The 72,089-nt window shown below is 44.4% G+C and overlaps 1 protein-coding gene and 1 long non-coding RNA gene across 2 annotated transcripts; both read right to left on the reverse strand.

Moving 5' to 3' along the window:
* Nucleotides 1-5,496: 5,496 nt before the first annotated feature.
* Nucleotides 5,497-35,014, reverse strand: LOC139053225 (uncharacterized). Its single transcript, XR_011510322.1, has 3 exons — nt 34,152-35,014; nt 9,440-10,218; nt 5,497-7,333 (listed from the first exon to the last, which is right to left on the reverse strand). It is a non-coding gene; the product is annotated as an uncharacterized lncRNA (long non-coding RNA).
* A 7,348-nt stretch (nt 35,015-42,362) lies between these two features.
* On the reverse strand, nt 42,363-46,694 carry LOC135897518 (telomeric repeat-binding factor 2-interacting protein 1-like). Its single transcript, XM_065426157.2, has 2 exons — nt 45,284-46,694; nt 42,363-44,304 (listed from the first exon to the last, which is right to left on the reverse strand). Exon 1 carries the CDS (start codon nt 46,569-46,571, stop codon nt 45,294-45,296), a length of 1,278 nt encoding a protein of 425 aa, XP_065282229.2. The 5' UTR covers nt 46,572-46,694; the 3' UTR covers nt 42,363-44,304; nt 45,284-45,293.
* Between the last annotated feature and the right edge of the window lie 25,395 nt (nt 46,695-72,089).

Genomic DNA, 72,089 nt, shown 5'->3' on the forward strand with positions numbered 1-72,089 from the left:
GATTGTTCCGTCGAAAACGCTTCGCGCTTCCGTCGTCTGCTGCGTACAAGCCGTCGTCTGCTTCAATAGCTAGGATGCGTGTCCCTGGAAAATGGAATGAGTCATCGCATGTTCGTGCCAACGCGCTTGTTTTCTTTCTTGAGACAACATACGCGAACTACCAGTGGTGATGCGCGCACGTTCTAGGCCACGTTATCGCTATTTCGTGAAACGCAAGTGACTCAGCCCGACTCGGCTGGCTTAGAAACGGCCGAATATCACCGATAGCGTTGCGCGCGCCAGAGATATCCACTAGAGCGACGCAAGCGCCGGCGCTGCCATCTCTTGTTCATTTCGCTGGTTACTCGCACCGCGGGAGGAAACTTCAAGGCGCCGCCTTGCGTACATTTCTTTTTGTAAGTTAGAAAAAGGCCGTTGTCATAACTTTTGATTGTGCGAAAAGGCATTAATCTCGATTACAATACAAATGCAGCAGTGAAAAGTGGACAACATTGCTGAAAGTTTGCTATATTCAACGAATATTATTTCGTATTTACGCGTTCTTTTAAAAAACGATGGCCCAAAACACAAATGCCAACACCACCCGAGAGCGATGCAAATACTATGAGCACGCGTTATGAACAAAAGATTTTCGTGGCGCCAAACGACGGGGAAAATGTGGCGATACGCATTCCTCTCGGCTGCCATTGCATATGGCTGCCCATTAGCATAATTCGCGCGGCTACAGTAGCGCGGCTCGTCGCAGCAAAAATTATGGCGGAAAATCTCAGCAATGGCGGCCCTGCGCAACGTCACGCATCGTCAAAATGACGTTTACGAAACAGCCCTTCCTGTGACGCTCCTCATGAGATATTCCTTCAGCCAATCAGCAAGCTGGCATGGCGCATATCTTGAATCGCCACCACATATTTGCGCAATTGCAGATACATTGCACTGGCTTCTGCACGCTACCGCTCACATTCTTTTTGAAGCGCTAACATCACAATATATCTGCCAAGGACCAAAAAAATGTATTAGTCCATAACATTTGCAGCTCCACGTCACGTTTCGTCATCTTGATGAAAACGCAAAATTGCATTTTGCAATACTTCCGCTTCCCGGCACAAATTTCAAAACACGTGACCTTTCGACAGCCAATCAGAGAGTAAACATGGCGGATAATGGCGGCCGTGCAGCCGCCATGCGTGTCCAGAATAGAGCCCTAGGTTCAGTTTTCAAACTCCCGTGACTGCGTGGACCCACCACCCATCTCGTGGCGCTGCTGTCGCACTTTGCTCGGTCAGCGCGGCGCGGACAGGGCGACGAAGCACTGTCCGTTGTTTATGCGTTTTGGCGCGTTGTATATATGCGTGTTTTGCTGCAGTCTCGGTGCATTTTTGCGACACTCTTATGCGTTTTAAATGCCTTGTGGGTTTTGAAGAGTTTACGGGCCGTATCATCCAATTTTATTTACTGACGCGAATGCATATTTATGCACCGTTCCTGCAGCGATAACTTACTTTGAATGTGCAAGTCTGCTCGCAAGGGAGCAAATCTCACGTAGGTTGCAACATTGCACTTGTGAATGCGGTGCTCTGATGAAAGAAATAGTGCTAGCTTCATTTTTTTTATCCCGAAATGAAGCGCTGAGAGTGTGTATATACCGTGTTTCCCAGCTAACTTCAGCCAGACTTTTAAAATATGCGAATGCTGCGTAGCTGGGCACAACCAAGGTAATGTTTGCCGTAGCTTTGAGATATTCAAATTATAAATCCGCCCAGTTAGGTAATGCGTAGTTAATTCATTATTAATTAAAAGTTATCCAATAATTGTTAGTGTACTTGTTAATTCACTAATGAATAAATTAGTTCATCTATTTATGTAATTCGTTGCCACCACCAAAGGTCCAGGTTTCAACGACCGTGGGTTCGAGTGCCTTAACTCTATTTTAATTAACTGTGCCTTAATTAACTTCGCCTAATTCACTGAGCCTTGACTGGCCTCGTGAACTGCCTCGATTGGTTCGCTTGGGCTCCCGTGACTTCCTTGGACCATCGTGTGGTCGCGCTAACATCGCCTCATGCGTTCGCATTATTATTTAATTAGTACTAAGCAGCAACAGCTGATTACAACTACTAATCAGCTACTTACAGCTACTCATCAGCAACAGCTGATTAATATAGAGCGCAGTGGACGGCCGGGGCTGCTGCGGCTCTGACTCCACAGCGCACTCTGGGGCAGCGCAGCAGCATTTTCACAGCTACGTAAAGTTTTTTAATCAATCTCCTAAACGTGAGACTATACAAACATTTAAAGACACATCGGTGAAAACACTTGCTGAGTACGTAAGTTGCGAAGTCTGGACTCAAGCCCCTTCGCCAACGCAGAGCTGCGCCCGCGTAGAGCTACTTGCGGTGCTCCCGCCCTCTGGCGGCAAACCAAGACAAGGGGCCACCCGCGATGTATGGCGCCTACGGAGAGTTTGACGACTGAACCTAGTCTAGTAACGTTGCCACTGGCCTCCTTGAAGCCCTTGGGTTCAGCGGGAGCAGTGGTAAAGCAAACAGGTCCGCAATAGACATCAGTAGATGCGATTGGAGGATTGGTGGAAGAAAAGTAGGGAAACGACAAAGGACGGAGACGTACAAAGGCACAGTTCGCAATAGGGTATCAGAAAATTTGGACGTGGTAGTTCATAGTGTTTTTTTTTTCATTGGTTAACCTAGGTAGGATACTAGGCAGCATAGTAGCAAGAGCTTGGTGGCGCGAGCCACCGCCCCGTTCCAAAGGGGACGCTCATAACATCCATCCATCCATCCGGTCTGGCTACACTATGCAGCACCGTGCTGCGTGTTTCTATTTAGGCCCAAGCCCAGCGCTCGACCGCTGCGCCACTACGCGGTGCTCGCACGAACCACCGTTTTAGGTACTTTTTCACCAAAGCGGCGCGGCACGCGCCCTAGATCTCACTAGGTACGTCCCTAGGCACTAGGGAGATGCGGTACGCCTGGGGCGCACACGCCCAGCACTCTGCGGCCTTCGGCGACGCCCCGCCGTTCTACGCGTTTGGGTCTTCGGCAAGAACTCCGTTGTTTTTGTGCGCATACACTGCGGGTCTACGCAGAGTGTAGAGGTAAGCATTTCCTTGTTTTTGTTTCTGAACTTGGTGTGATACTTTGGCATCGCTGTGTGGCGGCTGCGTCTTGGCTGTTGTGTTGGGCTGGGAGAAGGCAAACGTTATATACTGAACGCTATACTGGTGCAGTAACCCGCGTTTCTCACCGGAGATTAAGCGTACGCTTCCGTCTTTTGATGCTGGTGTCTCAGCTTCACTGAAGAAGTCGCAAATACACTGTGAAAATTGTGGCATTTGAAACAGATCAGCCCACGAAACATGCTTTTTAATTGCTAACGCGCTTCTGACTGGTGTTGTAAGTCGCGAGCCAGGTTTTTCGTCGCGAAATACGTGTCCAGCCGCCAAGTTCTGCAACACCAAGTCAGAACTTAGCCGTTTTTGTAACCCACGTTGCGTGGTATACGCACCGCGTTCAACGAATTTCAATTTTTATCATAATGTGGTCTTAGTTTTATACCCTTCCTGTTTCATGTAGAAACGTTTTCTACGCTAGATTTCCCTATTTCACTCATGTGATTAATGGCTCTATTACTTTTTTTTGTGATCATTTTGTACCATGCTGTGCCAAAATTGATGATTTACTTGGCTTCTATTTTCCTGTTTGAAGTACTACATTCAACCACTGTGGTCACGGTTTGGGTCTTTTGAAAAAATTACAAGCGATTTAGTTGAAGTATGGGTTTACTCTCTTCAACTGCTAAAAAATACAATGTGTAAACATATTTTTATTTACCTTGAATTTAACTCTTTCATATAATTAATACCTGGTTGACTCTAGGTGCAGTTTTTGACGCCTTAGAGATTCTCAAGCACTGATCTATCACTTTTGCTTGACTTAATAATTGCTTTAGTGTCCCTTTAACAAGTCCTGTAACTGAAATAACTCGCCTTTTGCATGTGTCTCATCCCGTGTGCTGCAGGGCACTGCCCTCAGCCTTGTTCTTCAACTCCTTAATAATGAATTGCCACATCACATTGCTATCAAAATATGTCCTAACATAGTTGGCTGCATGCCGTACCTTGAGGCTCCATTGGTCAGATTACTTTTAACATTGAGTTCACATACTCTCCATGTATCTGACACTGGGCAAATGAGCTCTAGCTTCTGTTGTACTGTCGCATGATGATGCACTAGTGAAGTCGGATTGTGCACGTGTCTTGAGTACTCCCGTTCTTTCAAGGAAAGTGGGTTCGTCATATCATCTTATGTGCAAGTTTGAAGATGATTGTGTTTGTTCTGCAGTTTACCCCATTGCTGCCATTACTTATGAAAGTGTGATGATATTGAGATAAATAACGACAGCTGACGCCTGTGGGATTTCATATTATGATTACAGAATACATTTTCTGTCATCACTGCTAATGAATTATTCTTGGCTTTCCTGTTGGGCACAAGCTTGCCAAAATAAAGCTTTATTTTCATTTGTTGCTTTCTTTTTCTGCCATCTGGAGCGCTCCAGCCAGTGCGTGACAGTACCTTAAAAAATTCCTTGCTACAAGGCATGCCTGAATATGTTGGTCTCCTGCACGCTATTGACTTGTCTTGGTGTAAACAAATCAAAGTTCGAAAAATAGATAACTTGCATATGTCCTGCACTTATTTCATGTAGCTATCAAAAAACTAACTTGCTGGCCTCGCGCCCACTTGTCTAATCTGTGAGTGCTTGTAAGCTGTAAACATTAATGCAATCATATTAGCTGGACTGCATGTACACAGAACTAAGACGTGCACATATGCCGATACTCACTTCCTTACAAATCTAAATAAAGAAAACTAACCCCACCTTAGATTTAGGTAAGACTATCCTACTGAATGTCTTACCTAAATGGTAATATTACTCCAGTTTAGCTCCATACTTACAGTTTGCAGAAGGAACAATTGCCAGATCTAAGAACATTAATATTCTCACCTTTTAGCCATGTGTATTCATTGTCACCTTTTATTTTATGTTTTCAAGTAAGTATATTAACAATAAAAGTAGTGAGGATCATAAGCGCAGGCACTGTAACTTCAGCCAAGCGCATCAGTAACTCTAGATGAATCCACACTGACATGGAAAAAAATGCTCAGATTCGTGTTTTAGAAAGGGCAACAGATCTTTGAGATAGTGATTGGTAAGTTTGGCAAAAATAGAAGTTTGATGGATGGCCGCTTAGTTGGCTTACATATTTCATGTGAAATGTTTTGAGTATAATTCATGGTATGTTTACTAAGAGGTGGTTCATGATCATTAGTCTCATTTGCTTGTTCAAGCTGGAATGTGATGTCCATTGTCAGTACTCAGTTATAAGAACTTCACTAAATGATTAGAGCAAATGTTGCGTGTCAATATCGAAGGACGCAGATTGTTGTGAAAGAGAAACAAGAAAGAATAGTAGGCTGCCAATGAAAACAATTTAATCTTTAAACGTGTCAACAGCAGTTGCAAAACAACTTGGCACATTTGCGCGGCAAAAACGTAACAGACAGTACAACAAACAACAAAAGGTGAAAAGTGAAGTCACAGAGGAGAGGTGGCAAAGAAAATAAAGAGCTGTACAATGCCAAAAGGATATGGTACAGAACGAAGATAGCATTTTGTTCAGCTCATCTTACGTCTCTTCCATGGTTACCTTTTTCATGCAGTGCACCGTCTACCTCTATTATGCATTTCTGTGGCATCAAGGCATGTCTTGATGTTGCATCATGGCGTGTATTGGTGCTGGTCGCATATCTAATCAACACAGGACTAACGCTACAAAAAAAATTAAAATGGCGTGCTTCATGATGAAATCATGGTTTTGGCATTTAAAACCCAGAATTAAATATTAAAAAAATTCACACTCTATTCACACTAGGTTGAGAACGACACAAACAGAGCTAGAAATGTTCCTGTGACCAAAGTAACAAAATTTATGAAGAGCGCCAGTGTAACACTGCCAGTCACAATTTACTGAGGTGTGAGCAACCGAGGGCCACCATGTGGCATCAATGTTTGAAGCACAACTTATGAGCAAGGCTGGCAACTTGCAAGCTGAACGGATGCTATTCATACAATGCTTTGGGCTGTACCTTACTGCTACCAATCAAGAAGCCCTGCCTGATAAACAAAAGCTAGCCCTACAGCTCACTATAACCACAGCACTGGTGGTTTTTACACACAAAATGAAGGAGTGGAGGACAGCTGAAGTGCAAGCAGGATCGCCAATGCAGAGCACGAGACAGTGCTCGACCTGAACCAGTGCTCATCGCTACGGACCTTTCTGCATTCATGGCCCATGTTCAGTAAACATCTTTTTACTTGCAAACCTAGATATTGTAAGCACTATTAACATACTTCGTCGTTTTAATTTGTACATAGCCATCATCATCTCCCCTGTTCTACTTCTTCACGCATGAGCTGGGGCATTTCCTTTTTGGAATAAAAAGCGCTTGACAGCTTGGTTAGTCTCAGTCTTACAATATTAGTGCTAGATTTCAATACAAATAGCAATATCATCCTTGAAAAGTCGCTTGAAGCAATGGCACTATGAAGGCAACAGAACTAGAGGTGGACTCTTGGTAATGTGCGGATGCTGCATGAAGTATTTAAACCACCTCAAGAAGGGACAGACAATTCATATAGGGTTCAGGAGCAGCTGGCTATGCAATTTCATAAAAATAACAAACTGCAAAAGGAAAGGGGCACGTTAGCATTAGTAACCACTGCAATCAGACTTTGTGACCTACAATTACTGCTTAAAAATCATCCTAGTGCAGGCCGAAAATGGGCATTTTCGATGACAGATGATGTGTGTTCAACGTATTCACTGTCCTTAAGCATGCTGAGACATATTTAGTGGGTCAACTGTGAGGTCTCCATAAAGTTTGAGTTCTTAATGGCATTTGGCCCCAGGTACATCATCCCGCACACTTTGGCTGAGCACATGTCCACGTTTTGTTTTCCTTTTTCCAGCTGTTCTTGGTCGGCCGGCAGGAATGCGTCCCGAACCTCTCGGTAGGCCAGGTCGGCGCCTTGCCAAGCTTGTTGGTTGTACCTTCATTTTTTTACCATGCCTGATAGCCCTTCACATGGCCTTTTGCCTCAACATGTATGCAAACACAGCGCTGCTGGTGTTCAACTTTAACAGGTCTTCTGTTATGGACTTGATAACAGCAGCATACTGAGGAATGCATTCACCAAGTCCATGGGCGCGCTGGTATGCTTCATTGAATGCAGCACACTCTTTTTTGTGGTCCTGCAAAAAGTCACGTAAATGAACATGTTTAAACCTTGAAAGTCCTTTAAGCCAACAAATGTTTTTTGCTTTGAAGTGATGTTTGCTAAAGCCAACGCACTTACATATGTGTTAAAAGAAAAAGCCAAAGAAGAGAACAGGGACGCAGACGGATGAAGCCATCAAAAATACTCCTTTGATAAGTTGTTCAAGTCATGTTCTAGTTTGTGGACATCTTAACAGAGTACATTTTCTAGAAATCTACAAGCTATAGATAGAGATTGTATATTAGCCATTAAAAAAAAGGCTATATTAAGCACCCAAAAAATGCACCTAAAGGTGTATTTTAGGTGCTGTAGAGGCCATAATATGCACAAGCTGTTTGCACACAGTAATTTTTTTTTGCATGTGCGAATAGTAGATTTTGGGCTAGCAAATATTGATTTTGGATGAACATTTTCTCAATCGAATATTGAATAGCTGTTGTGTAGAGAATTCACTGCAAACTTGAATGAATGAATGAGTGAACTTTTTTTAATTTATCAGGGTGAAACAGGGGCTTATGGAATGTAACTACTGAATATTGTACTAATTGTTCTGTGGAAGAATGAGATCAAACTTTGGTACTGTAGGACTTGTTAAATAAATGTCAAAAACTATAAAGAGGTTAATTGATAGTAAAGCATGGTGCAACTGCCTTTGTGAATGCCGTAAGTTAATGAGAAGAAACAAAAGTAAAACAGTGCACGCATTAACAATTAGACTACAGCTATGACTAGAAGTATAAAGGGGATGGTGCCATAACGGTGCTTTCAACTTAATTAGACATCTCAATTACACTTAATAGACATCTTGGTGCTCATACTGACACTGTAGCGAGCGCGTGCATACACGTAAGCGAATGCTTACGTGTATGCATGGTATATATGCTTCACTGCATGACACACTAGTATTGCGACGAAGCGGAATCAAAAAGACCGATTATTACTATTACACTTTGAAAAACTATTTTTGTTGTGAATATAGAATTGCACAATATTCAAAACTACTAGTAAAGTTATGTCTCATATCTACCTTAAAGTACAAAAGCCTTCACCTAGGGGAGGAACAGTATTGTGCAACTCTTCATAGTCTATACACTTGGTTGGATTTGTGACAGGCTACCACATGGACTAATAGAATGTTGCAGCAAACCTGTCATTTCATACAGTTCCTGATGCAATGAGCAGGTAATGGAGATATAAGGGCTACACTTCTTACAATGCATCAAGTGCCACTTGCTTGCACAGAAATTGAGATGCTAAAATTCCAATTGGCATCTATAGGCATGTAGATTAGAAAATTGATAACTCACAGGCACCATCAAATTTGTGCTAAATTTCTTCATAACCCATAAATTCTAATCTTCTGCCTTTGATTTGAAGAAATGGAGATATAATTCAGTGTCTGCTCCTGAATGACAGCTTAGTGATATTCTTCAAAAGTTGTAGGTATTTTACTGCATGCCAAAATTATGGTAACGTTTTTTGTTAAGAAAGAAAGCCACATGAGCTTATCACTGTTCCCCCTCCTAATCATTTAAAGTGAATGCCTTCCTTTGGATGCGTTACCCATTATTGATGTTTGGGCACCAACTGGTAATGGAAGCCGAGTGGCACTGGCTAGGTTAAGTAAGCTAAAAGGTGGAAGAGTTGTATGTAGCCCTAATTGGATATCTTAAAAAGTTATTCACATTTCTAGATATACTTAGCACACTATAAGAGCTGTATAATGCTAGACCTAAGCATTTAGGCAGAAGCTTTTTGGTGGCAATGAAGTTTGAAAAGGAGGTAAGGGTCATGCATTGGTTGACAAAAGGAACAACTGTAGTGTATAGGAAAAAAAATTTACTCTTCCCACTGCTGTAGAAAGCAGAGAGAACAGCTAGTGAAATCAAAGTACCTAACTTTCAAATCAATACTAAGAAGAATTAGTGGATATAGGCAAGTCGTGTAATGCATAGTACTATAAATGCTGGTGTAATTGTGTGATGGACGCATCTTTTCTATGTTGATAGTGTTGAATCAAACCTGTTCAGAATTGAGCTCGTCACATTTTATAAAGGAAAATGCTATCAAAACCTCGTACCAGATGTATTTGGCCCAAGTCAGCCATCTCTCCTTGCACCTCTGGCGCTGTGGAGATTGTCTGCGTCTCCTGCCCTACGTCTTTGTGCGAAGTCGATGGTCCTGCTTCGCACACAGATGAGGGTGCCAAGGTGAGGGCATGTGCAGTCAAAGGCATGAAAAAGCCTGCTGCTGGACAACGCTTTCCGAGGGCAAGCTGGCCAAGCTCTGTGCGGTCTCCAACTGTCAGCTCCGGGCTGTTCGGGAAAGCACCACCAAAGGCTTGTTGCACAGCAGCCTGGTGCTTACAGAAAGCACCCTGGTTCCCTGCCCTGCAGCTGCATAGCCCAATATCCGCCCATACCTCATATGTCCCAGTTCCAGAAGAATTCGGAACATGGTAGCAATTTTGTTCTACTTTTAGAATTGATTTTGGGGGGGATTCCGGCATTTCTTGCAGAAGGTGCTCATAGCCAATTCGGTGGGTAGGTTCCCGATTGTGTGCGTGGCGCAGCAGCCATGTTTCGAAATATTTCTCCCAATTACTAATCACAAATTCAATTTAAGCTACTGCATTGTAGGCTTTTGTTCTGTTTAGGATGATGTCCTTTAGAATACGGACAGAAGCCTCCGAATAGTTGTGTTTTGGCCTCTTGTTAGCACACCAGTACGATACAAGAGCACCCACTCACATTGGCGCAAAAGAAACGTGTTCACTCTCTGAACATAGGGCATATGAGGCAAGGACTGAAGCTCTGCAATGGCTGTCTCCAGTTTGTGCTCCTCCTTTGCATAGAGAATCTGAAACACCAGTTCAAGCATGCATTTTTTTATTAGCATTTTGTATTCAGCATATCTCGTTATCTGCTATTTCCATTTCTCTGTTAAAGCAGAGTTTTGCAGCCATTGAAAAGTATAACTTTTCCAGAAAAGATTTCCACATGGAAAGTGTACAGTATCATGATATATTCCTTTTTTTTTCATTTCATTGCACGTGTCAGTGATAGCAGTAACTTTGCTTTCCGTATGACTTCTCTTCAGCTACATATTTTTTTTTACTTTACAATAACTTGTATGCTGTGTTCCTTTTCTTCTGTTACTGTTAAAAAAGATTGCCAAATTTCATGCTAATTCGACACTACATGCACAGGCCTTTGGGAAAAGGCAGTAAAAGGTGCTGTGTTTTATTGGTTATAACTTATCAAAAAATATATTTAAATGGTGATAATGTCACTTGAAAAATAAATTATTACAAGATAGTGGAAATTCAATATCCAATTCTTAGTGTAGGTTCTGTGCCTATCAGCATGGGTCATGTGGGCTCACTGCTTAGTCCCTCCGAGCGTGCTCTTTTTTTGCCTTTTAATGGGAATCACATTTCTAATAAATAGTAGTTTTTCTAGTGATGTGTGTTTGTGAGTGCATGTGTATGACATTCTTTTCTGTACTATGCGTTCTGGTTCATGCTAGCCAAAGAAAAGTCATGGCCAAAATTTCCTGGTTGCTCTTATTAATCTCAATTGAAAGCTGTTCAGTTGAAAGAGCTTAGAGATAGCACTGCATGTGCGGAAGCATGAAAATAATTTTTGCAACTTTTCTGCTCTAATTATGAATAAATTACTTGGTGTGGAGAGACAGGATTGCTGCATTGTTTTGGTATTTAATTTGTATAAAGTATGCAGCAAACAAGAAAAAATTAAAATATATAAAAGGGTATGAACACACTAATAAGGCTGTTGAGTTTAGAGTGACACAAGAGGCCTTCGCTGGAATTGGGATATTTGTTTTTGAAATAATTTACATTCTTACCTCAGACAGAGCTCCCATGAATGAGGAAATTATGTGAATGTGAGAGACGTGACAGAGCAGTACAAGTATGACAAATTTGGATTAGCATGCTGGGTGGCATGAGGGTCCTCCCGTAGTCTGTTTTTGGTTGACTGTACATTATGGTGAAACAATGCCAACAGGACATGTCTTGTCCTGTCCCGTTTTCACATGTCCCGTCATCTGCACAGCTTCGCCATAATGCTGTGCTGATTCTGTTTTGATATTATGCTATGCCTCTACATTGTAATTGGAGTGAGAGAGTGAACAAGGTAGTGCACATTGCCTCTGAGATGATGCACGCAATTAAGTCAGCTCACTTATTCCTGCAGTAAGAAAGGGATGTAACCTATTCTTCCTTTTTTTTTTTTCACAGGCAAGTTGGATTGTGAGGTACATGAACGGCGTGTTACTTTTGACAAGTTTAGTTGCAAACAACTGCAATAAAGAAGCGCTAATAGATTGACCCCCAGCCACAAGATACTGCATGGCATGAAACCACATGGCAAAATAGGCTTCTGCACCTTATAGCGGTGCACACTTGTTATCGACACTAATATTTCTGCATGTGCATCCTTCCACAACTGCAAACGTGAATATTTGGTGCTTTTGCTATGTGTGCTCGCAGTATGTCAGTTTGAGTGGGAGATGTCACTTATCTGTTTGTATTCTTGCAAGTTGGGTGGCTTAAGGAGTAAAACGAAGTTTGCGCTGTTCACGGGGTTTACACTCCATCACTAATGTGACAGTGCATATAATGTGTCTTCGGTAATGAGTGCGCAGCGGTTCTTCTTTCTTAATTTCACTTTTGTTGCCAAGCTCCATTTGTTCTTATTTTTGTCTGTGTATGTGTGTTTTCACATCTTTGAACATGCTAGAGGATTCGCAGTGGAAAAGAAAGACTTACCAAATCTTGTTGCAGTTTGCAAACACACTGTGCATACACATTGTTTAATACTACTGCCTAGTCGCGTGACCCTAATAAGACTTGGTGTTCCATTGGCCCATGGTGCATTTCTGTGCATCATTCCTTTGTCTAATGCTACACGGCATTAACGATGTTAACCTGTGACCTGGAAGTTATCGGTCAAATCGCGAACGCTGAAGAGGCATATACAAAGTTCATAGATATAATTTCTGGTATATACAAGTACCACTTTCCTGAAAAAAGAATTACCTTAGGCAAAAAAATTCGTAAACCGTGGATAACGCCTGAACTGCTTGCAAAAATACATCGCGAAAACGAATTGTATCATAAATTTATTCAAAATAAGGATCCAGATACACTGAAACATTGAATTGTTTCAGTGTATCTGGGTCCTTATTGAAATAAACTGAATAAAGAAATAAAACTAAGTAGAGTGCGACACATTCAGTCTGAATTTGAGTGCTCTGCACCAAAACCTGACTTCTTATGAAAAAGGTTAAATACTGTCCTTAATCGTAATAAATCGCATTCTCGTATAGAAAAACTGAACATAAATGGCAATGAGATATCTGGCATCCCTCTCGCCACTATGTTTAATGATCACTTTGTTAGCAACAATCAAAACAGTTCATCTAGGACATTGCTTAAGTTGAAGCCTGTTGCTAGCTCCTTCTCATTATTTCTTGAGCCTGTCTCTGAACATGAAGTTTTCTCTGCTTTCACGTCACTGCGAAATAGTTCCTCGTGTGATTTTGAAGGCATGCAAATTAGACCGATAAAGTAAGTGTTAGATATTGTCACACCGTACCTTACATATATTATTAATTTATGTTTGTCCAGTGCAACTTTTCCGAAAAGAATGCAAATCGCTAAAGTGAGTGTTTTATTTAAAAAGGGAGATAGAAATGATATCCAAAATTATAGGCCTATATCCATATTGCCCATCTTTTCTAAGGGCCTGGAAAAAATCTTACATCGCCAATTTAATAATTTTTTCGAGAACAATATAATATCACCTGCCCAATTCGGCTTCAGAAAGCTTAAGTCCACCGAATATGCACTGTTGGAACAAAAGGAATTCATCTTATCCCAGTTCGAAGAAAGAAGACTTGTGCTTGGCGTCTATGTGGATTTTAGCAAAGCATTTGATAATATTCACCATTTAACATTGATTGAAAAACTTTATAGCTATGGCATTCGAGGTCACTCTTTCTTTAGCACTAATTAAATCTTACCTAGCAAGCAGACAGCAATTTGTTCAGATAGATATGCATTGTTCAAGTATGAAGCCTATTTCAAAAGGAGTTCCGCAGGGAAGTGTCTTGGGGCCCCTTCTTTTTAACGCCTATATCAATGATGTAACTAATATTTACCTAAACGCGAAATATGTCCTGTATGCTGATGACGCCAGTATATTTGTTTCAGGAACAAACTGTACAGATATAGAGTATGAAACGAACCTCATGCTCTCTAAGCTGAGGGACTGGTCAATAATGAACCAATTAGAAATAAATACAAACAAAACCAAAGCTGTGCTCTTTAGGCCCAAAAATAAGCCAGTGAATTCAAATATTAACATTATGTACGGGGAAAAAACGATAGAAATAGTTACTAGTATGAGAACTCTCGGCGTAACGTTTTCGAGTAATATGCTCTGGGACGAACACATTGACGCAGTCACAATCCAGTTATCTACGGTCATCGGCGTGACGTGGAATGTAAATCACTATTGCCGTTTAAAGTTAAACTTCTCATTTATAACTCGCTTTTTTATTCGTACCTCTATTATTGCTTATTGGTATGGGGTACAACTACCTTTGTTAATTTGCATAAACTACTTGTCTTGCAAAAGAAGTTTGTTCGGCTGCTCTTTAATGTCCCCTACAACTCCCATACTATAAACTTATTTCAGGAAGCCAACATAACTTCTGTGTTAAAGTTATACCAGTACAAGTTAACAACTGCATTTAGGCGGGAAGTAAAACTGAACTGCTCCTTTCTACGAGAACTTTCTAACCTTGAACTTAATGACAAATTTTATGTTACCCGTCATAAAGAGATATGGTGGGTGGTCACACCCAGAACAAATTATCTAAGGGAGAAGCTGTCACACACAATGCCAATGCTTCTAAATAAATATAATAATCTAGGCGTTGATATCACCCAAATAACGGCCCAACAACTGAGAGACTTGTATATGCATGATTTTTAAATTACTGGTTGAGTGTACATCCTCTCGGCTAGCATGTATATAAAGTGTGTATATATGCTTCTGTATATGTGTGTGTGTGTAGGTATGCATACGAGTGTGTATGCATATACGGGTATATGAATGCATGTGTATGTATATATATGTGTGTATATAATGTTCAGCGGCGTATTCTTGCCTCATTTGTATCACCACGAGAACCACACAAGCTATCCTAAGTATTGTTGGTTTAGTCACCAGTGGCTCTGTATAGATATGGGTGTGCATGTGTAAATGCGAGTATGTGGGTTCATGAGAGTACTTACGAGTATGTGTATATATATGTATGTATACAATGTATGTGTATATATGTATGTATGATGCATATGTGCTTGCATGTATGCTGTTGCCGAATATTCTGTAGAGGGGGCTGCGGGCCTCGTCAAGCTGCCTACTGGAGCAGCTTTTACTTGCAGCCTCCTCCATCAAGTAGATGGAAATAAAGCTATTCTATCTGTTCTATCTATCTATAGCACTTCACAATGTGCAAAGTACTACACACATTTCAAGGTGCATATCACTTGAAGCAGGAATCCATGTTACATAGGCATCGTAGGGCAGCTGTTGGATAAAAGTTCTGTCCCCAAAATTTTGGTAATGTGAACAGTTCTCAGAAGTTCCGATAATTGTCTCATTGTTTGCTGTAGCTGCATAATGTTCAGTGTGCCATATTTAATAAACCATGTTCAATGAGCAAACTAAGGCCTCCTGACATCCAAGCATTCCGAGCCAATGTACACCTACCAGTCTAAGATAAAATTAGAGCACAAAAAATATTTAAGCTGACCAAAACACTTTGACTTCATAGATACATAACTTCAGTAGTTCATAGTTTCATGCCAGAGGTTTTGATGACACTGCATCAAGTCTTCTTAAATATCTTAAATTTCTTGCTACTGAAAGGGCCCCTGAAACAGTTTGGAGAAATATTGTAGACGCATAGGGTTCAGCTACAGTAGATTATTCACATCGCAATTCGTAGGAAGCGCCGCATGTTAAGATAGCTAGGGACGAGTACAAGTTACCCTCCTCCATAGTGATGCATTTTCTCCTCAACTTGTTCACCGAGTGATCGGGGCTAAGCTCCGCCTTCACTGGCTCTGCGTCATGATGACAGGTCATGTCATCTACTTCCATTTGTCTAGGAGCGAGCGCTCAAAGCCTCTCCAACCTCTCCGCCAGCTGCTTGGCAGTCGATCCCACGGTGTGAGCGAGAGCTATCGAAGCAGCGTGCGCTGCGAGCATTCTGTCGCAGCGCTGAACATGTCTGATATTTCGGTAACCGCAAGCGAGCTGAGCGTTTCAAAGGATGGGTGGAGGCATAAACTCAAGCTAATGAAAAAGCTTTGGCATAGATGTGAGTGGCCTGATTGGTCTGCATGGTCCAGCCACCTGGTGGTACAGAGCTTAACCACCCGAAGAGCTAATATTGCTTTAACCAAGTGTAAAACGTTTTAAAGATTTACAAAAACTATGTGTCCACGATTATGCTTCTGAGAAAAATTTACACCAGCATCAAAGTATAATAGACTTCGCTACAGCTACTGTCCTTGGTTGAGCTTTTGCAACCAGGTGGCTTCACCGTGCAGACTATTCACATTTGCACTTCTGCTCATCCTGTAAAACGGCACAGTCACATGGCCTGGTCTAGTCTGCTTGCGCTTGCATTTACCCAAATAATGGACATGCGAAACACTATTGTGGTAATAATTCTAAGGCGTAAAGTGACGGCCACAAACGCGCAAAATGGCATCGATCAGATAGCAACAGTCTGCGCTGTAGCCACTCCGCTTGTCTGCTTCCTTGCATAGGGACACAAGGTTGCAGCTTGACATATTGCCAGTTGCTAGGTTTGCGGCCCACAACGTGACAAGGGTGAACCATGGTGCTTGTGAAAGTAAAGATCGAGATCAACACTGACTGTGGGGCTCTTGTTTACACGAAACACGTAACAAAAGCAAACACTTGCTTTGTGCCACAAGTGCTTAAGTGTAGTGAGAAATTGTCCTGGTGCATTCTCGTTGTGTTACTTTCTTTTTATAGAAAAGATTAATAACATTCCAATTATTACGAACATTTGTTCACCATAAAGTTAGAAAAATTATAGATGATGTGCTCAAGGTAGCCTATGGGATAACTCACCATACTGCCATCATTAGGAAAACTTGCGTCAAATAGTTAGGGGTGGCTGAAAATTCAGCCGAGTGACATGGTGCGATTGGTAGCAATGTACGTTTTTAAAACCTTATAATAAATTACAGGCTTTACGCGGAGCACTTAGATATGTCAATTAACGATCAGAAAGATCTACCCTAACAACTCAGTACGTTTGTACAAAATCGTCAAAATCATTTCAGGGTTTTTTACTAATTAGTATCTAAGTATACGCAACAAAAGTATTAATTATCTGAAACATTGCTCTACCTTCTGGAAAGCTGCCATGAGCTGACGTCTTTCTGCTTTCCCTATGCTGTTCTGTGCTGATTTGAGCCAGATTCCGGCTCAGTTTTGCTAAACGGTGGTAAACATTTGTACCACACACCACTGCTACCCGCACGCTGGATGTGATAGCCATTTGCTATCGCCACCGCAGGAAAAAAGCTGGGCGCAACGCGATGAGCAGCTATCGTTTTGGAAAGATTAAGGTAGGCTCCCACCATGTCTGCGCAGAAGCAGTTTAGTCTTTTAAAAAGCGCGGAACGCGAAAAATAAAACAATAAACGGCATTACAGGTAATTGGAGCGCGAGAACTTTACGGTTTCGGTTTCGGCGCAAAAAACGCCAAATGCCACTTGCCCTCTCCACGCACATGTTGCCGTTACGACGTTCGGATGTTTAACATGATGTGGCCGCTACGTTAGTTACGTGAATGCCATAAGCAAGGCTTTTGCAGTAGCTTAGTACAGCACGAACATTTATAGATCTAATCTGAAATTGTTGGTAGAGCACACGGTTTACAAACTTTAATAGGGTTTTCACTTCCCGTTACTTTCGATTCCTGTCACCAGGGGCCTCTCTGTGAAGTGTTTCAAACATGGCGTCCCCCAGTAGCATCAGCACACTGCGCGACTCGCATGACAATTCACCGTGGTTTTTGTTCCAGGAAAGGTAAATGAAGTTTTTTTGCGATGACTGCTTATATTGCAGTATCATTTAGGAGTGCTGTGATGTTTCTGTTGGCGTGCATCACATTTGACTAAGCGTCTCTCGTACGAGCGCCCTTGTTTCAGAGTTGAATCATAGGCTAATGCTAGGAACTTACTTGATCGCTCTCATTTGCTTTTCTTGTTGTCAGTACGTAACATGGTGTTGAGAGCAATGTACGAAGAGGAACACGACGAAAAAGGTTACGTGTTATCCCCGAGCGCAGGGAAGAAAGAGTGTCTTTTCGCCTGCTGCGGCTCTTGACTTTGATGTAAGGCAAAATCGAGAAGACAGGCAAGCTGTAAGCATCAGTTAAAAAAAAAGAAAAAAATGAAGAATTCCACTAGGAAGTGAGAAATAACGGCGTAGGCGTGTTCAGATGAGGACACACTTGGGGGGGGGGGGTGCCGACTATTCCTTCTCAGCGAAATGTTTTTATATGACGTGGGCATGTGCTCTAGTCCCTCTATAGAAAAGAATCGATCAACCTTTGTGTTAAGAAATTCAGCGCGAATTTGGAGAAAGTCTAATCGTGGAGAAGAGCATTCTTTCGACTTTCAGATTTTGCAAACTTGAAGACCAATCACTTCAAAAATAAAACTTTGTACACTGCCAAACATATTTTTTGTAATAAGAAACTATTGGAACTACTGGCCCAAAAAAAACTTAAATTTATGCCACCCACAATCTTTTTTTTTATTTAAGTTGCTGTACTTTTCTTGTTCAGCAAGCGCCTCTCATTGACCCTGAGATCAGCGGCCATGTGGGGCTATTTTAGACAGGGCAGCGAAGCGAAAAATTTCCAGACAAATCTTCGAAGAAGTTTTTTGCAAATTAACGTAAAAAATTTGCAGCTACACTGCGTATTTATTTTGTAAGAAAATGGCGAAGTCACCAAAATTTTACAGTACACCCTCACAGGAGTCATAAATCTAGTGCTGCAAGAACATTCAGCATTATTTTAGGCAGAAAGATTGGTCCTATTTTTTAGAGCCCTATGATGTGTGTAGTTGTAATAATATCAAAGTTACATTCACATTGCATTCCGAACTCGCTGTTTTTCTGTTACTAAAGAATAGTGACCCAGATTCTGCAGTTGCCTCTTCCGACTCACGAAATGACAGACTTGGGTTTTCGGGGCTCTGGTAACCACATTTTACTTACGGTACGTTAAGGTAGCAAGCATGGGAGAGCGGGCACAGCGAGCTGTTTGATACCCCTGTGACATGGGCACCCACAAACTCCTTTTAACATTGCCGTCTTTATCTCGAGGGAGATGCACTTGGTGGCTCACAGTCACCCTTCTGCTAAGGGAACTTAATGGAGCTTTTGGTCAAAGGAGATTGGCGACACCCCTCGACGGCTAAATGGAGCACTCTCGTGCCCATACTGGTTGTTGTAAAATTGAGATTGTTTGCATTAAACTTTATTGTTGTGTGTGTTTAGAATGTTTGTATTGAATTAAATAAAAGCTCAAGCACAGTTCAGCAGCAGTTGTACTTGCTGCTGCACAATACCCTTGACCTAGGCTGCTTGGCACAGTGTTTTTTTCGTCTTTCAGGGTGTTTACATGAACCCGACAGAATCAGGTTGAGCCGGCTTGTCGGGCTGGAATATACCATATTTATTCGAATCTAGGCCGATAGTTTTCAAATAATCATATTCCAAACCTAGGGTCGGCTTAGATTCGAGGATTTTAAAAAAACGTGCCAGTTTTTCATTGAAACTGCTAAATATGGTGCATAGCTAGCACCATCTAGAAAAGTCAGTATCGCAGCCGCTACTAGCCGTGCCAGTAGCCAACCGTACACAAGCGAGGTCGCCATTTTGACCTGTGTCGTGTCGGCCGTGGTGTTATCACGATGGCACCAAGCAGGAGATGCCACTACAGTGCCGCTTTAAAGCAAAAAAGTTGTGATAGCCGCAGAGGCATCGTCGAACCTTAAAGCCGGGCAGCACTTTGGCGTCGACAAGAAAAACGTCTGTCATTGAAAGGGACAACAGCAGCTTTTTGCGTGTGCCGCAACAAGGATGGTATTTAGCGGACCAAAGAAAGGCCATCGCCACGAAGTGAAGACAGTTTTGGCTGACTTTGTTCGGACGCAGAGAGCAGCCGCCCTTCCAGTGACAACAGAAGTGCTCCAAGCGAAAGCTAGGGAACTTTCAAGGGAGCGAGGCCTAACGCGAAATGATTTCAAAGCCAGCCGGGGCTGGCTTCAGAAATTCATGAAGTGCTTCGGCTTCAGCCTCCGATGTCGCACTTCAATCACCCAGAAGCTGCCAAGCAATTTCGAAGAAAAGCTGATAGCTTTTCAGCGCTACGTGCTGCGAAAGAGAGAAGCAGCAGGCTATAACCTTGGGCAAATCGACAGCACCGACCAGACGGCTGTGTATTTTGTTATGCCAGTGGCGTACACCGTGAATGAAAAGGGTGCCAAGGAGGTGAAGGTGCACTCTGCAGGCTACGGGAAGCAGCACGCAACTGTGATGCCGTGCTGCAGAGCTGATGGACATAAACTCCCTCCTTATATGATATTTAAAAGGAAGACACTGCCTGCTCGAGAAACTTTCCCAAGAAATGTCATGCTCGCTGTCATACCGGGCGGCATGACGGGCCAGTTGCAGCCACTTGATGTCTGCATCAACAAACCTTTCAAGGATCGTCTGCGGAAATATTACACGGACTGGTTGACTGATGAAGACCACATGCTAACGGCAACGGGCAGCATCAAACGTGCATCACAATCGCAGCTTGCGGGCTGGGTAGCTGCAGCGTGGGACGACATCCCAGGTACTTTGATCGTGTGCTGCATTTTAGAAAGTGCAGCCTATCTAATGTGCTTGACGGTACCGAAGATAGTGCACTGTTTGAAGGTGACAGTGACAAGGAACATAGCGACGAGTCTAGCAGCGATGATGACGTTGAATGAGCTCTGCACGTTCAGATTCAATAAGTGCTGTTTGCATTTTGTGAACGCTGACCTGACTTTTCTTGTTCGGCCTACATTCGAGGTAATATATAGTATTTTTTTTTTGTTGGCTTTGGACTTTAGGGACTGAGCCTAGATTTGAGTAAATACGGTACCTGTCAAGTTCATGTAAACATTAGCTGGTTGGACTGAACAAGTGTTGAGTTGGGCTGCCCAACTTGTTTGCAGCGTGTATGCACACGTAGAAGGGTCGGGCCCGCCAATGCCAAGACTTGTGCAGGAACACTGTGATGTCGCGATTTAGGTGCCAGCAGCGGGAATAGCATCAAGATGAGGCCAAAACAAGCACTGTGCAGCCCAACCTCATCGTAGCAATAAGACCCATGGAATAGAGCTGCTGCAGACAGAAACGAACCAGAAGCTCAGTTAGGACGCGTTGGTGTCTCAGCTCGACACCATGTGCCATCGTTGTCTGGACTTGTCAGAAGCGAGTTCATGTAAGCGCGGTCACGTGGGGCTCAGTCAGCCCAATTTTTTACTGCCCACTTGCGTTGGGTAAATGTAAGTGCAGCCTTTGTCGTGCTAGTCATGCAGGGGTAGACCAAATAAGAAAGCTCACAAGGTGACCATTGCATGAAATGTTGCGTTTTAGTATAGTTTGCAGCAGTTTAGGTTGCAGAACGCAGAGCCTACTCACTAGACCGCAAAGGAAAATGTCGATAAGCACAGGGTGGCTAGTGTGGCTGTCAGCACTGCTGTTTAGCGAGCGCATTTTGTTTTTTAACGAGGTGTATCTTTCATGCATCAAATATATTGAATATTTTTGTGGAAGGAGTGTTCACTGTAATAGCTACAAGCATAATTAGCAGTAAGTTACATTGTTGTACTGAATGCACCTCTCACGGTTTCTTTTATAGGCCGTACACAATCACTACTTCCTTGAGGTCGAACTCTTTTATCGTAAAGAAGTTTGTGGGTGCCTGTATGACACAAGCATAAGGCTAGTCTGGGTAAAGTACTACTGCCACTGCTCTCTAATTAAGCTTGATATCTGAAATTCATCCCATTTACATGACCAGTGTATATTGACACGTGTACTTGTCTTTATCGGGCGACAAGTTTTGTCGCCTAACAAATGTTATCGTACAGCGCGGGACGCGCCTGCATGTATTCGAAGTTTCTGGAAAGTTATCGATGCTTCTATCCGCTGTCTGTCGTCGCTGAACGTTGTGTTATCTGATTTCATCGCTTGACACGAATGGTGTAGAACATTTTAGAAGGCATGCGGGTCCCAACGTTTAATCTGGAACATTCGATGATTGCTGTATAAAAGCCGACGCGCTTGACCCGCTGATCAGATTTTCGACGATCGCCGACCGTGTTCGCTGCTATCGTTGTGCTATAAGTGTAGCCTGTTTTGTGGGCACAGGTTCGCCCAATAAAAGTTAGTTTTCTTGTTCACAGTATCGCTACTGTGTTCTTAACGTCACCACCACGTGACATCTGGTGGAGGTGCTTTGCGTTCATGCACCGGACGCCCCCACAAAGCCGTGACCCAAGCCCTCACTCGGAAGACACCAACGTCGACAAGAACCAGCGAGGTAGCCGCAGGCTGCAAGGACTGCCCCCGGAACACGGACTTTTGCCCGAGACGACTAGAAGGATGGCCACCAAGTCCACCCCAATGGCAGCACCAGCGTCACCCGTCGTGCTGCAGCAGCCCAGGGAGCCTCCGACGTTCCGCGGTTCAACTTTCGAGGACCCGGAAAGCTGGCTTGAGACGTACGAAAGAGTCGCTACCTTTAACAACTGGAACAGCGACGACAAACTGCGATATGTGTTCTTCGCTTTGGAGGACGCGGCCAGGACGTGGTTCGAAAACCGAGAAGCCACCTTAACAACCTGGGAACTTTTCCGAAGCGGCTTCCTGAAGACATTCGCAAGCGTCGTACGCCGAGAACGAGCCCAAGCGCTACTAGAAACCCGGGTGCAGCTACCTAATGAGACGACCGCGATCTACACGGAAGAAATGAGCCGTCTCTTCCGCCACGCCGACCCTGAAATGCCCGAGGAGAAGAAAGTCCGCCTGCTGATGCGTGGTGTGAAGGAGGAACTTTTTGCCGGAATGGTACGAAGCCCACCGAAGACCGTCGACGAGTTTCTTCACAAGGCCACCAGCATCGAGAAGACACTCGAGATGCGAAACCGGCAATTCGACCGCCGCACGACCTCGACAAACTACGTCGGAGTTCAGTCACTGGCCGCCGATGACCTACGCGAGACTATCCGAGCTGTCGTGCGGGAGGAGCTACAAAAGCTGTTCCCATCATCACAGCCTCAAGTGGCTTCGATTGCCGACGCCGTGCGTGACGAACTCCAACAACAACTTGGAGTAGCCCCTGAATCGCCGCAGCGTGAGCCGCAAGCGATGACCTACGCCGCCGTCGCACGCCGTCAAGGACCCCCTCCGCGACCACGCCAGGGCCCTGTCACGCCACAGTTTCGTCGTCCGCCGCCGCCGCCGCCAGCACGACCACCCGTCGCCCAGCGCACCTACGCGAGGAAGACGGACATCTGGCGTGCTCCTGACCACCGCCCGCTCTGCTACCACTGCGGAGAAGCGGGTCACGTCTACCGACGATGTCCGTACCGGGAGATGGGACTGCGAGGTTTCGCCGTCAACGCGCCGCGTCCACAGCTTGGCGAGCGCCCACGTGACATCGCCGATTACCTCGCCGCTACTCAGTGGAGCCCTCGACGGCCGTCCCGTTCGCCATCACCAGGCCGCTACCTGTCGCCGCAGCGCCGACCATACACTGGCCCAGCCCGGGGCCGGTCAGCGAGCCCATATCCGGAAAACTAAAAGCAGCAACCGATGGAGGTGCGGTTGCTGTTCGTCGAACTGACGAAGATCCTCCGCCGCCGACGAAACGATCTCGACGACATAACAACGACACGCCGCCGTCCCGACGAAGTCAGGAAGGCAAGACTACACCGACGAACGACGACTTGACGACGCGACGTTCCAGCTTCAGTTCAACACGACGCAGCCGTGATCCGACGCCAAGACCAAACTGCAACGCCAGACAAAGAACCACCGACCTCGATGTACTTCTAGACGGCCACGCAGTCACTGCCTTAGTCGACACAGGGGCCGATTACTCCGTAATGAGTGGACACATCGCCGCCCAGTTGAAGAAGGTTAAGACTGCATGGGAGGGCCCCCAAATTCGGACCGCTGGAGGACACCTCATTACGCCGACTGGAATCTGCACGGCAAGAATAACCGTTCATGACCGGACTTACGCTGCCACCTTCGTTATCCTCCAACAGTGTTCACGAGACGTCATTCTCGGTATGGACTTCCTGAACCAACACGGCGCAGTCATCGACCTGAAGTCGAAGTCAATAACGCTGTCGGAAGATAAAGCGATACCGCCGGAGAGCCCTCGTAGTTACCACGCCTTGAGTGTGCTCGAAGACCAAGTGAGCATCCCGCCCCGCTCCAGCATTGTTATTTCGGTCGGCACCGAAATACCCGCTGACGTAGAAGGTGTCATCGAAGGCGATCAACGTCTCCTGCTAGACCGTGAAATTTGCGTCGCAAGAGGGATCGCTCGACTGCATGAAGGGAAAACTGAAGTGTTGCTGACAAACTTCAGCCACGAGTTCAAGCACATCAACAAGGGCACGACGATCGCGTACATCGAGGAAATTGTGGAAACCAGTAATGCGTTTGTCCTCTCGGGTTCCGCCGCATCTACCCCGACGACCATGGTTCCCGAACCAGACTACGACATTAATACAAGTCTCCCAGTGATTGAGCAACAGCAGCTCAGAAGTCTGCTCCGACAATACAAAGGCTGCTTTTCGACGACATCGAGGATTCGACAAACACCAGTCGCCAAGCATCGCATAATCACCGAGGAGTACGCTCGACCACTCCGCCAAAGCCCTTACCGAGTTTCGCCGCGAGAACGCGAAGCTATAAGAGAACAAGTCGACGAAATGCTGCGCGACGACATCATCAAGCCGTCGAAAAGCCCGTGGGCATCCCCTGTTGTCCTGGTGAAGAAAAAGGACGGAACCCTACGTTTCTGCGTCGATTATCGTCGTCTGAACAAGATCACGAAGAAGGACGTATACCCCCTTCCACGAATAGACGACGCATTGGATCGGCTCTGCAACGCTAAGTACTTCTCGTCGATGGATCTCAAGTCTGGCTACTGGCAAATAGAAGTCGACGAGAGAGATCGCGAAAAGACCGCCTTCATCACGCCAGACGGCCTCTACGAGTTCAAGGTCATGCCATTCGGACTCTGCTCGGCGCCTGCAACTTTCCAGCGCGTCATGGACACGGTGTTAGCAGGATTGAAGTGGCAGACCTGCCTTGTTTACTTGGATGACGTCGTCGTCTTCGCCGAAAATTTCGACGATCACCTTAGGCGGCTTACAACAGTACTAGAGGCCATCAAGTCATCAGGGCTCACTCTGAAGACAGAAAAATGCCGCTTCGCTTACGACGAGCTTCTGTTCCTAGGCCACGTCATCAGTAAATCCGGAGTACGCCCCGACCCCCAGAAAACAGCCGCCATCGCAAAGTTCCCGCAGCCCACCGACAAGAAGGCAGTGCGTAGATTCCTTGGCATGTGTGCCTACTACAGGCGCTTTGTCAAGGACTTTTCACGCATCGCCGAGCCGTTGACACGTCTAACTAAATGTGATGTTGAGTTCAAGTGGGAAACGCCGCAGGCCGACGCATTTGAAGAACTCAAACGATGCATGCAGTCGCCGCCGGTGCTTGCGCACTTCGACGAGTACGCCGATACAGAAATCCATACTGAGGCCAGTAGCCTAGGCCTCGGTGCCGTTCTAGTCCAGAGGAAAAACGGAGTTGAACAGGTGATATCTTACGCTAGCCGGTCACTGTCAAAAGCGGAAGGCAACTATTCTACGACCGAAAAGGAATGCCTCGCCATCGTTTGGGCTACAGCTAAATTTCGCCCTTATCTTTATGGCAGGCCATTCAAAGTCGTCAGTGACCATCACGCGTTGTGTTGGCTAGCGAGTATAAAGGATCCTTCAGGACGACTGGCGCGGTGGAGCCTCAGACTACAAGAATACGACATCACTGTCACCTACAAGTCCGGACGAAAACACTCCGATGCCGATTGCCTATCACGCGCCCCCATTGACCCGCCGCCGCAAGATGACGAAGATGACGACGCCTTCCTTGGCATGATAAGCGCGGAAGACTTCGCTGAACAGCAACGGGCAGACCCGGAGCTAGAAGGCCTGGTGGAATATTTGGAAGGGCACACCGACGTTGTCCCCAGGGCATTTAAGCGCGGATTATCTTCCTTCACGCTTCAACACAATCTCCTCGTGAAGAAGAACTTTTCACCAGTCCGCGCCAACTACCTTCTTGTTGTCCCGTCAGGACTTCGTCCAGAAGTATTGCACGCCCTGCATGACGATCCGACCGCTGGACACCTCGGTTTTTCCCGGACACTATCGAGGATACAAGAAAAGTATTATTGGCCGCGCCTTACCGCCGACGTCGCCCGTTATGTCAGAACATGCCGAGACTGTCAGCGACGCAAGACACCGTCGACAAGGCCAGCCGGATTACTACAGCCAATCGAGCCTCCTTGCCGACCATTCCAGCAGATCGGGATGGACTTGCTGGGACCCTTTCCGACATCAACAACCGGAAATAAGTGGATCGTCGTGGCGACAGACTACCTCACCCGCTTCGCTGAAACTAAAGCACTGCCGAAAGGTAGCGCAGCCGAAGTGGCGAAATTCTTTGTCGAAAACATCCTGCTTCGACATGGCGCCCCAGAAGTCCTCATCACCGACAGAGGAACGGCCTTTACAGCAGAGCTCACTCAAGCCATTCTGAAATACAGTCAGACAAGGCACAGGAGGACCACGGCCTACCACCCACAGACGAATGGTCTTACGGAGCGGCTGAATAAGACCCTCGCCGACATGCTAGCGATGTACGTCGACGTCGAACACAAGACCTGGGATGCCGTCCTGCCGTACGTAACATTCGCTTACAACACGGCGGTGCAAGAAACAACACAGATCACGCCGTTTAAGCTGGTTTACGGCAGGAACCCGACGACGACGCTCGACGCCATGCTGCCCCACGTCACTGACGAAGAGAATGTTGACGTCGCTAGCTATCTCCAGCGCGCCGAAGAAGCCCGACAGCTCGCCCGCCTACGGATCAAGAACCAACAGAGGACCGACAGCCGACACTACAACCTCCGACGACGCTTTGTTGAGTACCAGCCCGGCGACCGTGTTTGGGTTTGGACACCGATACGCCGAAGAGGACTCAGTGAGAAACTACTCCGACGCTATTTCGGACCCTACAAGGTCATCCGACGTATTGGCGCACTGGACTATGAGGTCGTGCCAGACGGCATTTCGCATTCACAGCGACGTCGCGCACGACCTGAAGTGGTCCACGTGGTGCGTCTTAAACCATTTTACGGACGCTAACGAACTTTCCTTATTTTTTTTTCTTTGCTATGAGTGCTTACTTATAATTTTAGATTGTTTGCAGCATCGGGTCGATGCTTTTTAAGAGGGGGGTATTGACACGTGTACTTGTCTTTATCGGGCGACAAGTTTTGTCGCCTAACAAATGTTATCGTACAGCGCGGGACGCGCCTGCATGTATCCGAAGTTTCTGGAAAGTTATCGATGCTTCTATCCGCTGTCTGTCGTCGCTGAACGTTGTGTTATCTGATTTCATCGCTTGACACGAATGGTGTAGAACATTTTAGAAGGCATGCGGGTCCCAACGTTTAATCTGGAACATTCGATGATTGCTGTATAAAAGCCGACGCGCTTGACCCGCTGATCAGATTTTCGACGATCGCCGACCGTGTTCGCTGCTATCGTTGTGCTATAAGTGTAGCCTGTTTTGTGGGCACAGGTTCGCCCAATAAAAGTTAGTTTTCTTGTTCACAGTATCGCTACTGTGTTCTTAACGTCACCACCACGTGACAATATGCCTAGTGGGAAGTGACGCAACTGCAGTGGAGGAGTCGGCTGGGTGTGTTTAGACAAGGACAGATTGTAGAAGCAGTTCCAAATATTTATTTTAGGCACGAAAACCATCCCACAGAATAGGACAGAGACTACTTTGTCACAGAAAAAATCTCAACTGTAAAAAAGTGCTAAAATCGCATTATCAGGCCGCAAAATTTTGCAACTGGAAGAGCGCATGGTATAGAGAGTAGTTTTCTACACATTAAACATTTCGCTATAGATCTATTGAACTAAGGTGAATTCAGTATGTGAAATAACATTACGTTGTGCGACCTGACCAATGAAATTCCTTATATGTTGTGCAGTGTGCATGCACAGATTGAAAAAAGAATGTTCGGTTTGCATTAGTACTTACTTCTCTGAATGGTTACTTACTGGGCACAAATAACACAAATAATTACATTCCGAAGTCTTAAACCTAAAGCTACGGTTCTTCCACTTTCATATAACTTCATCAGACACAGACCTCTCAACCCAAGCTTTGAATGATAAACCCGCCGTGGTTGCTCAGTGGCTATGGTGTTGGGCTGCTGAGCATGAGGTCGCAGGATTTAATCCCGGCCACGGTGGCCGCATTACGATGGGGGTGAAATGCGAAAACGGCCATTTAGGTGCACGTTAAAGAACCCCAGGTGGTCAAAATTTCTGGAGTCCTCCACTACGGCGTGCCTCATAAGCAGAAAAAACCCATAATTTATTTTTTGAATGATAAATTAATCGATCTCTATAGCCTCGTCATAGCTTCAAAACGGCCCTTTATCACAATAATGATTCTGGCTGCCTGTGCATGATTTCCACCAACTCCAGCTACTGTGAAATTTGTTTTCTTGGAAACAAAATTGGAATAAGTATGCTGTTGACCTTGATAACTACCCCCATCGTTGAACAGTGAAGTGAGTACCTTAGTATATATGTTGCATATTTTTATCAATAACAAAACATAGCAACATAATTTTGCAGGAAACTGATCACAAGAGATGAACCTCAAGTAATTTTACAGAAATCGGAAATTATTTGTATTTTTTGAAGACAAAAATAGTTGATATTCTGACTTATGATTTTTTTTTACATTTACCATCCAGTTCCTAGCGTTAAAGAAAATGGTAAATACACTCTTTTGTAAGTTATGTAGCACATTACAAATAGAGCAAAAGATTTTCCATATGTAAGCAGTTCTAGGCATACCCAACCAGGAAACCCATCCATCCGTCATGTAAGATGAATCGCTATAAAGAAATTAATGTGTAAAACAAAATAAATTCGAAAAGAAAAATGTTGGCAATATTGAATTTTGAACCTAACACCCCACACTCCAGTCAGTCAAGAACTTTATTGAGGTCCTGAGGGGTCTAAGCCGTTGGAGATCGCACGCGGCGAGCTCTTTGGGCCGAAACCGTAGGCGACGCCCAAATCGGGACGGGAACGTGGTGACGCTCCGCCAGTTCTTGGGCCCTCTGGACGGCCTTGAATTGCAGTTTGAGGTCCGGGCTCCCCGCACTCTAATACTGAGTTTCTTATGCACTGGGCTATATACCCACGCTTGCTGAATATAGCTGAACCATATGAATGTTGTACCGGCAGTACAAAACAAATGTCAAGAACAGTTTCTGTGAAGGCTTTTGAAAGATTTGATGATGGTGGAATAAAAGCCATCTATAGAACCACACGTAGAGCCATCTTGGAGCGTTGTGCATATCATGAAAACTCAGACTTTGGGAAAATGTAATGCCAAACATGCCACATCCACAATGCATTTCAGTGGTCACGTGATGCGCCTTGCATTGAGGGTTCCTTCACCGACCGAAATGCCACTGATCTCCAAGGGCTCGTGTGCTTCGCATCTCGCAGCACAGATACACAAGGAGTCAATGAATTGATATAAGGAGTGATGATGGGTAGCATTGGTCTTGCCACGGTTGCTACTGGTTCAATGTGGGTGGATGAAGTGCTAAAAAGGGCTTATAATGATCAGAGCAATACTAGTGAGGTTGATAGTAGTTGATAGCAGTTGGATTGTGTCCCATAAGGACAGATAAATGTTAATAAGGAGCCAATCGATTGCGATAAGATTTATAATGACTTATAAGGGTTGATAAGCATTTATAATGACTGGCAGGATCAGGTTTGATAAGATTGATGGTGGTACTGGGTTGCATGGAGATGAGCAAGTGGCACAATGATTATGCATACTTGGACTACACCTGTGGAGTTCCTGCATGAATTCTTTGAAGTTTAACCCACCATTTCAAAATGCCAAATAAGCCACCAATTTTTTCTTGTATGTGAAAGTGGAAAGTTAGCATTTTTGTTCATGCCGTGCTATGATTAAACTCAACTTACCTTAATTCTGTGAGAGAGGTTGTATAGATGACTTTTCAATGTGTACAAAACTGTATTCTCTATACCACTCGCTTTTTAAGTTAGAACATTCTGAAACATGGATGTGACATTTTTGCACTTCATCTTATTCAAGATTTTTTCTGTGTGAAACAAAGACGTATGTGGGGAAAGTAGTCTCGGTTACAATGTGTGGATAGGTTTTTCTGTCTAATACAAATATGTTAACAAAAAAAATATTCTGGACCTCTTTTGTAACTGTCATTAACTGATCACACACACGACTCCTCTACAACAGCGGTGTCGTTGCGATTTCCCACTGGCTGGTGCACCGGTCATATAAACGAAGCATTTTAGAGAGCAGTGCCAGTAGTAGTTTCCCAGACCAGCCTTCACCAGCTTGCTTTGCGCTCTCTTGTGTGCTTGCTACCTTAACATATGGTAGGTGAAATATTGATACAGGAGCCCTGAAAACTAGGGGTGTGCGAATATTCAAAAATATTGAATATTTTTAATCATACTCGACTCGACAATAGGTACTCTATAATTTTTGAATATTCTATTGGATAGGAATATTTGAAATAAATTGAATATATTTCTTTCGGTGCAGGAGTAAATACGCTTTATAATGTTTGGTTTTAACCAAGGTAAGCAAGTGCGTGATTTTGTGCTGAATTTCGCGATTTTGTGCAGCTGGCAAAATTTCATTTGTAAAACATGCTTAGCCGCTGGACTTCTAAGCTGTGCAGCGAAGCTAACCTCTCTCTGGCAAAGGACACAGATTTGTAAACAGCGAGGGTGCACTCTTTTGCAGGTTGCAATCCTGAGCTTATTGCTTGTCAGCAAATTCGATGAGTTTCGGCTGGTACAGGGTCAAATGCCCCTGAGTTTCCAGGACATTCATGCAGTATAACAGGGCACAGGTTGGTGAGAACAGACAACCAGCGGAAATTATTCAATTTTCAAGAGATAACAATCTTTTAGTATACCTTACTAGTTTATTTTTGTACCAATGACAATGTAATTGCAGTGTTCCAACATGTTAAACCAACTTGCTAATAAATGCATGTGCATATCATTTGATGTTTGATTGTAAGTAATCATATTCAAACATTTTTATATTTGCACACCCCCTACTGAAAACCCAAGCTCATGTCATTTCGTGGCTTAAAAGAGGCAAAAAAGGTGTGATATTAGTCGCTTTTCCTTACTAACAGAAAAACAGCGAGCTTGGAATACAATATGAATGTAATTTCGATTTTGTTATTCTACATACGAGGAAAATTCCAAATGAAAGTTCTCCTATTTTTGGGGGACATAGAGAAACTGTTAATACGGTGTTCACCACACTGTTGTGAGTGGCGCTTCCTCCACTCTCAAATAAGCCCGTGTGCGCTTTGCTCGGATGCTCAGTCTTGGTTTGGCAGCCATTGAAAATGAAGCTCCCGTTGAACACTACTGCCAAGTGTGAAGTTTGCGCAGTTATTAAATTTTTTAATGCAAAAAGCGTTAAGCAGGTTGAAATTCATAGGTAATTGATGGAAGTGTATGACCACTTGTGCATGGATGTCAAGAACGTTTGCAAGTGGTGTAGAGAGTTTACAGCCGGCTGTACTGAAATTCACGACAAAGAAAGGAGCGGTAGGGCGTCCGTTTCCGAAGAGACAGTTGCGAAGATTGAGGTCATGCATGAAGATCGGAGGGTCACTCTGGGTACTCTCTGCATTTTGGTTCCCGGGGCTTCCCGAAGCACCATCCACAGGATTTTAATGGAAACGTTGCAATATCGGAAGGTGTGTCCAAGATGGGTACCATGGCATTCCACTTTACACCTGAGACAAAACAGTCCCACAAGTTGCGGCATCCCTCTTTGCCCCAGCCACAAAAATTCTAACACAGTCTGCCGATAAAGTCATGGCAACTGTGTTTTGGGACTAGAAAAGGGTACTGTTGGTCAACTTTCTGCCTGTTGAGACAGCAATAAACACTGACAGATATTGTGAAACACCAAAAAAACTCTCAAGGGCAATTCAGAACCGGAGAAGAGAATTAATAAGAATATAGCTGGTAACATACAGGAATTCTATAGCATTAACGAGAGGGTGGCAGGTCTTGTTGTGAAACTTAATAAGAGGTACAAAATGAAGATTGTACAGGTCTATGCCCCTACATCCAGTCATGATGACCAGGAAGTCGAAAGCTTCTATGAAGACATGGAATCGGCGATGGGTAGAGTGAAAACTAAATACACTATACTAATGGGCGACTTTAATGCCAAGGTAGGCAAGAAGCAGGCTGGAGACAAGGCAGTAGGGGAATATGGCATAGGCACTAGGAATATCAGGGGAGAGTTATTAGTAGAGTTTGCGGAACAGAATAACACGAGGATAATGAATACCTTCTTTCGCAAGAGGGATAGCCGAAAGTGGACGTGGAGGAGCCCGAATGGCGAGACTAGAAATGAAATTGACTTCATACTCTGCGCTAACCCTGGCATCATACAAGATGTGGACGTGCTCGGCAAGGTGCGCTGCAGTGACCACAGGATGGTAAGAACTCGAATTAGCCTAGACCTAAGAAGAGAACGGAAGAAACTGGTACATAAGAAGCCGATCAATGAGTTAGCGGTAAGAGGGAAAATAGAGGAATTCCAGAACAAGCTACAGAACAGGTATTCGGCTTTAACTCGGGAAGAGGACCTTAGTGTTGAAGCAACGAACGACAATCTTGTGGGCATCATTAAGGAGTGTGCAATGGAAGTTGGTGGTAACTCCGTTAGGCAGGATGCTAGTAAACTATCGCAGGAGACGAAAGATCTGATCAAGAAACGCCAATGTATGAAAGCCTCTAACCCTACATCTAGAATAGAACTGGCAGAACTTTCGAAGTTAATCAACAAGTGTAAGACGGCTGACATAAGGAAGTATAATATGGATAGAATTGAACATGCTCTCAGAAACAGAGGAAGCCTAAAAACAGTGAAGAAGAAACTAGGAATTGGCAAGAATCAGACGTATGCGTTCAGAGACAAAGCCGGCAATATCATTACTAACATGGATGAGATAGTTCAAGTGGCTGAGGAGTTCTATAGAGATTTATACAGTACCAGTGGCACCTACGACAATAATGGAAGAGAAAATAGTCTAGAGGAATTCAAAATCCCACAGTTAACGCCGGAAGAAGTAAAGAAAGCCTTGGGAGATATGCAAAGGGGGAAGGCAGCTGGGGAGGATCAGGTAACAACAGATTTGTTGAAGGATGGTGGGCAGATTGTTCTAGAGAAACTGGCCACCCTGTATACGCAAGGCCTCATGACGTCGAGTGTACCGGAATCTTGGAAAAGCGCTAACATAATCCTAATCCATAAGAAAGGGGACGCCAAAGACTTTAAAAATTATAGACCGATCAGCTTACTGTCCGTTGCCTATAAACTATTTACTAAGGTAATCGCAAATAGAATCAGGCACACCTTAGACTTCTGTCAAGCAAAGGACCAGGTAAGATTCCGTAAAGGCTACTCAACAATAGATCATATTCACACTATCAAACAGGTGATAGAGAAATGTGCGGAATATAACCAACTCTTATATATAGCTTTCATTGATTACGAGAAAGCGTTTGAATCTGTCGAAACCTCAGCAGTCATAGAGGCATTACGGAACCAGGGTGTAGATGAGCCGTATGTAAAAACACTGGAAGATATCTATAGCGGCTCCACAGCCACCGTAGTCCTCCACAAAGAAAGCAACAAAATCCCAATAAAGAAAGGCGTCAGACGGAGATACGATCTCTCCAATGCTATTCACAGCATGTTTACAGGAGGTATTCAGAGACCTGGATTGGGAAGAATTGGGGATAAAAGTTAATGGAGAATACCTTAGTAACTTGCGATTCACTGATGATATTGCCTTGCTTAGTAACTCAGGGGACCAATTGCAATGCATGCTCAATGACCTGGAGAGGCAAAGCAGAAGAGTGGGTCTAAAAATTAATCTGCAGAAAACTAAAGTAATGTTTAACAGTCTCGGAAGAGAACAGCAGTTTACGATAGGTAGTGAGGCACTGGAAGTGGTAAGGGAATACATCTACTTAGGGCAGGTAGTGACTGCGGATCCGGATCATGAGACTGAAATAATCGGAAGAATAAGAATGGGCTGGGGTGCGTTTGGCAGGCATTCTCAGATCATGAACAGCAGGTTGCCATTATCCCTCAAGAGAAAAGTCTTACCTGTGTCTTACCAGTACTCACCTATGGGGCAGAAACCTGGAGGCTTACGAAAAGGGTTCTACTCAAATTGAGGACGACGCAATGAGCTATGGAAAGAAGAATGATAGGTGTAACGTTAAGGGATAAGAAAAGAGCAGATTGGGTGAGGGAACAAACGCCAGTTAATGACATCCTAGTTGAAATCAAGAAAAAGAAATGGGCATGGGCAGGACATGTAATGAGGAGGGAAGATAACCGATGGTCATTAAGGGTTACGGACTGGATTCCAAGGCAAGGGAAGCGTAGCAGGGGGCGGCAGAAAGTTAGGTGGGCGGATGAGATTAAGAAGTTTGCAGTTTCCACGATTAGTACATGACCGGGGTTGTTGGAGGAATATGGAAGAGGCCTTTGCCCTGCAGTGGGCGTAACCAGGCTGATGATGATGATGATAATAATAACCAAAAAGGTGACAACTATGCAGAATCCTTTTCGTATCTCCGAAAATATTCGGCCAATCTGAAAAATTATTTCTGGCAAGCCTTTGGGAAGGGCAATGCGCTCGCTGCAATGCATATTTCAGTTTTCATAGAAAGTGTTTCCGGGCCCCTCAAGCTTTTTGTGGATACTCATGTACCATAAAACTAGTAATTACGAGGGCCACTTTTCTCGGAGTGTATCACTTAGCATGGGGAGGTTGTGAGCAGTGACAATTGTCAAGACAATGAAAGCCGTTCTAATGACCGTGACGAGGACAAAAGTACCCTTAGACTGTGTAGATAATTCTTCGAGGGGAAAAATGGGAAAATGAAGCCATTTCGTTTCAGTGCCTAAGCAAAGCAATTTTCAGGTGCAAGGTGGGCTAGTTGGTTTCTTGGCTGACCTGTGAAACGTGTCACATTTTTATCTTGCAGGCTAGACCACCTGTCCAGTCAGCTTGTTCGGCGAGTGGCTGGGTATGTAGTTGGCTGAAAATGCTGCCTGTGCACATAGTTGAGAGCACAAGCAAGGCAGCAGTACATGCATTATAAATTATTAAGATATAAGGTTACAGACTTGCAAATCACTGATCACCTTGGTTCAATTAGTAATTACAGTTGGTACTACTGTGAACCTGAACGAATTTTGCAGCCAAGTCTGACAAATTTAAAAAATGTAAAAGGTGAAATCTTCAACATGCACTTACATTAGTCTATTTTTTTCTCCTCTCTGAGCAACGTGCTAGTGTGAGCCTTTCAACTATAATACTATTAGTGGTAGCTTATCACTGGTGTTGAGCAATTTTGTTTTTGGTGTGGAAGACTAAGCCTTTTTCTTTTGGTTGCATTGTGTATTGCAGTTTTTACCATGTCACCCAAGAAGTAGAGTAATTACTGTTTAAGAATAGACATACTGAGATGCATATATACATCGTTGAATGTAATTTCTGGTTGTGCAATAAAAATGCATCTTTTTCATAAAAGAATGGCTGTCCTCATTACTGTTTGATACAAGTGCTGGGTAGGGTGTTTCAGAGATCAAGTATCATTTACAGCAAGCACATATTTAACAACAGCACTGTAAAATGTAGCCCATACTGGACCTACTGTATACACATATACAACACATTGACATTTTTTATTTAATAATTTAAAGATTTCTTCATGATAGAAATTGCAGTTTCGGTGCCTTAACTCTCTTTGCACTATGTGTTGCACTTGATTAACTTGAAATGATCGGAACTGCTCACTTTTTAATTATTGGCATGAGATTGCTTCAAGACTTTTATTTCCGAGAATGATTATGTATTTATTTAAAATACCTTACAGGCCCAAAGGGCATTGAGTAAGGGGGGTTTAGTTATTACAATGAAAGTACAAGCAAACTAGTAACATCAAAATGTAATGCAACAAAGCAAATTGCAAAATACAAAACAAGGTTCCAATGCAAGTGAACAAAAATATGCAACACAACAAAATATTTATTTATTTATTTTATTTATTTACAATACTGCCAGTCTCTACTGAGACCATAGCAGGTTTGCAAAAAAGCACTAAAAGAGCATTTGACTGCAAGTGAAGAAGAAAGTGCAACACATCACAAAATGAACAAATTATGGACTAATCGGACTAATCCATAATACAGCACTACTGCAAAAAATTCACCTCAAGCTTGTGACGGAAGTTATGTAGTATTGTGTTATTGGTCATGTAACCCCCCCTTACACAATGCTTCCTTGAAGAGTCTAAGGTACATTAAATAAATTACTTAACAAGAAAACATGCACTTTTTGTGACGGCAAGGGATTTATATATTTCAATCCACAGGCTTCTTTTACTAGTCAGCACTTAAGCTGTTTGGCATTATGGAGGCACCTAGGTCTTATTTCACTTGTTACCAAGCCAGAAACCTCTTACTCTTAGCGGTTTTATATCCGGTGGAAACAAAAGCTTCTCAAGGAGTGCAAACTGCACTGGAGTGCACAGATACGTCTGTGTTGTAACTTGGAAATGGATGCCAGACCATCTGGCTCTCTCAGGACATCAGGTAGTATACATATACTGCAACACTGCAGTAACACATACAGATACCATGTGTTTCAGTCAAGTAAATGTAAAAAAAAAGAGTTGTATATATTTGTGCATTTATTCCAGTAATCCATTATTTGCTGTGGTGGACATCAGGTGCATATATTGAAATTGCTTATGAACATGCAAACAGCTTGCTCATTAGATTTTTACCTATTACTTTTAGAGGCCATGTAGTAATGAAAGTCAAAGCTAGCCAGTCGGGAAAGTATTTCTTAGTAAGTACGTCAATTGGCAGCACCTTCAAGAAATGTGCACTAGAATTAAACGTTGCACGCAAAGCTTTCACACACTGACCAAACATAGTTAGGCGCGTAGAATAGAGAGCAGGATGTCACTGCATCTGGAATATCTTTAAACTGGTGCCGCTTATGAAGCTTCTGTCAAATATTCTTCCTGCACGAGCTAGGTGCAGTTTGGCAATCACATGATTCCAAAGTAAAGACAAATTTGCATAAAATTTTGTTGACATGTTCATTTAGAATTTGAAGATGTACAGCTGTAATTTACTGAGACTAATATTACTTGAATCCCCTTATCTGAGAAAATATGCATTTATTATCCACATAAAATTGTTTTAACACGTGGTATTGTTAAGTAGTCTCTATTTGTTCCCGACAGTACATTTAGTACTATGCACCTTTCGTTATACTAATTTGGATGGATATCGCAGGAGTTTTGTTGAGTGCGATTCTAAAACTACCAGAAAGGTGCGCATAGCAAGCACCCAGATGTTACTAAATATTCTCTTCAAAGAAGAAAATATATTGGGTGCCTGACAAAACAGTGCCCAATACACACTTGAAGCCGTGTTAGACCTTTAACATTGGGCACTTGAGACTGCAGTTAATCGAAATGTTCTGTGTAATGTATGGTGCACAAACACATCGTGCAGGTGGTGCTTGTGGCTGAGAAGCCTGTGTGTTGAATGATGTGTGAATATCTTTACTGTTATTTGCCTTCTTTACCACTGTATGAAGAAGAGATGTAAAAAATAGACAGCGAGAAGAGTGCATGTACATGCGTGCCTAACCGTACACAAAATAAAGTTTATCCAAACAAAGTGCCACTACCAACTGAATTTTTTTCACAGTACAGGTTTTTATTTTTTTTTATAACACCCATCATGTGTGGCTAAGGCAGAACTGTTGCTTAGCATGAGACAGCGGGATTAAATTGCAGCCACAGTGGCTGCATTTTGATGGAGTCAAAATGCAAAAACATCCATCTGCTGCCTGCATTGTAATGAATGTTAAAAAAGAACTAAATCGTCAAAAGTAATTGGAAGCCATCCACTATGGCATGCCTCTTAATCATACGGTGGTTTTGCTTTAAACATCAGAATTTTTTTTATATATATAAAACTGGAGGTGCACATGGGTATTAATACGTTCCTTATACTACAGCATGCTGGAGAGCAATTCCCGTGTTGTACAATGAAAGTGATGTGTTGCTGACATACATTTCCCAATTTCTTGATATGAAATGCTATGAGGGCCTCTCCTGCCACTGCAACGGAAGTTGGCTGCCAATAATAAAATCGCCTTCAGAACAACTCTGTGCTTGGTCACATCCACGCTCTGTATCCTGTTCTTTGAATGCATTCTCATGACAGTGTTTCGACGACCTGCAAAAAAAGAAAGCCTTGAAATGGGACAACCTTGCAGTAGACAATAGCAAAGTCCAGTGGAGCTGCTACAATGATTAACACAACAAACTTTTTTTTTCTACAAATTGTCAGTGTACACTGTAGGATCGGAGCTTCAGGAGGCCCATGAGGACTTATAAAAAAAATTCATTCAAGCAAGCAACACCTTGAAATTCCGCTCAGGTACTGCACCCTTTCCCATCTATGTGGCTGGAAATGCCACCGAGCACATCAGTGTGGTTAAGAGGCATATGAGGCTATTCAGTTGAAAATTTGAGCCTTTGCAATGTTGTGTGCTTTTTTAAAGGTTCAGCGTTTTCTCTTTTTTTTTGTAATTTGCACTTCCAGAAATGTAGCTACACGGCCTCCATTAAAACATCAAATAAAAGTAATGGTACGGCCTCTTCATACAAATGCGGTTCACTGTTTAATTGGCAGTGGAAAACGAGTACAATGTTTTTGTTCAACTGCAGCACTGCCCCTCATACATTGAGCATACTAATAACTTAATTTTTGGCTGCTGCTTGAGCATTTGCAATTACCACAAATGCGGATTCGCACCGAGTTTCGGAAAATTGCGCGGCTCACATAGGTTTCTCGCGTAAATGATTTTGCACACGCGAATTCACCATGTGAAACGAGAATACAGGAGTGCAACAGGGTGACAAAAATGAATGACGAATAATGCAATATACATTGTCGCGTTTTAAATCGCAGAAAAGTATAGTCGCTAAAAGTTCATCGGGGATAGCTTCCATTGGTATGAAGCCACGTTTGATACTGTTCCAAAAAAAGAATAACATTTATGTTGGAACCTTGAAAAGGGGCGGCACGAGTGTCTACCAGTTTATTACAAAACAATACGTTCTACATGTGGAGCACTTGTACTTGATACAAGTGATCGCGTCGCTAAAGGCGTATGGGTTTTTCAATACACGCCGCCTAGGCTACTCCGAAATAAATGTTGCGTGCGTGCGTGCGCTAGGAGTAACACACGACGAAATTTTTCAGTATGGATAAGGGGATAAAGGGACGTGATAACGAGGTGTATATGGTGCGCGAAGCACTTCGATCTACAAAAGCTGGGATAATCGTGTGGTATATGGAGCGTTTCTCGCACCAGCCATATAATCGCTGCAATGAAGCGTCCTTCTTCACATCACTGCCTCTCTTCCAGGCGAAACAGTAGCAAGGCACAGGCGCCACACATTACGCATATTAAACAAACTATCGCGTGACATGCAGAAAAAAAACAACAAAAAGCTTACCTACACGCGCCCAAACTTTGCGAATGCAGGCAAAGCGGGCTTGGGCTGAGCAGAGTGCTGGGCGTGTGCGCCCCAGGCGTACCGCATCTCCCTAGTGCCTAGGGACGTACCTAGTGAGATCTAGGGCGCGTGCCGCGCCGCTTCGGTGAAAAAGTACCTAAAACGGTGGTTCGTGCGAGCACCGCATAGTGGCGCAGCGGTCGAGCGCTGGGCTTGGGCCTAAATAGAAACACGCCACCGTGCTATGCAGCATGGCCACTGTAGCATGGCGGCTTTACGGAGGTCCCCGCGTACGCTGTCCTTGGTGAAAATATGAAGTTTGTTGCACTGCGATGTTAATTCGCACTGTTTTGTGGGGGGAGAACGGGTAGTGGACGCCGAGCACCTCATTTTAGTCGGTACCAGTGGTACAGTGAGTAATTAAGTTGAAGTGGTCGCGCGTGCGTGCAAACCTCCGGCGTGACAGCGGACCCGCACGAGATTGTGGTGAGAATCGCCGACGCATTCCGGGACCCATCGATCGTGGAGGCAAAGTGCTCGTGCACTGCTGGATTGTCGCAAAAGTGCAAGCACATCTCGGCTGTTTCTCCTGGCACCTTATCCTGGAACATTTGGTGTAGTCAGTCCCTTTACTGTTTCATCTCTACATTGCGTTTCAATGCTGTTCATATTGCAAAGATCATATAAAGTGAAATGTTCATGTGCGTGCACCGTTGTAAGCAGAAGAGATCCTATTATGTGCCAAACTGCAACTTAGCTTCACCTTGTGCCGTGGCGCTTGAGGTTGCCTATCACAATACATATGCTTTTTTTTTTTGCCGACATGACTGTTCGTTTCCTATGGCTCATACGTTATTGTTTCACAATTTGTGCACGAGCAACTGCGTGATATCAGTGGTGACTCAGGCAGAACTCATGAAACCAACTTTTGTTGTCTTTGTTTGTGCCCTTCTTAAAGGGGCCGTGAAACTGGCATGCTGCATAATATAGATACCACGACCACCACAAGCTCTGTTCGCAGGACGATCAGACAGCCGTGTGTATTTATTGGTCTCTGTAAGTGATGTAGCTCCAGGCGTCCATCTCGCGTTTAGAGACTGCCACACATGCCTGAACCACAAGTAGCAATGTGTAAAAAAGAAAAAAAAACTTGACCAGGTCCTTGCTACCTTGCCATGCACCGTGTAGCTTCCAGCACACTAGCCGAGGCGAAAGGAGAAAGGAATGCATCAGTGCAATAACTACTAATTCCGCTTACAGTTCAATGATTCGAAAAATTTTTGCAGCAGGCGATATCCTTTTGTAGTGAGGTAACTATGATCAGTCGGAAGTGTTTCAGTGCCCCTTTAAGTGTTTGTTAAGTGCTTTAAGTGCATGTTAAACTTTTATGCCACTTGCCATTTATTTATATTTTGATAGTAAGGACAGCTCTATATGCTCTCTGGAGGTCAATAATTGTCATTCACTGATGTTAAGTCTGCACAAGTGTCTCCCCATGTTGTATTACCAGTGGTTTAGTTATGCTTCCCAGGACAGCCATTTGCACTGTATTCAACAAATTGGGAAGAAGCATAAATTATGGTACATATACCAGCTGGGGTCATTTGAATCAAACCATTCTTTCAGGGTACTCAACTCTGGTGGCCAAACTTTTTAAATACTCATCCTATGCAGGTTTGACACTGTTCCATGTTACTTCTCATGTTCTGTTTGGCAAGATATACCCTCATATGCTAAAAAGTGCAACAAAAATGGGCTTGAGTAAAACGTATGAGGCAAACACCTTGACACTGAGTACAGTGAACAAAATATTGAGTGCATGTGGTTTATTTTGTGAAAAAATACAAGTAAGGCAAGGGACAAGAAACAGCCATTGAAGAATAACCACAACTCTATGCACACAGATCATAAGTGAACTGCAAATATCTCGGAATACCATAAGATGAAAACTTGCATTAGAATGCGTAGCGTAAATCAGCACTTCAATGAAGAATACAAGTTGCAAAAGAATGTGCATTGCTAATTTACAAAAAGTGTGTTGAAGTTTAAGTCTGCAGGTTTGGCCAATGCAAACAAGTGCAGCATGTAGATCACATGGCAACGACCGTGTCTGAGAAGTATGAAATGGCTGAGTGGCATAAAAAATGCTGGATTTCCAAACAATAGACCGCACTTACTCTCAAGGCCGCCACACTTTGATGAAGCCAGGTCACACGCACAAATGCCTCTATGCAATACAGGCTACTTGCAATATTGCCAGCCATGGCACATGAGTTCAGGTGAATCAACTAATGCCAAATACGCGAACCTGCCACTGGAATTGTGAAGAATTTGCTTTAAAATGCGGGGTACGACACATTCATGTGACATGGTCTTTTCGCTTTGGTATTGGAGAAGGCAGGGAAAGCACACTTGCGCACCCTAGTCGAGGCAGGGACAAAATGTCTGCTGGTAGTAACCGCTTGCCTTCTGGCAGCATGGTAACAGGACAGGTTCTTCCATTTCCCAAGATGTGGCCAATTTCCTGCTAGAAATGGCTTCAGGTACTTGGCTTACAGAAACCAAGGTTGTCCAAGTGACATTGGGTGAATTAATTTGAAAATCTTCGAAAAAAAGGCTTTCTAGACGACACCTTACATATACCAGTGTATAACTAAAATTTGCAATAGGGCCTGGTGATGTTAAGTTCAAATGGGCTACAACAGTACACAAGATTGTGGAGATGTAAAAAAAATGCAAACAAAACATTAGAACAGGCTATAGTAATAAGTATACAATGGAAACAAGGAATATAAAAAAATTGTTGGAGGGGAATTTATGTGCCAAAAGTGAACCAACAACACCATTTTAGGAGGGGCACTATAAAAGATTATTTTTCAATGAAGGAAAAGAAGTGCTTTCCTCACACTTCCCACTAGTTTAAAGGGGTTGAGACACCAAATTTTGAGGCTATAAGAAGCATACTGTAGGCTTCCTCTGTATGCAGACACTCAACATGAAGTGCTAGACACATAAAAGTTTAAAGTATGTTTTCATTCTCTTCCAAAGAGTGCCTAAATGCTCGTTCTCGCGATTGAAACCCATCGCTACCCCGATTGACACTGATGTCACTGTCAAGTAACGCCCAAGTATTTGAACGATGTTATTGCTTGTATAGATTCGTTAGCAATTATGTACGGGAATGTAACGGGGTGCTTTTGGCGAGTAATGGAAAGAAGTTTACATTTAGTCGGATTAAGGGTCATTAGCCAGCGGTCGCACCATTCTTGGACATTGTACTCTAAGGCGATAAAGATAGCACCTGGCTAGCTCCGTGCACTTTTGCTGAGCCAATGAGGCCAAATAGGAAAGAATACTGCGAATATAGTTTGTCGGTACAAACTGTTTTAGTGTTTCCCTTCATTGTCTCTACAATTGCACCCAACCATGTTAGTGTTTAAAAGCGTCTCTTTAATGTCAAGGTATTTCTTACCACATAAGTTAAGATCACATATCTTGAAAGCGGTGCTAGTCTTAGGATTTCTGCTATGGAGACACGGCTTTATAACTGCCCTGCTTCAGTTCCGCATTGCAACATGCTCCCTAAGGTGAAGAGTTATTTAGCACGTTTTAGGTAATTAGCAAAATTATTCTTGCTAGTAATGTCTGCTTATCCAGATCGTATTTGGGAAAAGAACAACAGGGGCCTACATATGCAATTTTCTTTATTGTGGCATATAAGAATAAAAGCAACCCGCCGTGGTTGCTCAGTGGCTATGGTGTTGGGCTGCTGAGCACGAGGTCGCGGGATCGAATCCTGGCCACGGTGGCCGCATTTCGATGGGGGCGAAATGCGAAAACACCCGTGTTCTTAGATTTAGGTGCACGTTAAAGAACCCCAGGTGGTCAAAATTTCCGGAGTCCTTCACTACGGCGTGCCTCATAATCAGAAAGTGGTTTTGGCACGTAAAACCCCAAATATTATTATTAAGAATAAAAGCATCTGGTCAAGTATATGATGCACGGCATGTATACAGCTCACAAAATATGACCTCGTTTTCTTTCTTTTTTGAAGACAGAGCGTTATTCTAATATTCTTGGGCAAGAATAATGGCTCGTCAAATTGCTCTGCAAGAAAGATGTTCTTGGGGTAATAAAAGGTTCAAATAATAAGTTAAATTAGGACAACTTCAATACAAGAAAGAAGAAAGAAGGATGCCGATCATAAGGCTAAGTCACTTCTTTCCTCAAATGATGATTGTGGCATATAAGAATAAAAGCACCTGGTCAATTATATGATGCACGGCATGTATACAGCTCACAAAATATGACCTCATTTTCTTTCTTTTTGGAAGACAGAGCGTTATTCTAAAATTCTTGGCCAAGAATAATGGCTCGTCAAATTGTTCAAGAAACTTGTCTTGGGGTAACAAAAAGGTTAAAATAATAACTTAAATTAAGTCAATACATGAAAGAAGGATGCCGACCATAAGCCTAAGTCACTTCTTTCCTCCAGTACCAGCACAAATTTCAGCACATTGCACCACGTCTTTCTGCTGGAGCGGCAATAGATTAAGGCCTTAGCAATAGTTCGCTGCGAATCACTGCTGTCGCCTTCTTTGGCACCCTGTCCTGGTGGCGCAATGCCCGGGGGCACGTGGTGTGTGGCGGCCGGCTCTTCCCTTCCCCAAGAGCGGTGAGGAGCCCGGAGCGCTCCCATTGCGAGTTAAGCATAGCTGTGGTTGCATGGGGAGAGATCGAACAGAGAATGTCAGTGGGATACAATACCATTATAAACAAGCACAAGTGAAGCTGGACATCCCATGTAATGCACAAAACCGAACTTATCATAAGTTACAGTAATGAAACGGATATGAAGGAATGGAAAGTGCTGATTAGTGCAATACAGAATTGGGTGACAAGTAGGAAATTTGTGGGCCTATGGAGGAACACGCCGATGCAGGACAAAAGCAACTGGAGACATCAGAGGGAGACTTATTCCTTGACGAACTTAAACGCCAGTGATTATGTGTGAAGTGACGTTCAGACACTTCAGATAAACACTAAACAGTTTAGCCTGATTAGTCATCCTTTCAAAACTCTCTTTTTAATAATTTTCACTGTAATAACTCGATCATTAGAAGAGAAATCGAAAGTGAAAGCACCATCATCCAATTTCACGTTAGCAGTCCAGTGCTACTATGCCAGTGTGGCATATAGGTGTTCTGTGGTGTGGCATCACGGGTTGTAAAGCGTTTTTTCATATCAGGCCTGATGTGGCACTGTAAACATTCTCAATACTTGGTAAGTAAAATCGTTGGCTCTTATAATCTAGTCCAGAGCTTTATTGATAAAAAATTAACTATATCAAAATCCATGATGTCAAGAAGAGCCAGTGCAACAACTTGTTGGCCCACCTGGCTTTTGTTTGAATATTTTCTGGGTTGCCAAGTCTCCTCTCAGAGCAAACTTTTTCTTAAGCATATTCCTTTAAAGCAATAAGTGAACTACAGTCCACAACATTTGCCTTGTGCTGGGCACAAAATATGATGAGTTAACAAAGGCTAGCTACACATCATCCAATAACATGATAGAGCAAGCTTCTTGACGTCTATTGGTGCTAAACAACCAGAGATACCACAACACCAGGAGTTTCAAGCTCAATTTTTCCACATGTGGCCAAGAATCTGCAATTAATGCCAGGAGGAAACTCACGTCATGTTCTTCAGAGTTGACTCCAGATAAGCCATGTATAAGTGAAGAGTCGCTCATTGCTGACGTCGACTGTTTCCTCAATAACTTCAATTTTGGTATCCAAATTTTGGTATCCCACTTCAACGTCAGCAGCTTTCCGCGGCTTGGGAAATAGTTCGTCATAGATGTTGCTATCTTCAACGAGAACTATCCCACGCTCTGAAGCGGCGCTCGGCGAGCCGTCACGCGCTTCTTGTGCCTCGTAGGCGTCGTAATCGTCGAGTCTCTTAACGAGTTCACCCGCGTCAAGTGACTCGTGGGCGTATCTCTTAGAGAATTCACTCCCGTCAAGTGACTTGTACAGGTGTTTCAACGGGAGGATTTTCTTCAGGTAATGCTGCTTCAGTGACTGCCACGGGTGATCGCCAGGCACCGCACAGGCCGCAGCCATTTCCTTGTATATCGCGTTGCCCCTGACACGGACATTGGGCTTGTTTGCTATGTACCTCGCCATTGCAATTTGTTCGCGAAGCGTGTACTCGCGTCTTAGGCGAACGGGTTTCTTTTCGACTCCACCGTCAGTAGCTCCCCGCGGCTTGGGAAATAGTTCGTCATCGCTGCTGTTGTCTTCAACGAGAACTTTCCCACGATCTGAAGTGGCGCTCGGCGGGGCGTCATGCGCTTCTTGTGCCTTGTGGGCGTATCTCTTAACGAGTTCTCTGGCGTCAAGTGACTCGTGGGCGTATCTCCTAAGGAATTCACTCCCGTCAAGTGACTCGTACAGGTGTTTCATGGGGAGGATTTTCTTCAGGTAATGCTGCCTCAGTGACTGCCACGGGTGATCGCCAGGCACCGCACAGGCCGCAGCCATTTCCTTGTATATCGCGTTGCCCCTGACACGGACATTGGGCTTGTTCCCTATGTACTTCGCCATTGCAACTTCTTCCTCAAGCGTGTACTCGCGTCTTGAGCGAACGGAATGCAGTTTACGCACCTTGCGATCTCCGTCAGTCTCCGCAGCTGGCACTCTCGGCAATATGAAGTTTTTCAGAGGAAGGAGCTTGTTGCTGTGAACGCAATCACGTATGTAATGTGCAGCGAAAGCGTCATCAGGACCTTCCGTCGTTGTAATGGAAGAGGGCACCAACCGGACGACGTCAGGATTCTTATCCTGCCGCAAAAGAACGCCGCCTCCATTTTCTATAAGCTGGCCTATCTCCCTTCGCTCCGAGCAGGGCACCATATAAAAGTACATGGGCCCGCCATCCGCTTTCACGAAGAGCGCTTGCCTGTGCGGATTACTCGTCATGGTCGATTCACGACGCGTGCGGCTGAACTGGTAGCAGACAAGCGCGGTAACTAGTGATGCGCATGGTATACGCACAGATAAGACAGTTCTTTCTCTATGGATGGATGGATGGAATGTAGGAGTGTCCCCTTTGAAACGGGGTGGGGGCAATTGTCACCATGCACTCTAAGAACAGTTTACACCCTTTGGCTTGCCCCTTCTGCCACACAAAAATAATCGTCATCTGCCTTGATGCGTTTCCTTTCTTTATCGCTGCGAGCCCTGCACGTTCCAGTAACGAACGGCACGCGCGTTTTCAGCATAGAACAGTTTACACCCTTTGGAGTGCCCCTTCTGATAACGCGCGTGCCGTTCGTCACTGGAAAGTTCCGGGCTTGCAGGGGCAAGCCAAAGGGTGTAAACTGTTCTTAGAGTGTGCTCAGCTTTTTATTTTTGTTTAACTGTGTTGTAAGTTAAAAAAATTAGCCGTTTTCTTTAACTACACTTTTAAACTTATGTCACCTCTCTGCTTATGAGCCACCAACTCTCCAATCGCTTTTTGCTAATTTCCACCGCATATTTATTTACATGACTATTGTTATCTCTGAACCCTAGGGCCTCAGGAAGCGTACGTGACTGTGCCCGCATCAACATCGGGATAGATACCCGCACATTTTACGGGTGCTAGGGCGCTATTCTCGACACGCATGGCGGCTGCACGGTCGCCATTATCCGCCGTGTTTACACTCTGATTGGCTGTGGAGAGCTCACGTGCCTTGAAATTTGTGCCGGGAAACGAAGTTTTGCGAAATGTCATTTTGCGTTTTCATCAAGATGACGAAACGTGACGTGGAGCTGCAAATTTTATGGGCTAATACATTTTTTTGGTCCTTGGCAGATATATAGTGATGTTAGCGCTTCAAAAAGAATGTGAGCGGTAGCGTGCAAAAGCCAGTGCAATGCATCTGCAATTGCGCGAATATGTGGTGGCGATCCAAGATATGCGCCATGCCAGCTTGCTGATTGGCTGAAGGAATATCTCATGAGGAGCGTCACAGGAAGGGCTGTTTCGTAAACGTCATTTTGACGATGCTTGACGTTGCGCTGGGCCGCCATTGCTGAGATTTTCCGCCATAATTTTTGCTGCGACGAGCCGCGCGAATTATGCTAATGGGAAGCCATATGCAATGGCAGCCGAGAGGAATGCGTATCGCCACATTTTCCCCGTCGTTTGCCACCACGAAAATCTTTTGTTCATAACGCGTGCTCATAGTATTTGCATCGCTCTCGGGTGGTGTTGGCATTTGTGTTTGGGGCCATCATTTTAAAAAAAAACGCGCTTATACGAAATAATATTGGTTGAACATAGCAAACTTTTGGCAGTGTTGTCCACTTTTCCCTGCGCCATTTGTATTGTAATCAAGATTAATGCCTTTTCGCACAATCAAAAGTTATGACAACGGCCTCTTTCAAATTTATAAAAAGAAATGTACGCAAGGCGGCGCCTTGAAGTTTCCTCCCGCGGTGCGAGTAACCAGTGAAATGAACAAGAGATGGCAGCGCCGGAGCTTGCGTCGCGCTAGTGGATATCTCTGGCGCGCGCAACGCTATCGGTGATATTCGGCCGTTTCTCAGCCAACCGAGTCGGGCTGAGTCACTTGCGTTTCACGAGATAGCGATAACGTTGCCTAGAATGTGCACGCATCACCACTGGTAGGTCGCGTATGTTGTCTCAAGCAAGAAAACAAGCGCGTTGGCGCCAACGTGCGATGACTCATTCCATTTTTCGGGGACACGCATCCTAGCTATTGAAGCAGACGACGGCCGGTACGCAGCAGACGACGGAAGCGAGAAGCGTTTTCGATGGAATAATCATACGCTTTGAGATCGCTGCTTTACTTTTACTGCGGAGGAAAACTGTTTTGCTTTACCGATAACGCTACATTCAGTGCCTTCATTACAGTTCCTTAGGCGAAATGTCAAGTTAGCGTCACGTTACGTAAGCAAAACGGGGCCACCAGCGCCATTTTATTTGCGTCGCGCCTACGTCACGCATCGAACAAAATGGCGGAATGTCCAGAATAGCAACGTTACTAGACTAGGTTCAGTTTTCAAACTCCCGTGACTGCGTGGACCCACCACCCAACTCGTGGCGCTGCTGTCGCACTTTGCTCGGTCAGCGCGGCGCGGACAGGGCGACGAAGCACTGTCCGTTGTTTATGCGTTTTGGCGCGTTGTATATATGCGTGTTTTGCTGCAGTCTCGGTGCATTTTTGCGACACTCTTATGCGTTTTAAATGCCCTGTGGGTTTTGAAGAGTTTACGGGCCGTATCATCCAATTTTATTTACTGACGCGAATGCATATTTATGCACCGTTCCTGCAGCGATAACTTACTTTGAATGTGCAAGTCTGCTCGCAAGGGAGCAAATCTCACGTAGGTTGCAACATTGCACTTGTGAATGCGGTGCTCTGATGAAAGAAATAGTGCTAGCTTCATTTTTTTTATCCCGAAATGAAGCGCTGAGAGTGTGTATATACCGTGTTTCCCAGCTAACTTCAGCCAGACTTTTAAAATATGCGAATGCTGCGTAGCTGGGCACAACCAAGGTAATGTTTGCCGTAGCTTTGAGATATTCAAATTATAAATCCGCCCAGTTAGGTAATGCGTAGTTAATTCATTATTAATTAAAAGTTATCCAATAATTGTTAGTGTACTTGTTAATTCACTAATGAATAAATTAGTTCATCTATTTATGTAATTCGTTGCCACCACCAAAGGTCCAGGTTTCAACGACCGTGGGTTCGAGTGCCTTAACTCTATTTTAATTAACTGTGCCTTAATTAACTTCGCCTAATTCACTGAGCCTTGACTGGCCTCGTGAACTGCCTCGATTGGTTCGCTTGGGCTCCCGTGACTTTCTTGGACCATCGTGTGGTCGCGCTAACATCGCCTCATGCGTTCGCATTATTATTTAATTAGTACTAAGCAGCAACAGCTGATTACAACTACTAATCAGCTACTTACAGCTACTCATCAGCAACAGCTGATTAATATAGAGCGCAGTGGACGGCCGGGGCTGCTGCGGCTCTGGACTAAGGACTCCACAGCGCACTCTGGGGCAGCGCAGCAGCATTTTCACAGCTACGTAAAGTTTTTTAATCAATCTCCTAAACGCGAGACTATACAAACATTTAAAGACACATCGGTGAAAACACTTGCTGAGTACGTAAGTTGCGAAGTCTGGACTCAAGCCCCTTCGCCAACGCAGAGCTGCGCCCGCGTAGAGCTACTTGCGGTGCTCCCGCCCTCTGGCGGCAAACCAAGACAAGGGGCCACCCGCGATGTATGGCGCCTACGGAGAGTTTGACAACTGAACCTAGTCTAGTAACGTTGCAGAATAGCGCCCTAGTACGAGGTGTTCTATTGTTTCTACCATAGAGTTGCTATACTGTATGGTTTCTACAGATTTACCACACACATGTACATGCATAGATGAATAAATACAACAAGAGGGGACACTCGGCGAAAAGTGGCAACAGGAAATGCGTCACGCTATAGTATTTATGCCGATCGTTTGCTGCAGCGAGCATCGAAAGAAGTAAGGATGTGAAATGAGATTAACAAATTTTTTGTTTTTTATTCTTTCCCAGCAGAAGTAAAAATACCTGCGTATAAATTAAATTAAACTTTGCGGTTACTTCCGTTGCCTCGCGACAGGTGAATGACGAGCCAGATGCATGCGTCATTCGTCAGACGCACCTTTATTCCATTCTATGGACACACGCCGCCGATGCGAGAGGGACCAGAGACCGCCCGCGCATTTGAGTGTTGGCCTGTTCGGTCACCGTCTGCCTCTTTTTCTATTTTTGGATTTAGCCTGGTTTGGTGGGCTCCCGGCGAATTTTCGCGTTCCTTCTGAACTCGACATGGCACCACTGCACCATTGGACTACGGCAAGGTGAGAAACTGTTCGAAAGTCTGCGACGCATTTCAAGTAATTACGCTTACGGCAACGCACCTATAGGCTAGACGTGTGACGCAGTTAACGAAAAACGGCGCGGCCGTTGTGGCGCACTTAAGTTGTACTAATTAATCATACTGGGAGATGTTTGCGACGCTTGCTATGAGCTTTAATATTACTTTAAGTTATTTCGGTTTTTGGGCGTGGTGGGCCGACAGGGTGCTTTGACCGAGTTTCGCGTGTACTGAATCTTACTGCGACAAGTTTTGGCGCTTTCTCTGATCCCCAACATTACTGTAACTAATTTCGTTACTTTTTGGGGTACTTTTCAAGCGCAGCGGGCGCGCCTGGCACTGTGACACGGTTAGCGAAAAGCAACTCGGCAGCAAGTGCAGATTCGCGCTTTAATGCACCGACAAGGTCAAGGCGCTTTCTCTGACGCCCAACATTGTTGAATCTTATTTTCGGTACTTTTTTTGTTACTTATGAGGCACGCTCTCCGCGCCTGTCGTGACGCAGCGAACAGCAGCTCGGCCATGGTGACAGTTAGTTTGGCGCGTACTGAATCTTACTGCGACAAGATTGTGACAATTTTTATGGCCCCGCAACCAATTTGTCTTCTTTCGGTACTCACGCTTGTCGAAAACGCGACGAGCAATTGCCAAGAGTGATAACACGGGAGCGTGTTACTTGCGCCGGCAGAACGCGCAATAGATAACGCCAAGAAGCTCAAACGCCAGGAACTTGTAACTCTAAAATTCCGTCTTCTGAACGACTGAAGGCAAGCTTTGAACCCACGCATTTGTCTTGAGTGCGAGTAAAGGAATTCTGCGAGCGTCCAGCATGGCCTGTTTGAGAGCATGTGTGGCCACCTCTGTGTATTCGTAGCGTGCTATCGCGTCGTTTGTAGCCAAGTCCTAGAAACGCGCAGCAGCCCGTGTATTCGTGCTATTAAAGTGCAGGAAATAAGGCCCGAAAAGAGGGGAATGCTTGTAAATAATGTTTTCGTGATATGTACGGTATTGTTTGGAATGAGTTGGGTATTTTCTACGCCGTGTATGTGAAAGTGAACTGATTTTGCTTGGAATGCCACCCATTCACCACTTTCGCACGCTTCGCCTCTACACGCAATATTCTTGCACGGTAATACCAAGATTACACGTGCTAGTAATTTAATTTTTTTCAGCTTACGTCGTCTGGTGGAGCTCCCTACGGCCTCGGGAACTATTGCTGCTTACCTGGTGCCACAGCGTTGGGTGAATGCACAAAAGGCCCGCAACGAGCCTTTATATAAATAGAATTAACATTTACTCATTTCACAAGGCGTCTTGTATATTCATGGAATTGCTCGTGGCGCATATGCAATAGAGGCTTGCAAAGATCATCCGCAATCATTTTTACTTAATAAAACGATTTAGCACGAAAACCGCGCGCGGTCAATGCTGGAGAAGCAAAAAGAAAAAGAAAAAAAAAACGCGCAGCCGGCGTGACGCTTGCCAGCTAATATTCATAACGCACGCGCATAAAACCGAAACCGGAAGTGCGGTTCAAGTATTAACGCCGGCGGCTTGGTGCGGTGCAGTCAATTGGGCCGCTGGGCTCTATGATAGCGTCCGCTCTTGTTCTATTCCTTTCTCTATGGCACATTTCTCTTCCGCTTGGTTAAATTTCTTTTTATAGCGCCGCGTTCTAAGACATCCTGACCTATCTTGAAATAGTAGGGCACTGCCTCTTGAGTTATCATAAAACGCTTCCTTCCTGATCTGCTGTTTCCAGTCTAGATATAGCATAGAGTTTCCTACAAAATTTTGTAGGAAACTCTATGAGATTTAGTACTATGCTTCTTTTCCATTGAATTTATCGAGTGCTCCGTGATCGCTGCGCATGCGTGAGCTGAGAGAAGATGAGAAAGGAGAACAGCTTTTTTTCGCAGGATGTGACGTCACAGTGTTACTTGTTTTTACTATTTTGAAAGAGCTACTCTCGAACGTATTGCCGTCGTGTCGGCTGCAGGACGTTCTGCCTGTGGTTCTGCGCGCGCTTGGCGTGCTTTTGTGCGTGTCGAACGTGCGCGTTTGATTCGTGCGAGCGCAGTTTGACTTGAGCAATCGTGGCTTGGACTCCGTGACGTTTGCTTTCGTCATATGCGAGTTAGGGGCTTGCCGACAGGTAAACCGCCGCTGTACTTAGGTGAATACCTTGTTTTTCGTGGTCCTGAAATAAATAGCGCGTCGCTGCGCTGGTGACTTCAATCTAGTGCGGTAATTGCTGCGCATTACGGGCGATTTAATTGCACAACACGTGCTGCATTATCGGTGCAGATAGAGAAAACTTATCCTGTGAGCCTTACTTCCGTCAGTCAGTCGGTTAGATGTTTCGCTCTTATCCAGTGCACATTTCTTGATATCCGCTAACGATCTTCAAATATCGATGAAGTGTCTATTGATCGTGCAGATGTTTTTTTATTATTATTATTCACACAACTGGCGATGGGCAGCAGCGTTACGGCCGTGAGTTTTCCTTTCGAGCAAACCTTTTCAAATTGAAGTTTTCGCTCATGTTCGCGAGACAGCAAATTTAAGTGTTACATCCGCTGCTGTATTTTGCGATTCCATGTGACCTAGATTTAAGCTGCCTCAGGTTAACGCGCGCAGAGGCTTTTCGTAAAGTAGTTGTCACCTGAGAAATCAATGCAGTGTGCCAGTTCTTTTGGAATGGTGCTATTTGTGAAATTGATCATATTTCCCCTAGTCATGCTCAACTACTTACTGGTCAGATGCTTCAACTTCCGAAGAAGTATTTGTAAAGTTTCCCTTCCAACTCAGCATTGTAACCGACGCTTCTCGGAAGTATGAGTGGTATTTGCCCCTGCAACACTGCCATGAGTTCAAGTTCAAATTGTGCCCACCGACTGTCTATCCCTGTGCCAATAGAAAGCAAAGAACTCATTTCTCAATTGTCGCAACATTTCTTTTTCATTCCATCTTCAAGAAATTTGTTTCCTTCTTTTCCTGGTCATTGTGGACTTCCACACATTGAAGTTTTGGATAGTTTGGCAAAAGCATTGTTTTTTTTTGTATTTAGCGCATTGCCCTTCTGACTGGACAAATTAAGTAACTGCATTACAACACTTCCTTGGAATGTCTGTTCCATGTGCCTCATAACAGTACACAGTTGAATTTGGCACATGCACCTTCATATGCCCAAGTGTAGGTTTGTATTGCAATGGAAATAAGAACATGAGTGCTTCAATTGTCATCACGTTGCTGATGCCTTCAATGTGTGAAAATGGCTTGTAACAGTATTGCTATGTTTCATGTGAGGATATGGAATAGAATAAATTTCTTCTTATATGCTGAAGGTATTCACCCCTTTTGCCTGTTGGGCTACAAATCTTGAAGAAAATGGCGTGAGCAGCCTGGGGTGTGCCTGAAGAGCAATGCTAGTTTGAGCATGATCATATTGTTGCTGCTGGGAAGATGACATTTTAGGCACATTTTTTTCATACAATTAACACAAATGTTTCCATCTTTCCCCTTGTGGCTTAATCGTAGTAGACCTGTTCGTTTTTCAGTTACTTTGTTGTTTATTTTTGTTACATATCAGTGTTATGTACTATCAAGTTAGTGGGAATATAAAGCTATTTGATGTTGTATTCATGGGGAATCCTTGCAGATCCCTCATCATGGGTATGTGCCATATGTCACAGGCAACAGTCATTCTAGTCTCTCTTCTTGTGGTAAAAGTATCCCAAAGCCTATTTTGTATGCTTGCAGATGAGTTGAGGTTTACACATCAATGCCAGCTCGCAAAGCATCTAATACAGCAATCAGCCAGCCACCTCCGCAGATGGAGAATTCTGCAGTTTCCAATCACACTGTTTCTGTTGTCCTTGGCAGAGATGTTGATTGTACACAGAGGGAATATATTGTAGGACAATAAAAACAACTTGTCATGACAAGGGCCATATATGGTAGAAATTATAGTAGACTATGACCAGCATTAGCGCAAGCCCTGCGGTATCTAAAAAATGAGTAAAGTGCTGGTTTTCATATGACATAGCTGCTGTGTGCATTAAGCTCAAAACTCCCTTCTTGGCAACATCACCCAGGAATGCCCACTCCAAACACTCTTGCACATGCACTTTGACAGCATCTGCTTTGACCTACCTAATTGCATATCAGTAAAGATGCGTCTAGTTCACTAAAGACTAAAAATCTGCATTCGAATGGAACCAAACTGTTCTCGAAAAGTTCTTGAAACCAGTCAAGCAGGTTTTTGAGAACTTTTAATCTGGCAGAATGACAAAATGGAAGTTATTTGAAATAAGTGATGCAATGCTGATGAGGTTTGGGCATGCATTTCAGTGTGCTTGGCCTTCATCATCTCTAATCATAGTGAACCTGCCAAATTGGCAAGGATCTTGAATGAATTCTTCACTAGGCCCAACTATTTTGTTGCTGCCCTATATTGTCTCTATAGGAAGAGTGCACAACAAAAATCTTGTGGCTTCCTGTTGTCATAACACTCTAACTTCCTTAGATGTAGGGCCATTTGATATTCACCAATAAATACTTCCACAGGATTTAGATGATGCCTTTAAAGATGTGTCCCTCATGCTTACATGTAAAGGAGCACTGACATTTAACTTTTGAACTGAATTTTTTTATATTAATCTGGTTCCAAATGGCAGATTTTATGACCACACCATGCCACTGAAAGCTGCATGTGCTTTGAGCGATTCTTTATGTGTGCTAAGACTTGCTTCACTAAATAAATTTTCTTATGACTCTTCTCAAACGTCTAAATTAAAATTAATTTAATTCTGGTGTTCTATAAGTCACAACCATGATACGATTACGAGGCATGCCATAGTTGCGGACTCCGGCTTAACTTTAATCGCCTGAGGTTTTTAACATGCACCCACTCCACAGTGTGCACCAAGACAGAAAGACCAATGTTGTGCTGCATAGTGGTCCTAACATGCTCAGTTTTCAATGACCTAATAATGGCATGGCTTACTGATAAACACAACCCGCCGTGGTTGCTCAGTGGCTATGGTGTTGGGCAGCTGAGCACGAGGTCGCGGGATCGAATCCCGGCCACGGCGGCCGCATTTCGATGGGGGCGAAATGCGAAAACACCCGTGTGCTTAGATTTAGGTGCACGTTAAAGAACCCCAAGTGGTCAAAATTTCCGGAGTCCTCCACTACGGCGTGCCTCATAATCAGAAAGTGGTTTTGGCACGTAAAACCCCAAATATTATTATTACTGATAAACAACTGCAGCATGCATCATTTGTTTGTGACCTACCATGCAATGTTGTCACCAGATTACGGGGCCACACTGCCTTTGGCACATGTTTAAATGTTGGCATTAAGGATATATTTGTTGCGCATAGAAGGAATTTGAAGTTTTGTAGTGTAGTTAACTGAATGACAGCTACACACGCATAAGAAAAAAATTGTGCCAGGACTACTTAAACTCTGCAGTGTTTGAGTTTGACCAATTCTTGCGATTTTGCACATTTCGGATGACTGCAGGTCATTCATTAGTTATACCAGCTTTCGTACTTTTTGGACATGCTGTTTGCCCCGGTTTTATACAGTGATCATAGATAGCCACACCACACCATGTTGGTAGAAGAATTCAGAATTTTAGTGAAATGGGGTTGCTCCATGTTGAGGTGCACCAGCAGGTCATAGTAAATGGAAGCCAGAAGCAGCAGCATTTTAAGGTATTGTGCCGCACCATGTAAAGTCGAATTATTGTGCCCCCCCCCCACTCTCGCTGGCAAAACCTGCTGGTGAAGCATTGTGAGCAAGCTTTCGAGGTACGCTGCGCTCTTTCCAAAACAGCGTCCGAGGCAGCCATCTATTTTGCCTACAGGACGAAAAGTCCCTGGCCAGGAGTGCATCGAACATACGGAAATAGCTGTCAATTGTGCTGCTGAACTTCTAGAGATTTATAGTTTGGCCTCAGGTTGCAGAACACAGCAATGCTATAGCAAGCAGTGTGGTGAAAGCTGTTTCACGGCTCTACCACGGCATAGCCAGCACTGCATGCATATACTATAGACAAGCATGAAGTTTTAGCAGCAATACTTAACAGTAAATTGTATTTGTACAACTTCACTCTGTTTTTTAACACTGCCAGGTTTTAAAATACATAAGAAGAGGTCACCGTCTTTCATTTGATGTGTTTATACAAAAAGAGTGTGTGCATGGAAGGGGTTAAGGATCCTTTGTCAAGCCAAAATGCTTCCTGGCATGATAAAGCGAAGCCTTGTGCATTTCAGTCTGCAGTTGTTCACTGCCCTTTCAAAAGCGCAATCGGCACAGAGAGCACAGGAAAACACAGAAGCAATGGTTCAGCAATTTATTTGAAACAAATGCAACTTTGTTTTACAGAAAGACCACATTCCAAAAAAGCAACCACATGCTATGCAGACAATACAGCCAACTTATGTTAATTGTACAGATATTAACATGCCCTTCTGTTATATGTGGAAATGTTTCAAGTCTCAAAGTGTGCCTCTACTTTGTAGTTTGTCCTTGGAACAATGGATGATTCAAACAAATGCTAAATTTAGCACCATTGCCACACTGATAGAAGAAAACTACATATTAAAATGGCAACTATTTGGAGAATAGAAAAGGGTGTATAGTAAACTTCCAACAATCTGACTCCAGTTAATTTAATTTTTTCAGTTAATTTGAACGTGGCCGACGCCCATGCATTTCTATGGGATTAAACATTCATCATTTCGATCCTAAAACTGGCGTTCGCCCGATAATGCGAACTTGACCAGACCCCAATTATGACCCCTTTTAGTGGCAGCGCATGTCTCAGTAGAGCTTAGGGGACAGTGAATGCGTTAAACAAATGCCATCTCCTCTCTGAAATGCCTATTTTTGACCCACCCGAAAAAGATTTTCAAGCAGTAACGGTAGCTGACAATGTCCGATTGTGGTACTTATCCGATTCTAACGAACACTTTTTGTTTTCGAAGGACATTGAGACGAAAATTGCCTAGCTGTGCAATCGATTGCGAAACTAAAACCGTGGTTGTAGCATTCATATGCTTTACCACATATCATGGCTGTAATACGGCTAAGCTGGCTTTAGAAAATCACCTGCCATTCTTAAAAATAAGGCACGCGTAGGTTTCTACTTTGGTTTTTTACTGTGGACAAATAGAAACTTGATGCACGTTCGTTTCAGAGGCGTGTTACTCAAGCACATATTGCCAAATGAATCAACGGTGCTTCAGCAGGTTTTTGCATCTTAATTCGACCCGTCAGTCTCGTGAGGGTAGAATTAATGGAAGTTGATTGTATAAATTGCGTGATGAAGCACCAAGAAAGTTACCTTGCTCAGGTAGTGAAAAAAGCATAGAAAAAGTGCTTCACACAATATCCACCGATGTTCTGTTGCAGATGCGAAAGCTGCCTCCCTTATCTGAAACAGAATAAATTCCTTTCGAAGGCAAAATAAAAAACAGAAAGAGAAGTCATCAAGGCATTCCACATCCATCTTATTCAGTCTTTACAGTGTTGCTACATCACCATTTGCTTAGCCTCCTATGCCAAAAAAAAATTGTCGAAAGTAAAATGACCTGATTCCCATGTTTTTCACCATCCAAGCAGTGTTTACTGTCAATTATTACTGCTTTCTGTAACCTCACCTGTATATACTGTATGTTGACCGATATGTTAACACTGAGCTATACGATAAGCTTAGTGAAAGTTAAAAAAGAATACTGGATGTTCCTTTCTGTGTTTTTTAGACATAAGAAGGGGTGCTTAAAAGTGAGCCACATTTGCAAAATGCTTGAATAAACAGCAACTACCCCGGTCATGCACTAATTGTGGCCATGCTGTCCCTGCAAACTTCTTAATGTCATCCACCCACCTAACTTTCTGCCCCCCCCCCCCCTGCTACGCTTCCCTTCTCTTGGAATCCAGTCCGTAACCCTTAATGACCATCGGTTATCTTCCCTCCTCATTACATGCCCTGCCCATGCCGATTTTTCTTGATTTCAAGTAACATATCATTAACTCGCGTTTGTTCCCTCACCCAATCTGCTCTCATCTTATCCCCTTTATGTTACACCCATCATTCTTCTTTCCATAGCTCGATGTGTCGTCCTCAGTTTAAGTAGAACCCTTTTTGTAAGCCTCCAGGTTTCTGCCCCGTAGGTGAGTACTGGTAAGACACACCAGTTATACACTTTTCTCTTCAGGGATAATGGCAACCTGCTGTTCATGATCTGAGAATGCCTGCCAAATGCACCCCAGCCCATTATTATTCTTCTGATAATTTCCGTCTCATGATCCGGACTCGCGGTTACTGCCTGCCCTAAGTAGATGTATTCCCTTACCACTTCCAGTGCCTCGCTACCTATCGTAAACTGCTGTTCTCTTCCGAGACTGTTAAACAATACTTTAGTTTTCTGCAGATTAATTTTCAGACCCACCCTTCTGCTTTGCCCCTCCAGGTCAGTGAGCATGCATTGCAATTGGTCTCCTGAGTTACTAAGCAAGGCAATATCATCAGCGAATCGCAAGTAACTAAGGTATTCTCCTTTAACTCTTATCCCCAATTCTTCCCATTTCAGGTCTCTGAATACCTCCTGTAAACAGGCTATGAATAGCATTGGAGAGATCATATCTCCCTGTCTGGCGCCTTTCTTTATTGGGATTTTGTTGCTTTCTTTATGGAGGACTATGATGGCTGTGGAGCCGCTGTAGATATCTTTCAGTATTTTTACGGATGGCTCGTCTACACCCCGATTTTGTAATGCCTGCATGACTGCTGAGGTTTAGACTGAATCAAACGCTTTCGTGTCATCAATGAAAGCTATGTATAAGGGGTGGTATTAAAATTAGATCTTTCATCTCCTGCGATAGCTTACTGGTATCCTGTCTGACGAAGTTACAACCAACTTCTATTGCACACTCCTTAATGATTCCCATAAAATTTTCGTTCATTGCTTCAACACTAAGGTTCTCTTCCCCAGTTAAAGCCCTATACCTCTTCTGTAGCTTGATCCAAAATTCCTCTATTTTCCCTCTTACCGCTAACTCATTGATCGGCTTCTTATGTACCAGTTTTTTCCATTCCCTCCTCAAGTCTAGGCTAATTCGAGATCTTACCATCCTATGGTCACTGCAGCGCACCTTGCCGAGCGCGTACACATCTTGTATGATGCCAGGGTTAGCACAGGGTATGAGGTCTATTTCATTTTTAGTCTCGCCATAAGGGCTCCTCCACGTCCACTTTCGGTTATCCCACATGCGGAAGAAGGTATTCATTGTCTGCAAATTATTCCGTTCTGCAAACTCTACTAATAACTCTCCCCTACTATTCCAAGAACCTTTGCCATATTCCCCCAGTGGCTTTTCTCCAGCCTGCTTCTTGCCTACCCTGGCATTTGAAGTCGCCCATCAGTGTAGTGTATTTTGTTTTGACTTTACCTATCGCTAATTCTACGTCTTCATAGAAGCTTTCGACTTTCTGGTTATCATGACTAGATGTAGGGGCGTAGACCTGTATGACCTTCAATTTGTACCTCTTATTAAGTTTCTCAGCAAGACCTGCCACCCTCTCGTTAATGCTATACAATTCCTGTATGTTACCAGCTATATCCTTATTAAACAGGAATCCGACTCCTAGTTCTCGTTTCTCTGCTAAGCCCTGGTGGCACAGCATGTGCCCGCTTTTTTAGCACTGTATATGCTTCATGTGTCCTCCCAACCTCACTGAGCTCTATTATACCCCATTCAATGTCCGCTAATTCCTCCAATAGCACTGTTAGACTCTCTTCACTAGAAAACGTTCTAGCATTAAACATTCCCTGGTTCAGATTCCAATGGCGGCCTGTCCAGATCCAGAGATTCTTAGCATGCTCTGTTGCATCACCGGTCTGACCGCCGCAATGGTCAGTTGCTTTGTAGCTCTTGGGGACTGAGGGCCAGGGTTTGATTGTTCTATTTATAGAAGGTTGTGGCCAAGTACTGCACCAAGGTGGCCAATCCTGCTCAGGTGAGGGAGTGCATTACCGGTTCTGGTCACCGGGGTCAGGCCACCAGGCCTGTTTATACAGCTGTATCAACATGTGCATTTTTTTTATCCAGTGGAAAATTGCGTGGCGCCGGGATTTGAACCACAGTCCTTTTGCACGTGAGGCAGATGCTCTACCTCTACGCTAGCGCATCGGGGCGCAAGTAGTAAGTAATTATACAGAAAGCGTTTTATTTACTGTAATTGGAGGATTGGAACAGATTAGTTCGACCACTCAAGGAGTGGGAATAGTTCAACTGTCAGAACTCTGACAAAAGGACTGGAATCGCATAAACCACAACTCTGAAGGAATGAAGTGGGAATAGAATGGAGCGCCCCCACTCTGCAATTCTGCGCCATGCCGATATATCCTGTTCTTGGGCAATGCCAGCGCAGCTCTAGAACCACAAAGACGACCGCACTACCAGAGTGAAACACATCGAAGGCCCGTCAGCTGCTGCATGAGCACGTGCTGCCAGCGAGCAATCCTGCACCACACACACACACACACACACACACACACACACACACACACACACACACACACACACACACACACACACATATATATATATATATATATATATATATATATATATATATATATATATATATATATATATATATATATATATATATATATATATATATATATATATCGACACACACACGCAGTGCACGGACTGGTACCCTAGGTAGAGGCTAGGACTCGCAAAAACTATAGTGTTATCCACAAATGTGACGAGTACAAGGTTGCCGAACTCCTTGCCCTGTGCTGTCTATCTTCATGAGCCTAGATCCTGATGCAACCACTGGTGCCACGCTGCTATTTTCAAAGGCTACCACTAGGTGAAGCGCCAGGGACCGCCCAGGCCAGGGGACATCGGCTTGGTCCGATACACAAACGACAGTACACTTCGAATTGACGGGACTACAAATTAGATTAGTAAATTCTTAACAGGTACCAATTTGTAACTACTAATTAACTTTCTTCTCCGCGATCACTAGTAAGATCTGGTGTGCCACAAAGCTCTGTATTGGGACCAATTTTATTCCACCACAAACATGGCTCCACGCAATAGTTTTGTTTGAAAATATATGTGAGTGCATATGCTTGTATTGGACAGTGAGAATAATTAAGAGTCAGAAAGCAATGTCAAATACATGCAATCTGGCTTACAAAACAAAAGGAACTGGTCACTATTTAGTAATAGTTTTCCTTTGTGTGAAACAACTTCACCCTTGAAAAGTTCCCCATTCTACAAAGGTTTATATAGTGAAATATAGAAAAATTTGAATGTATTTGAGTTATCACCTGGCCCAAGGAACTTCTAGTGGCAGCCTGTCTCGATCTCGCAATTCCTGGCACTGCCCAATATACAGCATGCCTGACTGCTGCAGTGGTCAAGTGCTCTGCAGCTGTAGGAAACCGAGGGATAAGGGTTGATTGCACAATTTATGGCATTTCCAAATTTTTAACTTAGTCCATTTCTATACTATGTCGACACTATGCCACTAGACCATTGCTGTGCTGCAGTCATCATAATATTAATTACTCATCGTATACACAAGCTATACAACTGCTTAGGCAAAATTTTAAACTGCGCGAGGAAGACAGGACGTGAACTGAAACATAGGCACACACAAAGCACAGGCTTCCAACTGGTTTTATTTTGTGAAAGCAAAGAATATATAAGGTACTTCAATATAGCAAAACAAGGAGCAATTGCAAATAATTTGTGCACGAGGTATTGACGAAAAATATCAAGGCCATGTATGCATTAAGAGTGCAGGAGAGTCTTAATGTGCCCATCTAAGACTTTAATTCTTTCCTTAAGAATCTCCTCTTGCAGTGCAGGAGCTGCGACAGCAAAAGCTGCCTGCCTTATGAGGAACAGAATAAATTCCTTTCGAAGGCAAACTCAAGAACAGAAAGAGAAGTCATCAAGGCATTCCACATCGCTAAAAGGTGTGACAAGTTAGCTCAACTTCTTGATTCCTATCAAGGAAAGAAATAGAATTCTTAGATGGGCACATTGGGACTCTACTGCGCTCTTAATGCACAGGTGCCCTTGCTATTTTTTGTCACTGCCTCGTGCACAATTTCTTTGCGAATGTTCTTGGTTTTACCATTTTGAAGAACCTTATAAACTCTCTGCTTTCACCAAACAAAGCCAGTCGGAAGTCTACACTTTGTGCATGCATCTATGTTTTTGTTCATGTCCTGTCTTCCTCGCAGAGTTTTAAATTTTGCTGAAGCTACGAGCTGACTAGCCCAAAACATGCCTTACTTCAGTGTACAGCTGGGCTTGTTGGTAAAGCTACACAATGCAGCTCAAGTGTGTGCCTGCTCCTCCGTGTTCACATGATGTGGCTCAGCCTTGAGTGCATGTGTAGTTTCAATACTGGCTACAGTATTTTAATGACTAATATAATTTCTATCTTCAACTTCCAGCCAGACAGAGTACCTCATACTACATTCTGAACATTGCTGCAGTGTAGCAGGATTTCTGTCTAATGCATTTGCCTCTACCACCAAATGCCTGAGAAATTAAAAAAAAATTATGTAGATTCCAAGCACAGTGGGGATTCATGTTACAGGAGGCATACTGCAGGTAAATGGCTTCATAGTGTTGGTTCGGGTTCTTCCAAACATTGCAGTGTTGACCAATGTGTTTGTGTATGGTGAGTGATTGTATATATGACACAAGCTTTGTGAGGAGAGTACGAATGCAAAGGCATGGGTTCTTTGCCTCTTTCCTAACACTTTGTGGCAGCTGCTGTTTTGACGAGTGGAAAACTTGGCTTATGCAGTATGCGCAAATGGGTTTGAGACTTTTAAGACCAATTTCCTTGAGGCAAAGTTTAGCATGGAGCCAGTTTTGTTACAAGGAAGTTATTCCTACTCACACATGCCTGTTTTGTTTGTTTTTTTCATTTAATTTCGGGTCCACCTAAACTATTGCCATCATGACAGCCGTCACATATAATATGGTAGCATCAATCTTTGGATTAATCATTCGAGTATCGAAATCTGCAAGTTTGCAGCAGTGTAAAAGGACAGGAGGACAAGAGGAGAGAGAAGAGAGGTTGCAGTGTAACAGAAATAGGCAAGCACTAATTGAGCGACAAGACCACTGGACACAGGAAAAGCAGATTTTGCTGAAACACAGCAGCCTGTAAGGAAGAGCCGGAACATAATTCTTTGTGAAGCTTAGTCTACATCACAGTTTCATATACCATCGGAGATCATGAACATGCCAGAGGCAAAGCATACTTGGGAGTATAGAAAGACTGTATTTACAATATATATATTGTCACATGGTAGTGACGGTTGAGAAGGCAGCAAAACTATGATTAAAGAAATGAGCGTTTTATTGGGCGAACTTGTGCCCTCAAAAGAGGCTACACTCAAAGAAGGATGGTAGCGGCGAACACGATCGGCGGTCGTCGAAAATCTGATGACCGGGTCAAGCGCGTCGGCTTTTATACATCTGTCGTCGAATGTTTCGGAGCAGTCACTGGGACCTGCGTGCCTTCCACAATGTTCCACATTATTCGCGTCGCGCACACATGCAATCAGATAACACAAGTTGCGGTGAAAGACAGTGGACGGAACCATCAATAACATTCCAGAAACTTCTTTTACATGCAGGCACGTCCTGTGCTGTGCGATAACATTTGTTAGGCGGCGAGAAGTGGTCACCCAATAAAGATAAAGCACACGTGTCAATATACAAGATGAGGAAGAGTAGTTAAGATGGCTGACCACCAACAGCACGCAGCAGCCAGCATGCTGCGGTCTTCTTCCTCTCTTTTTTCATCCTTCCGTAACAGGACCCCCGGGTGGTGAAGCACCGTCTCGGCTCATGGTAGGCAAAGAATCGCGAGCGAAGTATGGCTTCAGCCGCGAAACATGCACGACGTCAACAGGCGTCAGACTTGAGGATGCATCAAACCGAAGTGGCGAAATCTCGTAATTTACGTCGTTAACTTGACTTAGGACTTCATAAGGCCCTGTGTAGTGAGAGAGACGCTTCTGGGAGAGGCCAACCCGATGACATGGTGACCAAAGGAGCATCCAAGCACCTGGTGCGAACATCACGATGGTATCAGTCATAACTCTTTTGGTATATGCTGCGGGGCTAATCAACGAGATCGGGCGACTTGACATGCCCTGTGAGCGCGATCGATGACTTCATGAGCATGGTCAGTTGCAACACGTGGCACAGAAGGGATTATGATGTCAAAGGGCAAAGTGAGGTTGCAACCATACAAAAGATAAAAGGGTGAATATCCTGCAGTGTCACTTCGGGACAAGTTATACACAAACGGCACGTAGGCCAGCGTGGTCCCAGTCGCGTTGATCATTGGAGACCTACATCGACACCATCCCTGTGATTGTTCGTTTGAGACATTCCATAAGACCATTTGTTTGTGGGTGGTAGGCGGTGGACAGCTTATGCTCAGTGGCACAAGAGCGGACGAGGTCGCCGACAACTAGAGACAAGAATGAGCAGCTGCGGTCTGTAATAACTGTCGCGGTGCACCATGGTGGAGAATGACGTCGTGGAGGAGAATATCGACGACGTCTGTTGCACAACTAGTCGGCAACGCCTTTGTTTTTGCATAGCGCGTCATGTAATCAGTAGCGATGGCAATCGACTTGTTAGCTCTAGTTGTCGTCGGAAAAGTGCCAGGTAAGTCAAGGCCTAAGCGAGAGAACGGTTCACAGAGAACTTCAACTGGATGGAGTCATCCGAGAGGTGGTAGGGGAGGTTTCTTCCGGCACTGACACGATTCGCAAGTTGCGACATAACAGTGCACAAAGCAGTAGAGACCTGGCCAGAAGAACCGGCGTTGTACCTGATCGTATGTATGCAAAACTTCAAGGTGTCCCCCCGTCGGTGCATCGTAAAGTTGTTCAAGAGCAGCAGATTGCAGATGATGACGGCGAAGGAGCAACTCAGGGCCACCAGCATTCATATTGCGGTGGTAGAGGATGCTGTTGCGCGGCAAGAACATGCGGCATGTGCCGTCAGTGCTGTAGGAGTGATTGCACTCCGGCAATGATGGACTGTAAGGACTCGTCGCGTTGTTGTTCGGTGCGCATGTCAGTCATGTCAGTGAAAGCCATCACGCAGGTCACCGGATCATGCACAGAAGGATCAAGTGGATCCACGGGGTGACGAGAGGCAGTTAGTGTCCTTGTGGAGGCATTCAGTCTTGTAATTGACAATAAATGAAAATTCCTGGAGCCACAAAGCCCAGCCACCAAGCCGTCCTGTCGGGTCCCGGAGGGAAGACAGCCGGCAGAGTGCGTGGTGGTCTGTAACGACAGAAAATGTACGGCCGTACAAATATGGCCGGAACTTCACGTCAGCCCAAACTAAAGCGAAGCACTCCCACTCGTTGATGGGGTAATTGCTCTCGGCAGGTGACAGCATGCGGCTGGCATAAGCTATCGCGCACTCCGTACCATTCTGTTGTTGATCGAGAACGGCGCCGATGCCATGGCCGCTTGCGCCAGTGTGGACTTCGGTCGGTGCAGATGGATCAAAGTGGGCAAGTATGGGAAGGATGGTCAGAAACCTGATGAGAGCGGCAAACGCATGAGCCTGCTCCGGGCCCCATGAGAATGGCGTGTTCTTCTTTTGGATCTGTCAAAGGCCGAGCAATGTTGGCAAGGTTTTTGATGAAACGATGAAATTAAGAACACAGGCCGAAGAAGCAGCGCACGTCAGAAGCAGAATGTGGCACAGGGAAACTGCGTATGGCACAAACTTTTTTCCGAATCTGGTTGGACACCGGATGCGTCAATGAGGTGCCCCAACACGGTAATCTGACGGCGACCAAATTGACACTTCGTGGAGTTGGAGGCCAGCTTTTCAGAAGACCGCAATAATGGCAGTGAGTCGGGTAAGGCAGCTGCCCAACATGGGAGAAAAAACAGCTTCGTCAAGGTAACAAAGACAGGTGGTCCATTTGTAGCATCGCAGAAGAGAGTCCATCACAAGTTCAAATGTCGCAGGAGCATTGCATAGGCAAAAGGGCATGACTTTGAATTGATATAAGCCATCCGGTGTGATGAAGGCTGTCTTCTCCAACCACTTCATCAACCGAAATCTGCCAGTAGCTGGACCGAAGATCGATGGACGATAAGTATTTAGCTCTGTGCAAGCAGTCCAAGGCGTCATCGATGCATGGTAGTGGGTAGACGTCTTTTCGCGTGATCTCATTTAAGTGGCAATAATCGACGAAAATATGCCAAGCACCATCTTTCTTTTTTCACACAGACGACAGGCGTAGGGCTGGCTGATGGCTCGATGACCCCTTTGCGGAGCGTTTTGCCCACCTCCGATTGGATGATTCGACGTTCAGCATGCGATGCACGATAGGGACGCTGACAAATAGGTTTTGTGTCTCCAGTGTTTATATGGTAGTGAACAACAGATGTTCAGCCTAAAGGCCTGTTGCCAAAATCAGATTCCACTGTACGATTCAAGCAGAAGACGTATGTCCCTGGCCTGTGCAGAGGTAAGGTTAGGTGCAGTCATTTTCACAAAGTCGTCCGTTAAGGAACCAGAGCTGGGTGCTGCGATTGGCACTAATAAACCACTCTCAGAATTCAGACTCTCAATATCAAATTCAGAACCACTAGAAAGGCTGTCCAAGAACATGCTGGCCGGAATCACTTGAGGGCACAGGCTGAAATTCAGAAGAGGTAAAACAATGTCATTATTAGTAACCGTGACCGGTTCAAAGCACATCGATGATTGGGCGAAGCACATATTCACCATCAGGAACCTGTGGCTGGGCGGTCAAAGTGACATAAGTAACTGCTTCGGGTGACAGACGCACATCACGAAGTGAGCACAGGTGCGGTGGGGCGATGCTCGGAGCATCGGCGAGTTGAGGCAGTTCTAAATGAAGAACGCCGGCCGTGCACTCGAGGAGAGCAGAATGAGTGGATAAAAAGTCAAATCCTAGGATAACGTTGTGAGGGAAGATGTTGCTCACAGTAAAGAGAACAGAAGTACGGCGGCCAGCTATACTTGCAGTACACATTCCAAGAACCAGCATTCCACCGTCAGCCATATGAAGCACTCGGGCAGCTGCTGGGGTGAGGACCTTCTTTAAACGACTACGCAGTCTAGCACTCATCACAGGTATGTGGGCTCCACTGTCGATGAGTGCTTGGACAGCTATGCTGTCTATTTTAACGCCAATTACACTTCTCCTTGTGTGCATAGAGAGAGGAATTTGCTGCAGCATTAGGCAATGCAGCAGCACCACCGAGGGCTGCATTTCTTAGTTTTATGAACGGGTGCGGCCAAACGCCACAGGGGACGAAAGGTGACGTGGCTGTGGCGAACGCGAAGATGGGCGACGTGTTTGCGGTGAACGAGACTGGTGTCCGTGCGGCGATGGTGAGCGACTGTACCACATGTTCCTAGCAGAGTTGGCGCTGTTAGATTCGGCGGTGGGCGAAACATTGCGGACATTTTCATTAAAACGGCTCAGGTTGGTTGGCATGCGAAGTGTTAAGGGCCGCGAGTTGTGACAGTATCAGGCGACATGACCAATGCGGCCGCAGGTGAAACATATCGGCTGGTCGTCTGCAGTTCTCTACTCAGTCGCGTTGCGATAACGCAGAGAGAAGCGTCGGGGTGGAGCAAAAATAGTAGAAGGGCGTTTGTTAGCTCTGGGATTGGCAACAGCACAGACAGAACGTAAGCCAATGTTTTCAAGTTCCTGGTGAATGATGGCTTGTAAGAAGGGGATTGAAAATGTTGTAGCATCAGGGATAGGCGAACAGAAATGCAGGCACCATCGCATCCAGTTCACGTCAACGATTCGTACCACATCCTCCGGCGGCGACGCATGCTGCTGTGTGGTTTTATCTTCACACGTTGGCGTTGCAGCAGTAGTGGGAAGTCTGGCGAATGGTTGCAAGACGCATCGGCTTTTGGCATGCTGGAATTGTCGGCACTATTTAAAGATAACATCAACTGTAGAGCAGCTTTTGCACATGAGTAGATTAAAGGCGTCGTCAGCAATCCTTAAGCACATGCCCGACCTTCTCAGCTTCTGTCATGTCGTGATCGGGTTTGCATTACAACAAAGTGCCAGCATGTCTTGGATGTACAAGAGATAGGACTCCGTGGGGGATTGGGCACAGGAGGCCTGTTCCTGTTTTGCGTCAATTTTACGGCCAGCTGGTTTGCCAAACAACTCTGTTAACTTCTCTTTGCATTGGTCCCAGCTGGTTAGCTCCTCTTCGTGGTTTTCATACCACACATTTGCCGTGCCTCTTAGGTAGAACAACAGGTTAACTATCACATGCATGGGGTCCCATCTGTTGATTCCACTCACACGTTCATACACAGCCACCCACTTTTCAACATCGGTGCCATTGGTCCCACAGAAAGTTCCAGGATCCTTGGGTTGCGCAACCACAACCTTCGCTATGCCCGATGACAAGGTACAGCAAGATGCTACATTACCCCCAGATGTCACCTCTTATGACATTTCAAGGCAGCGAGACTGAGACTGCACTGTATTCAGCGGCACTGACAACCATGATGTAGAGGATTGACCTTCCCCCTATGTACAACACATCAGCAGAATAAGAACAAGGAAATGCCCCACACAGGTGCATGGCACTAAACTGGACACACTACCTGCTGTATGCAAGAGAGAATGAGGAAGAATGAGCTTCCCGTAACTCCTGAGCACCTACCTACAACTGCTTTTATGGGCACAGCATTGAAGCTGCAATTGTGGTAATGCCTAACACCACATGAAATACAAAGCACACATTGTCAACACAGAGAAACCAAAACAACTGCACACACTTCTCACCGAAATAGACGCAACACCTGCTTTGTTGCATCTGAGCTGAAATGGGTGAATCCCAAGCTCTGTGTCACATAACGTCTGAAAAAATTAGCTGCTACGAGAGAACCAATGAGATTAATCTGGCGCGCTATGCATGCATCTTTAGCCTAATGGGTAAAGAATTGGGCTGCTGCACTAAGGACCCAGATTAACGACCCGCCATCAGACACATTACTATTATTGAGCATATCTGACTGGATGTACGAAGAAGCCAGGAGACAGTTCATGATAATGCTTTGCATAAGAGACAACGAAGCTGAACCCACGTTTTCTGCCTTGTACGTGCTTGCAATGCTCTACCAAGTGAGCTTCAACGGAAGTTGTCCCAATGTCAATTTTCTTGGATAGCTGCGCATATGTACTAAGCATAGCCATGGGAGTGCTAGGCAGCAGCACTCACAGTTATGATGGGAGACGTGTAGTATCCTTTAAAACACCCACATTACAAAGCACATGATCTTAGAAGATGACAACTGGCTAATAAACACTTGTTTTCTACCATGAGGCCCCAAGGCAGCCGAAATCAAAACATTTGTATCTTATGAGCGAGAAAAATTAGGGGAATCATGCAGCTCAATTTTTTGTTTATAACAAGCATGTGATGGCAACAGACAATGAAGCAAGAGTGATATATACAGAAAAATGAGTTAGAGCTGACAATCATTGGCAGCTCACACTATAATGCTTTCTCTACAATTTATTGCCTCAAGACATCTGGCAGCAAATCCTCCGGATTCAAAGCAGAAAGCTGGGCTAGTTGGTGTATCATCATTATTCAAAAGACTAGCGCAATATAGCAGGGACAAAGACAGAGAAGACGACAGGACGAGCGCTAAATTCTGGATTCTTCTACTGGATTCTGGACGAGCGCGAATTCGGGATTCTTCTTCTACTATGTCTTTTGCAACTGAAATTTTAAATGTGTGCAATACTTCATGGCAACTTAGAACACTTAACCCTTTCGCTGTCGGACCTTTCTGGCCGTGACGCACACCCAGTGTCGGCTTGGTTTCAGGGAACGAGCATAACAGGGAATGAACGTAGCAATTTATTTTTGATTATGATTGGTATACAAATAACAGTCAATGCAATATGCACATTTCAGTGTTCTGCAGCTGCTCTTAGTAAACATCATCATCAGCCTGGCTATAAAATCCGTTCAACATCCGAATCTGACGATGCGGAACCCTCTACCTCGCATGCGACTCTGTCCGAGTCCGAATCCGAGCTCGGCTCGTAATCTGAATCGGAATTGAGCCACCGCTCCAATGAGCAGACGAAGGTCCCGCGCGCTGAGACATCCGAAAGTAACCGCGCGCAGGGAGGATGCGCTTTCAGTCGCCCGCACAACGGAGAGCAACGGGACGTTGCGTGATCAAGAAGACAGAGGGAGATGGAAAAAGGCTAAACAAAGTTCGAAGGGCTTTACTTTTACTGCTGCAAGCCGGAAGCGAGGGTGCAACGAGAGAGCGAAAGCAGCAACGAGTCACTCTTTTCGGAAAGGCAACGGCACGTGCGCCTGAACTTGACGCGCCGTAGCAGGCACACCAACAGAAGAAAGAATAAAAACCTTCAAACCAGCGGAGATGGCAGAGCAACCCTTGAACCCATAACCACACGCGCGCGACGCATGATACAGCGAACGCGGAACCACCGCGCCACTCAGCAAAGAGAAAGTGGGGAGTGGCAGTCGCGCCGTACAGGTCGGGGCGAATATACGAACTTGTAGAAAGAGTCAACAGATAGCGTGGCCAATCCAGGAGCGCCAGCTTTGCGCTCTGGCGCGAAATTTTGAACGCACGATAGAGAACGTAGCGGTACGTCAGTGACACCGTGGGGGGGGAAGCGCGATGACGTACCGGTACGTCCGTGACAGCGAAAGGGTTAAATGGTTAAGCATCTCCATACCTTAAATTTGTGCACCAGCTTTGTCACCTTCCTAGAACAATAACTCTCTGGTGTCATACATCACTCAAACCAACTAATTCTCACTCAAACCACTACTTATTAAATCTACCTTTAGATGAGCAGTACCTGCATTAGACGCAGCTGCATACCCTTTTAGCAAATGGATATACATACCACGCTCAGACTGAGCAAACCAAACAAACCAACAGCAACTAGTACTTGTGTCCATTTGTCTTCAACGAGGCAGAGACAGGCCAGGTCTCGATAAACACAACAAATATAAGGTGCAGGCAGAGGAAATAAGCAGAAGCTGTAAAGACAGCAGCAAAGTGAAACAAATTAGACAAGTTTGCACACAGTCAGCGATCTGGGCCGAGGACAATGCACAACGTTACTGCCACAATTAGAAGCAAATGCTCCTCATGCAACAAGAAAAAACAAGTTTTAGCTGTAAACAGCATGACCGCGCGGAGTTGGTTGATATTCTAAAAACAGCACATACAACAATTAAAGCAGACACATTACTTGTGTCATCTGTCTTCTTGCTGTTTTTACAATATCGGTCACGGTTGCAAAGCTACGCACATGATCTATGAACGAAAGCAACGGACGTGAATATAAAGCTTGGTGAGCCGATTCATACTAATATATATATGTTTAATTATGAAAGTTCCCGTAAAAGTGATAGTAGCAGCAGCAGT

Source organism: Dermacentor albipictus, unplaced genomic scaffold (genome assembly GCF_038994185.2).
Source record: "Dermacentor albipictus isolate Rhodes 1998 colony unplaced genomic scaffold, USDA_Dalb.pri_finalv2 scaffold_82, whole genome shotgun sequence".
Lineage (NCBI taxonomy): Eukaryota > Metazoa > Arthropoda > Arachnida > Ixodida > Ixodidae > Dermacentor > Dermacentor albipictus.

Coding starts and splice junctions, on each gene's coding strand:
- LOC135897518 (XM_065426157.2), bottom strand. CDS start 46,571: ATGACGAGTAATCCGCACAGGCAAGCGCTCTTCGTGAAAGCGGATGGC.